The sequence below is a fragment of the Chenopodium album genome, chromosome 20, assembly GCF_948465745.1.
Source record: "Chenopodium album chromosome 20, dcCheAlbu1.1, whole genome shotgun sequence".
NCBI classification, from domain to species: Eukaryota; Viridiplantae; Streptophyta; class Magnoliopsida; order Caryophyllales; family Amaranthaceae; genus Chenopodium; species Chenopodium album.
In genome coordinates this window covers 16,112,160-16,184,248 of record NC_137853.1, presented here as the reverse complement: position 1 = coordinate 16,184,248, position 72,089 = coordinate 16,112,160, and the positions used below count along the sequence as shown (strand labels likewise).

Genomic DNA, 72,089 nt, shown 5'->3' with positions numbered 1-72,089 from the left:
GGTTTTGATTGTATCCTACGTACCCATCCATAAACGAGAGAAGCGCATGATTTGCTGTATTATCTACCAAAATATCGATGTGTGGTAAAGGGAAGTCGTCCTTTGGACTTGCCTTATTTAGATCTCGATAGTCGACACACATTCAAACTCTACCATCTATTTTCGGAACCGAGACGACATTGGCGACCCATTCGGGGTATTTAGATACCCTGATAAAACCTGCAGTTATTTGTTTTTGCACTTCTTCTTTTATTTTAAGAGCTACGTCGGGTTTCATTCGACGTAACTTTTGTTTTACAGGTTTCATTCCTGGAACTAATGGTATTGTGTGTTGAGCTATCTCTCTATTAATGCCTGGCATATCTTCGTATGACCAAGCGAATACATCAATAAATTCTTTAAGTAGATTAATTAAATCGGTTCTTTCGTCTTTATTTAGTGTTAGTCCGATTTTAACTTCTCTTTTAATGGTTGGATCTTTTGAGATGTCAACCGTTTCTGTATCCTCAATTATTGGTATCTTGTTTTCAAGTGTTTCCATTGCTTTAATTATTTCTTTGTCATTTTCATCATTAGTTAAGCAATGCTCGTCATCTTTAGATAAAGAAAAACAAGAGGAATACGGGGAAGAAGACATATTATTGAATTTAGAAATCATTACATCAAATAAAGAAATGTCCATTGGGACTTGATGGCTAACTATCCTAGGAGTAGAAATAGAAGGCGAGGGTGCTACAACTAAAGGTTTGGAAGACTCGATAGGGGAAGACTCAGACGATTCTTCGAACATTGGTCCTTGTCCTGTAATTACTAAAATCTTCTTTCCATTTGTAGTGGTTATCTTCACTGTCTTGCGCATCCACGCTCTTGATCTTCTATCGGAGTGATAAACTCCGAGGGATCAAAGCCTTCACTTTGGAGAACCGTTTGAATGAGTGAAGAATCATCTTCCGCGTATCTTGGCTCATTCTTTTCTCTTCCAAAGAGGAGTCCCATGACATTAAAGTCAAAGCAAGGAGGTGCCTTCTCCTTATAAATTGGAGTTGGGATCTCGTCTAGGAAGCAACAATCCAAAAAGATCTCGAACCCGGGTTGTCTTATGCCATTTACAACGAAAGGTTCAGGAAATTCATGACAAGGATAATCCTCCCCTTCTCTTATAAATTGTCCATTTAAGGTGAGAGGATATTGATCCATGGGTATCTCCCTCTTTTGTGCACGAGCATTCCTTCGTGCTCTTGATTTCTCCTGGGCCCACTTAAGGTCTTCACGAGTTGGTTCAAAACCAAGTCCGAAAGTATCCAATTTAGGGAGGCCAGGTAGTCCCATATGTTTAGCTATTCCTTTCTTCTTTCCTAGAGTCATTCCAGGAAAGTGTCCTTGTTTTCTCATAATAGCATTAGTTGTCATATTTGAGTGGAGGTCGTAATGAAGAGGGGTCTTTTCGTCTTCCTCTATTAAGGAGACCTCTTCGCTAAAGCCCCACAAGTCTTCATCATTTTCATCATGTTCCACATTAATTAGTGGACTTTCTACTGTTTTGATCCTCATGGATGAAGCATCAATGGTAATTGGAATTCCTCCAACTATGGCCTTTACTTGTTGATGAAGAGATGAAGGGACGGCTTTTAAATCATGAAGCCAAGGGCGTCCCAATAGCAAGTTAAAGGATGCCTTGATATCCACTACTTGAAATGTGGTGGCATGCTCAATTGCACCCGCCGTTATATTCATGGTAATTGTCCCTAGTGCTTGACGGCGTGAGTTATCATAAGCTCTTATGCCTTGAGTTGATGGGGATAAATCCTCATCTCTTATTCCTAACATTCTTGCGGTTCTAAGTGGGCACACATTAATGGCTGAACCATTATCCACAAGAGTCATAGGAACGTTCATCCTCTTGCATATCACTGTGAGATTTAGAGCTTTATTGTGTTTGTCACCTTCCGGTGGTAGATCCTTATCCGAAAAAGTGACTAAGTTGATTGGACTTGGGAGATCACTCGTGAGGAAGTTAGCAAGTCCCTCAGGAGTAGTGTCTGAATCTATGCCTACTTTAGCCAAAGCATCCATGACTACAACCCTATGCTCCCGGGATGTAGCTAAGAGCTTCTACACATTCATTTCTACCTTAGTCTTTTTTAACTGCTTGACAACATCGTTGTCTTCTATAATAGGCACGGGAATTTGCTGGATAGTAGGTATAGGTTGTGTTGAAATGGGAGGTTGTATTCTCCCGGACCTGGTGAGGACATCTATGGACGAATCTTCCTCGTCCCAAATGTCACTTACTGGGTATATTGTTGATAGAGGAGTTTCTTCAATATCCTTAAGGTAAACGTCCTCATCATCACTGTCCCACACTCCATTAATTGTAGCATCTTGTGGAGGTTGAACCAGTTTCTTTTCATCAATCAAACGTTGAACCAAGTCTTTGAACTTGAAGCAGTGCTCTATTGTATGCCCCCCTGATTGATGATATGAACAATAGTATTTGTCCATTCTTTTTAGTGACTCGAATGGTCTTGGTTCGAGAGGTTGAATTTTACCATTCTCGGAGAGCATTTTGAACATATTCGCGTACGACGTCCCAATTGGAGTATAACTTTTATTATTTTTCCTGGGAGTGTCAATCACTTGGAGAGAAAAAGGTTTCTTTTGCTTGGGTGGAGGTCTACTTTTAAGTAACTCATTTTTCTCTCTTATAGCCTCAAAGGTTTGTGATAGCAACTTGTACATTTCTGACAATATTGATGTCAACGCTAAAACTTCTTGCTTAGTTGCAGGTTCTTGGCCATGGAATTCGAGAGCATCTTCGAAGATTTCTTCTTCAATGGTCTCGATAGTCTTTATGAGGCTAGATGGGTCCACTTGATTTTCTTCGTCGGAAATAGCCAAAGAATCTGACAGCGGTGCGGTGTTGATGCTTGGCTTCTTGCTTGCAGGGGGCAATGGGAGCTTGTTACTATCGATTAAGTCTTGAATAACTTCTTTTAGCCTCCAACAATTTTCCGTAGGATGACCCCTACCTTGGTGATATTTACAATGTGCATTTGGGTTCCAGCTAGCCGTTCTCCTTTCGACAGGTGGGTCCCCAAATGGTCCAATGGGAGTTATAAGACCTTTTGCATGTAAGCGGTCAAATGCGGTGTCATAACTCATACCAATAGGAGTATATTCTTCCTAAATGGTTTCTTTTGTCCTTGATTGTTATTCATTGCCAAAACTTCATTTAGATTAAGGGTGCTAACATTGTTTGAGTGGGTGAATTTGGATGAAGAAGGATTGTCGTTCTTCTTATTTTTCCAGCCACTATTTGAGTTATTATTAGCAGCTTTTTGTTTAGTGAGGTCATCTTCAATATTAATTCTAATATCATAGACAGCCTTAAAGGTGTTTAGATTGCTTTGGTACCTAAGGTGTTTAGAATATTTTTCTTGGAGGTTCTTAATGAACATCCTGACAGATTCTTTCTCACTCGGTACTTCAACCATTTTTGCAATAGTTTCCCTCCATTTATTAAAGAAGGAGGTGAAACCTTCATTTTCTTTTTGCTTTAGCATTTCTAGCTCTCTAGGATAGGTTTCAATTTGTATATTGCATTTATACCTTTCAATGAAAGCACTTACAATAGATTCCCAACTAGAGGTCTTTTCTTTGTCAAGTGAAAAGTACCACTGTTGACATACTGCTTCTAAAGATAATGAAAATACAGAGTGAAATGCTTTTCTATCTATCCCCTTAATGTTCATTACAGTTTAAAAAGCTCTTAAATGAAAATAAGGGTTATCCATAGCCTTAAATTTAGGGATGTCATTGGGATTGAACTTCTATGGGAGAAGGTCCTTATCCACCGAGACCCCTTGGGAGCTAATCTCTTGGAATCTAAAGTCGTTGGACAGCTTGCCTAAGCTTTCCTGGATTAGGTCCATTTGTTTCTGTTTTTCAGGATTACTTATTTACAGCGTTAAGTTTTGTAACATCTCAGCCAAGTTGGCTACCTGTCCCTTGACCTCATTAAGTTCTTCTTGACTAGCCATTGCCTTCTTAGCTTTCCTTTTCCTACCAATTGGTTTGTCAAAAAGTAAGACTTGAACAAAAGTGTTGTCCTTGATTAAACGCTCTTCTTTTCTTGTCCACGCGCTGTAAGTTAAACCATATTTGTTTTAATACTTGACTCTAATTGACTTGACTTTATGGTTTTTTTTAAAAAAAAATAAGAAAGAATAGGCAAAAATGGGGTATATGTTTTAAGGGAAATTTTAATGAAGTTTTAAAATTGGAGGATTAATATCCGACTTACCCCCCTAAAAAAATGACGGAAAACACGCATTCAGGACTCTCTAGATATGGTCATAATGTGACAAACATGTTATGTGTGTGCTTTATGTGTGTGTGAGTGACGTGCTTTGACTCTTAGTGTATGACCATTAGACTTTAAGTGCCTAAACTCAATTAAAGACTTAAACATGGTTTGAACCATTAATAAATTGATAAACCGATTAGTAGACTGTGAATTAGACTCGTTGTGATGACTCGAGCAAGAAAAATGGACTGTCGCTAAAACAAAAGGACTGTCGCCACTGTTTAGAGCCTGTCGCCAGGCGACAGACACTAAAATGCAGCGCCACAGTCCAAATTTCTGTGCCATTGCTGGAACATTAATCTGGACTGTTTCAAGTAATTTTACTCTTAATGGACATGCCTAAAGTCGTGCTAAGTCGAATTGATTAATTTATTAGCCTTTAATTAATTCAAAATTAATTAATTAGACAAAGTCCTTTTAGTCATTAGTCAATTTAATTAGTCTTTAACACAAGTCAAACAAACGGTTAACACACATATAATATATACAAGCAAGGGTGCACAAGTAGTTCACATAGTCACAAGATGAGTTTGCAACCTAACCATGGCTCTAGTTCTCTAAAGTTCGAGGATATGGGTTAAGTAAAAAAGGTCCATGGTTATTAATCCATATGCATTGCACACAAGCCTACCGGGAGGGTTGAAGCGAATGGACAGGATTCCGCGAGTTCGTGATGAAATCGAACTCGACTCCATGGTTTGGTGGATTCACAAACTTTGCACGTACCCAAATCTGAACTTTGCACATGATAGTGGGATATTCCATTGGGCAGGTGAAGCAGGAACCCCCAGAGGGTTATATCCATATGTAGAACACATATGGGTTCAGAAAAGTGAGAAAAGGACTCAATCAATAAGCAAAATCAAGCCAACAATGCTAGAAATGGTCAAAGCAAGAAGGCAGACCCCTGGCTCGGTATTGGAAGAACTTGGCGCCAGACTACAGGGACTGTCGCCGCAAAAAAGCTTCTTTCGCCAAGCGACAGAACTGTCGCCAGGCGACAGAAACTTTTTACGGGCGACAAGCCCTGTTTTCTAGACGCTAGTTCCTACATGCCTTGACAAGTTTCTGTGTTCTTCGAATTTTCCAGATTTCGCATCATCTTTTCGATTCTAGTCATGAAAGATATTTCTCAAATTTCCTACGTGTAAAATTCCTATGGATTGACTCATGGGGTGCTCCCATGAGGACCTTTTAATGCATATGACAATAATGTTAATCAAATCACGCACATGAAATACTTAGAATTTTTCGAGTCTCATCCGCTCATTCTAAATAATTGCCAAAATTAAATAAATTTCAGGAATATAAATAGAAATCCTCCCTAGTGGAGTCGCCAAAAACTGTAGGGAATATTTCAAGCATTATGATAACCCCAAACTTGAACCCCGCTGTGATCATACACTAAAGTACGGTGGCGTTCCAAAGGGAAAGAAAAAGAGCAAAAAGAGTCGCCAACAAGTTTTAGGAACTTGTAAACCCAAAAGACAATCCAAAAGGACCATCAACTACTCCATAAGGTCTTGAACCAAATAGGGTCCGGGGATGAGGGTACGAATCCAATCTACAAAAGAAAGGACCCTCCCTATAAAATAGGCCTCTACTTTGTTCTGCTCGTATTCATGTGCGCTTTTCGAATAACATACAAACATTATATTAAACCTACCCTGTTTATCTATGTTGGTTGAATATTAATGCACAAATAATACTATTATTGGCGATCACTTGAGTTAAAATCACATTAGCCTAAACCAAATTATTAATTATCTTATTAAGCGTGATTTCAAGTACAAATTCCCTTTAACAATCATAAAAGGTGTGATCAAGCAATAACAATAAAAAAGCAATATAATAATAAAGAATAATAATAATAGTAACATGATAAGGCATAATAAAGCTTGAAAATAATAGCAAGATCCTAGGCATGATACTAACAAGATTAATAACAAATCCTAGCATGTCACTAAGCAATAAAGATCAAAGCTTTAAACCTAACATGGTACTAACATGATATTAGAAAGAGTAAAGGCATCCTAAACATGATACTAGAAAGCATAAAATAACATCCTAACATGATACTAGAAAGCATTAAAAGCATCCTAACATGATACTAGGAATCATAAACAATAATAAGCATGCAATCTACATTGTGAAAGAAATAGGAAGTAAGCTAATCTACTTACTTTGAAGCCTCGTACCTCTTTTTAATAACAAAATACACAAGTTAGTAAACTTCAATGAAAATAAATAAACAACAATTAAAGAATTAAATTGAAATCAAATTAAATAAAGTTTAGACTAGTTTTGGACCAAACCCTCGGAAATTATCAAACCTTTCATGTCTAGGGCGAAGGCAACTTCGAACTTGGCTAAGAGACTCTAAGTCTTGTGAATGCGGAATATTGTATGTAAAAAGGTAGTTTAGAAAGAGAGAGAAAAATAAGAATCAAGGAATTCTTGATGAGAGAATAGAGAGAATTGATTGGGAGAATAGATGAGAGTTGATGAGAGATGATGAGAGTTGTTGATTCTGAAAACAGGAATTCGGACCCTATTTATAAGGAAAATAGTCCGGAAAAACATAGAATTTGATAAGGAATAAAACTACACGCTGTCGCCAGGAATCGACTCTGTCGCGCGGCGACAGACTTGTTGTTTGGCGACAACCTGTATTAGCGCGTTTTCTTCACGCCGAATCCGATCTTTAATCAACTTGATCTACGGAATCCGTACAGAAGATAAAATACGTATTTTTAAGATAACAAATAATATTTTACTCCAAATAAAAGTCTATTTTAAAATAATTAATTATAAAATCTAATAATATTAGAATCAAAAAGAATTTTCTAGAAACTTCCAGAAAATTATAATTAATCCTAATAATTTTAGGAATAATAATTAACATCAGGCCCTCCTCTAGATCATTGACCATATTTAAACAATTAACCGGGCCCAGTTTAGTATTTTGGCCATAACTTCGTCAATATTCATCGGAATCGGGCTTATAATATATTGTTGGAAAGGTCTTTTCAAGCTCCATCCAACTACACCATTATTGGACCTTAATTATGGACCAAACTAAACTGGTTTGGCTATTTTCAAATAAATAGAGTAGGTTTTTAAAAAACAGAAAGAAAGAATTTTAACAAAAACTAAACCGCAACACTTGACTTTTCACACTTTCACCTAATCCGATAATGGTTCGACGTGAAGGTATTCATCACTGGGCTTGGTTTTGGGGAGACACAAATGGGTGTCTACAATATGTCTAAGGCTCTTAGTCTCAGTGGGAGTTCACTAGCTCAGTGGGAGCAAAGTGGCTCAGTGGGAGCTAGGTGACTTAGTGGGAGCTGAATGGCTCAATAAAGACTAAGGTAGCTCAAGTAGGAGCCTACTGTTTGTTTCACAACGAACTTTTACCCAAAGACAATATACATGTCTCTTTGTAAGCATTCAAGTGAGACTATGGGTATTACCTCCACATCCTAATTGAGAACAAAATTGTTTGTTGCTCTAAGTAGTGTCTTTCTGGAAAGTAACACATTTCCAAAACGACAAGTGGGAGGAAAATGAACTCGATGACCATCGAGCTTAGCAACAAACTAGAACTGAGAATCTTGGAAGACCTTAAAGGACTTCGTGATAATGCTTGATCAAAAATACTCAAAAGGACTTTACAAGTGCCTTAAAAGAGAATTCATTACTCACAAAACATTAAAAATGTTGGAGTAAGATCAACATAATAAAAGGGCTTTGAAAGCGCCTTAAAACTCAGTGTTTGATGCAATTGCCCCATATAGGTATAGAATTCACCAAAGGCTTGGATTGAATCCTATAAATTTTCTATTAAGTTAGAAACAAACCTAAGACTTACAAGCATACTATTTACTATTAGATAGTAAAGGAATAATGTCTTGTAAGATAGCTACGACAAATCCAAATTCCGAATAATGGTTAAAGGCCATGAAAATCCGAAATAGACTCCATGTTTGAAAATCATGTTTGAAACTTGATTAATTTGCATGAAAGGTGAAAGACCCATCGATTGCAAATAAGTTTTCAAGGAGAAAACTAACAAATGTGAAAATGTATATGCATACATAGCTAGATTGGTTGTAAAGGATATAATTAATTTCAAGGAGTTGATTTTAATAAAATTCCATTCACCAATCGGAATGCTCAAGTCTTTTCGTGATTGATCTAGCAAAATTGCACTTATGAAATATGGCAAAATAGATACCAAAACCGCCTTCCCAAAATAAAATTTTGGAAGTGACTATGGAATAGTCTAAGGGTTTTGAAATTCTAAATAATGCTAGATTTGAAAGCAAGCACATGGAATCCGTCATGGGATTAAAGGAAGCATTGCATGAAGGAATTGGAACGTGTTTTCTCATAAAGTTAATAAGAGGATTGACTTATGGAGAAACATAGAAATTCTGATGAACAAGAAGTTTAGTGGGAGTAAAACTAATGGAAACAAGATGTTTACGAACTCTATTGTGAAACAACTAATGCTAAATGCTTAGATTTGAAAGTATTTTCGACAATGGACCGAGCTAAAGACGATACTTAGTACATGTTGGGAATTAAGTTCTATGGTATAGACCTAATTAAATGTTTAAATGAGTAAAAGGAATTTACCATGTTAAACATGAAGGACTTTTGAAAGGCTTTCGACCCATATGTATGAAGCTAAGTAAATGTTTGACCTATGTATAAGCTAGGCTAAGTACTAAGTTAAACGAGAAAAACTCTAGTAGGAGACTTTCAACCACATCATATAGCGAACAATTTGGCAAGACTCAGTGTAACTGTATGAGCTAAATGTCACATGGATGGAATAAAATTGAGAATAATTCTAGAATTAAATCCATCATGTAAAGCTATGATATGGAATCGTCAGATGACTTACATGCTTAGAGCATGTGAAGTACGTATACATTACCAATCGACATTAATCTAAGTATTAGATCATTAGATTATAGTCAAGAACACCCATAGAACTTAGATAAGTAGTTGGATGAGTTCTTGACGCATGGAAACAAATATAATTTGAGTTTTGATGTTGCAAGCACAAACCTTAACAAGGATTAGATCCTTAGCAAGGAAGCCATTTATAAGCACGAGGCAAGAAGTGTCGTGGCTTGAGAATGGTAACATGGACGTGTATCCATGTATAATGTGCGGGAATTTAAGGAAAATTTCCATGCTCACAAGTGATTAGGGTATCCCAAATCGTTGTGAGTCGCTTGGAGTGAAACCCAAGCAAGACATCATCAGGGAGTCTACTAAAATATATGTTGAGAATATTGTTGCCTTAAAGGCAATAATAAGGAAAGATGTTAAATGGAAAAGTTCGTTATTGAACGTTAATGATTGTAGGTTGTCAAGTAGAAGGTCTCAAATCATGAAAATAAGTGGGAGCCATTGCTTGGACAATAAATCCCGAATCACATGTAATCCATTAACACTCTCAAAATTTTATCATCTTATTATGGAAATGGTGGATAATGAAGATGCTAAGGTTTGCAAAGTAATTTTAACTAAACCTTTGCAATAAGTGAACGACAACATTCATAATTGCATGAAAGAAATCAAGCATATCAAATATGGGTGTGATTTCTATGAATGTTTTATGAAGAGTATTACTCTTTAAACATTTGGGAAAAACCATTTATCATAAGATGAAACATTATGAAGTTTCATAGTGGAATAAAATATTTCTAAATATTCCACAAAACTATTTAATTGTGGTTTAGAATTAAATAATGAGTCCATTCGATTTTAATAAATATTCAAAATAGGGTATCAAGTCAATGGCTTGGATAAAGAAGCACCTATTAAGTGAACATTGAATATTTTAATCGAAAATTATCCCTAATCAAGGTCATATTTTGTGGACGATTGATGACCATCAGAGATTAGTGTGTAGTATGATTTATAGCACCGTTTCTTGTGCTATGAGGATATAAATCATTTGCACAGGTATTGGTTTAGAACCATACTGGATCGACCTATGAGGATACTTTAAGAGATTTAAAAAATCGTCATAAGTATTTTCTCATTATTACTATCGAAACTCTTTTCCTTTGACCATGAGCAGTGGGAGATCTCTTGTTTGAGTACTGATCCGCTTTGGTATCCACCAAACATCTGCCGTAACTGGGGATTATAAAGACAAATATCAGGCGGGTGAGTCCTCTTAGTAAGAGAAGCTACATTACAAGACTGGAAATGTCCCCCTATTAACAATAGGGAACATGTCTTGTTGTTTACAAGGCCTCTCGAAGAGCGAGACTGTGAAAATGCATGGCCGTGCTCAGATGGATTTTAGAAATCATCTGCTTATTGACAGTCAAACTCGGATTTCGAGAAACACTTCAGGACGTAACAGAGATGACTAGTAATCTTACTCTGTAGTTCATGAAGAGACATGAAGAGACATAGAATAAGGGCTATACACTAAATGCACACTTGTTCGAAAGGACAAGTAGGAGATTGAAATGAATGGTGTCCTTCGAACAAGTGTATTATTCTGATAGCCGGTTCAAAATTATTAGAAAGCTAATACATTCAGTAAGGTCAAGTGATTGGAATGCCTGGGTGGAGGCCGCTTCCGATCAGTAATATTAATATAATTGATATTACAGCTTTATCTTGACTGAACCCTTCGGGTCACACCCAATTAAAATATACGAACCGACTCGACGAATTAATTCGGAAGAAATTAATTCGTCGCCTGAGTGTTAAATATTTAGACGTCGGTAATTCGAGCTTGGAGCGTCGAAACCGATCGTCGGAAGTTGAGTCAAAATAATAAAAGACGAGACGCGCAAAAATAATAATAAATTGACCATATTCCCAAAATACCCCTAGCATCGGAGTGCCCCGAGCATCCGAATGCTAGGGGCAAAAATGTCCTAGCAAAGGTGGCTAGCAAGCACCAAGCCGAGCCTAGCATGGCTGGATGGTGCGTGCTAGCAGCCACGGCCAGCAGCAGCTAGCAGCCGCAGCACGTGGTGCGTGCAGCAGGTAGCTGCCGCGGCTAGGCACGCTAGCACAGCAGCAGCCGCGCCGCGCCACAGCAGCAGCTTGGTGCGGGCTGGGCTCGTGGCTTGGCTCGGGCCATAGGGCCGTGGATTAAGAGGAAGCATGGGAATATGGGAGCAAGTGGGTGAGGACATGTGGCACAAGGAGAGTATTGAGTGGGGAGCAAGTATGGTCCCCTACTCTCCATGTGGTCCTCACCAACCCATCTCACATGGTAATGCCACTTGTAGATTTATTATTAGTTTGCAATTTTAATTTAATTTAGCTTTAAATTAATTTGTGGAATTTCATGATCCCACATTGATGGGATAGAAATTCTCACTCTTACTTTCCTCTATAAATACCAACCTTGGGATTTGAAGTAAAGTGCTTGAGTGGGAGTTAGAAAGAGCATTCCATAATTTTGGGAAAACTCTTAAACTCATATAACACTCGGGTTTTGGTCGGACCTTGCTAAATCCAAGGTAGCGGACCTTAAAGTTGTGTTCGCCTTTTTGTGGGTGGATACAGTCAGAGGCAAGACGCTTGACGTGCTCGTAGCTTTCAAGTAAGAGCCCCGGGTTTTGGGCGAAGCTCGCTTCGAGGGTAAGATTCGTTATCTTTTCTTTGTGATTATATTTATGCATTATGATTTTATTAATTGCGAGTGGTTCCTCGGGTCGGGGTTGTTTCCGCGGTGAGTCGGACTCACCAAACCCCAACACTCTTTGCCGAGGCTTGTTTTCCCTCTGCCCAAAGAGAAACTCTTTATGTATTTGGCCGTCTCCGATCATGCCCTTAGCACCGTTCTTTTAGCTGAAAGAGACGGCACCCAGCTCCCGGTCTATTTCATCAGCCATGTTCTCAGGAACGTTGAGCTTCGGTACCCCATGGTTGAAAATTTTGGTCTTACTCTCTACATGGCCATCAAGAAATTGAAACCCTATTTCTTGGCACATGCGGTAGTGGTCTACACTGACCAACCGATCAAGCGGCCTCTGACAACCTTGGAGTCTTCTGGACGAATGCTCAAATGGGCGATTGAAATGCAAGGATTGGAAATCACTTACGAACCAAGGAAAGCAATAAAGGGGCAAGCATTCGCCGACTTTATTGTGGAAATGACAAGGCCGGTTGCTCCGGATAATACTAGTCAGGTTTGGAAAGTGTATGTGGACGGGAGCTCCACTACGAACGGCTGTGGTGCAGGAATTATCTGTCAGTCTCCTGAAGGAGACAAATATGAATATGCACTACAGTTTAAGTTCCAGGTCTCTAACAATGAGGCCGAGTATGAAGCCCTGCTTGCTGGCATTCGGTACTGTAAGGCAGCAGGGGCAAAGAAAATTGACGCCTGCTCGGACTCACAACTGGTCGTACTCCAAGTCAATGGGACGTACGAGGCCACTCATCCGGCCATGATAAAATACTTGCAGGCGGTCAAAGATGAAGTTGGGACACTTGAAGAATTCAATCTAAGTCAAGTGCCCAGGTCTTCAAACAATCAGGAGGATTCTTTATCCAAACTGACATCATCCGCCTCTTGTGAAACACCTCGGTCAATCTTTTGGGAGGTCATGGAAAAAAGAAGTATATCAGAGGAAGACCCTATTGGAGTTCTTAACCGAAGCTCAACTTGGATGGACAACATCCGGGCCTATCTTACAGACGGCACGCTCCCTGACTCACCACAAGAGGCGGCTGTTCTGAAAAAGCGAGCGGCTAACTTCGAGTTGCGACAAGGAGAACTCTTCAGGGCTGGTTTTCTGAAACCCCTGTTGAAGTGTGTTACCCCTGAGAAGGGTAAGGAAGTCCTCGAAGAGTTGCATTCGGGATTCTGCGCCTCCCATATAGGCGGCAGGTCCCTCGCTGCCAAGGCAAGGCGGCTTTACTTCTGGCCAACTCTAGAGTCGGATGCAATTGGAAATGGTGGAAAAATGTGGCAAGTGTCAAAAATTTGGCAAACTCATACATCGTCCGGCTACAGACCTGACGGTCATCCACAGCCCAATACCCTTTGCCAAATGGGGCATGGACATTCTAGGGCCATATACAGCTGCACCAGGCGGCAAACGCTACATACTGGTGGCTGTGGATTACTTTACCAAGTGGGTAGAGGCGGAGGCGGTCAAAAACATCAAGACAAAAGATGTCATTTCCTTCATCTGGAGGAACATAATCACTCGTTTCGGGGTGCCCATGTCTATGGTTTTTGATAACGGTCCTCAATTTGAAACACCTCAACTCAAGACTTGGCTGGGAGATCAAGGGGTCTCAAGCTTCTTTGCATCAGTCGGCCGGCCTCAAGCAAACGGCCAGGTTGAAGCCTTTAACAAGTTAATCTCAGACGGGATTAAGGAGAAAATTGAACGGGCTGGTGGCCTTTGGGCGGATGAATTACCACACGTCCTCTGGTCCATCAGAACGACTGTTAAAGAGGGACTAGAGAAACCCCATTCCTTATGGTATATGGAGCAGAAGATGTCCTGCCCATAGAGCACTATGAGCCGACTCTTCGAATCATGTTGTATGATGAAGAGGCGAACTGGGAGGCCATGCGCCTAGCATTAGACTCACTACCAGAGCGTAGGGGCAATGCTTCCTTGTGCCATGAGATATACCGTTTGAGAATGACTCGGGCTTACAACAAAAAGAGTACACAAGCGTCCTCTTAAAGTAGGGGACTTTGTGCTACGAAAAATGGAGGCAGTCGGTAGGGCGAATGAGCAGGGAAAGCTAACCCCAAATTGGGAAGGCCCCTACCGAATCTATGAGGAAGTAAGAGACGGCACCTACCGCCTGGAAGATCCAGACGGCAGGCAGCTGCCTAGAACTTGGAATGTAGACAACTTGAAAAAGTACTACTTCTAAGTATGAATGTAAATACCTCAATTTTGTTATCTCAAATTTTGTTAATGGGAATATGCCTTCAATTTCCAACTTGTCTATTTATTTAAAGTTTTACAGTGTTGCCTGTACAAAATACAGACGACCAATATGCTTGGAAAGCGTCTGTCCTAACAGAAGACGCCCCAATCCCTCTGAAGGAGCCAATTGTTTTAGAACAGTCGGTCCTACGAAATTCATTAAGTTAATACCAACACTTGACGAATATTTACTTAATCATTTAAGAGGCCTAAGGCCAGATAAAATCATGATGAGGCCCATGGCCGGATATTTATAAACAAAAAGAGACCGAATGGTCACAGTCTGCTCCAACATGAGTCAGATAACCGGCGACGTCCATTCGGGCGAATTCGTCGAGGAGAAGCATCTCCCATTTGGGTGGCACATTGCTCTACGAATATATCAAGCGGCCCTACCGAATGCTAAGGCAGCATTCGTAGTCGTTTGTTTTAATCGAAAGTGAAATCTAAAAGGCCTGAATTTTCTATCTGTTCTAGCATAGTTCAGAAATGGTCACTGTTTCATAAGTAGAGGCTAAACGAGGCATAAAGCCGGATGCGCCCGTTTTTGCTCAGGGGAAAAACAGGCGGAAAATTCTTGTTAATATACGAGTTAAGTTAACTACTTAGCACTTATTGAGGCTTTTGGCCGGATGACGCCTGATCCTTGCCTATGGGGCAAGACAGGCGGACAATTATTTTTAAAGAAAATTGGCTAAGTTATAAACCTAGCATTTTATCTCAAAGAGGCCGATGGGCGGATGCGCCTGTTTTTGCTCATGGGGCAAAACAGGCGGAGGTTTTCCCTTAGCAAATTAGCTAAGTTGGAAATTTGAGTTTAGTTCGAGCCAATGGCCGAATGAACACTTTAATTTTCCAGTTATGGATGGACGTCTGCCGAGTGGTTTGGGGCAATCACCATAGTGATTGATTGACTTAGAAACCATGGATACTCTTCTAAGTATCAATAATTTCTAAGTCAATCAATCCAATAATCCGAAACCAGGCCACTCGACATCCCTCTAGGGGCAAGGACATTCGCATGGTAAACAAGTTATAATACTTAGCCAAAAACATGCAAAAATTCAAAAATTCAAAGGACAATAATATGGATAACTTCAGCCAAATGGCTAAAGGATTCAAATTAAAAAGACCAATCGCCACCAGACGATTGGTTAAAATTGTTATCTGGCAAAGCCAGAGAAATTGTCAAATCACCCAACCCCTCGGTCGGTAAAGATACAAACACTCGGCACGCAGGCCGAAAAAACAAAGTACTTGGCCATTCGGCCGCAGAAACAGAAAAAAAATAAAAAGCTTAAGTGATCAGGGGAGAGTTTCTTCATTGGCAGCCGGCCTGTTGTCCTTCGGCTGCTCTTCATCTTTTTCCTCTCCCTCCCCCGCCTGATCTTCCTCCTCACCAGAGGACGACTCCCCAGAAGAGTCAGACCCAGAGCCTTCCTCGGCCTCAGCCTTAGTAGCATTCTTCATCTCTTCGAGAAGGCGATTGTCGAACGCTTTGCTGGCTTCATCAAACTTGGATTTCCAAGTCTAATAGTCCGAGTCTGGCTGCACAGCCGCCCAAGTGTCCCGCATGATGGAGTCATAATCACTCATCATCTGCTTAACAAGAGTCTCTCTCTCTTGCTCAGCAATGGACTCAAACTTGGCCTTCAGCTGGTGCTCCTGGTTGCTGAGGCGCTGCTCCAGGCGACCCACCCTCTGCTTGGCTCTTTCGGCCTCTTCCTTGGCATCTTGAAGAGGCTCGAGCTGCCCCTTAAGAGTTTTGATCTCTTTCTTAAGGGAAGTGATGTGCAGGCGGGCCGAGTCCAGGTCCTTCTTCACCTGCAGGTTGGCTTCCGCCTGCGAATACATCATATCAAGCGTCGGAAATTCATTATGAGCAATATCAAACTGAGCTCTATCCAAGGCGGACTCGGCCCGAGCCTTGGCGGTTGTTACCTCTTTGGACTTGTCCTTGAGGGGTTGCTTGAGCCCTTGGACGCGCAGCATGGCCTGCAAAAAGAAGCCGAATGGTTAAAACCAGGCGGATAAAGACTTGAGCAAAAAAAAAAAAGAAGAATGAAAAATTGCTTAAGTCTAAACTCATACCTCGCAGAGGTTTCCCAGGATGCTATCTAAGTCTAGGGTGCCGACCCCTCTGACAGACGCCTTGTCGTCAGGATCAACCGCCCTCAGCATGGACTTGGCCATTTGGACTACAGTCGGCCTCTGCACGGGGACTGAAAAGAGAAGAAAGTTAGAAAAATACTCAAGTATATCTAATTTGAAGACTAAGAAAGACGAATGGTTTTTACCGTCGTCCTCTTCTTCTTCCTCCTCCTTCTCCTCCCCCAGAAACCTCTTCTCACCAACAGCAGTGGAAGGTTCCTTCCCCAGAAACCTCTTCTCACCTGCTGAGCCGACAGCAATGGTAGGTTGCTTGAAGCCACCCTTCGATGTCCTCTGGACATCCGGCTTGCTGATCTCCCTATCAGCTCCGTGAGCAGAGGCGTCTGGGCCTCTCTTGGGCTTATGAGCTACATGCTTCCGGCCGCCCTTGCCGAATGCGCTCACATCACCCGCCCTAGTCTTTTGGAGCTTAGGGTCGGATGGTTTTGATGGGGACTTGGTGGAGGTACCCTACATCAACACAAGACAAAAACAAGTCAGAAAACATTCGGACAAATTCAGCATTAATCAGAAAATGCTAAGCATAAAATCCTCACCCTTGGGGTACTGACTGGTCGCTGCTCATCCACCTTAGTGCTGGTGGTGGCCTCCGTCCTGTTAAGGACGTTTGATCTGTATTTGGCAGCAGACACAGCCAGCTTCCTGGAGGCCGAGAGCTTCTCCATTGCTTTGTCTGCAAAAAAGAGCAAGTGTTAGAATCATCTAACAAGTATAGAAAAGCAAAATGAAATTGCATATTAAACAGACGGCCGACTACCTCTCGGCATCTCAGTGCTTAGTCCACAAGCGGCCAAGAACGTCCCCTCCTCAAACCACTTATACAAGGGGAGATAGCATTGAGGGGTGACTTCCTTGTCCCCCTCATCATTCGTCTTCACGGACACGGTGAACAAACCCGCGTCCATGATCTCCTCCCTTGCCCGCCTAGGGAGAGGCGTCAGTGCACTCCTGCCTGCTAGGAGAGGTGGATTCTTGTTCCACCTGTTGAACTTTTGGTTCAGGCGGCTGTCAGCAGATTTGACTATGTAGAACTTAGTTCTCCAGTCTTTCCATTTGTTTTCTTTGACAACAGCCATCATGTACCCCTTGCAAGTGGTCAAGGTGTACCAGCCCTCACCGCCCCTAGCCGGCGCCCTGCTAAGATAATGCATGTGGGCGAACGCTTCAAAGCTCGCCTCCACCTGCAGCATCTCACAGGCGGCAACGTACCCCAGAATGTTGATCCAGGAATTGGGTACAAGTTGCTAGATACCCAGTTGGTATCCATCCAAGATCCTCTCCACGGCCGGATGGAGAGGGAAACGGAGGCCAGCCTGGAAGGCCGCCTCATAGCAACCGAATGCTCGGTCTTCATAACTGGCCAGGCTCGGCCAAGTAATAGTGTCGTCCTTATTAGGGACGCACAAAGTATAGCCATGGCCTAGGACGACCTTGCGCCTAAAACTTGCAAGGCCGTTTTCCATGGAGCTCTGCCTGCTAGGCGGAACGTGATGATAGTAGGGGGCTTTCTCCAAGCGCTTGGAAGCACTCGGCTCGGCCCAGGATTCCCCCTCTCAACTGCCAGGGACTCCCTGGCAGAATCAATTTTGGTCCTTGCCTCCTCTGAAGTAATGGAGGCATTCTCTGAAGAAGATGACGAGGCCGACTCGTCATCAGAGCTCTCATCAGAGCTAGGGGACCGCCAACTGGTGCCAGCAGGGTCCTCCCCTAGACTCTCTTCCGGCGCCTGTCTAGAAGGCCCGGGTGCATAAGTTTCATCCGCCTCCTCCAGTATTCCATCACTGGGAGTTCCACTTGTAGTGGGCGAATGGTAGTAGGTGGGGGTAGGAGGAAGATAAGAAGGGCTATCAGGATGCTCCGACACCTCACTTCGAGGCACCCTTATTGAGTCGTCTGAGTAAAAAGTCGACCCATCCGAATGGTAGAAAGATCCATCGGAGTTAGATTTTCTTGCTATTCTTTTTGTTCTGGCCATAGTGTCCTGCACAGACACGGAAACGGTCGGATTCGGAGAAGTTCGCAAAGCACAATCTTTGGCCAAGCAGTCGGCACTGCTAGTTCTAGATTCAGCCGTCCCCGGTGACCGGCTGATCACTATCCTATGCTGTGCCACATGCGATTGGGACACCATTTTTTCGAAAACTAAGAAAAAATGAAAAGTAAAAGAAAAACAGGCGTTACCTTTAGTAGAAGGGTGGAAGACGCTTGGTTGGCTGAAGAACGGTCGGACAGCTGGCCGAGTGTCGGATGCTTGAAAGATTGAAAAACTTAGGGAATTTTGAGATTCTTAAAGTAAAAAAGTCCAAGATTCTCCAAAGATTCGCAAAGGTGTGAATCTCAGGGGGGTGAAAACTTTCTATTTATAGAAGGGTTAAAACCCTAATTTTCTTCCCTCCACAGTAACTTTTTTAAATCCGACCACTCGGATGATGACACCTGTCACAGGCAACACGTGGCAAGCGCGTGTCACTTGTGAGGGGCAAATGATTTGGGTAAAAATACCCTAGGCCAGTTGGCCCAATCAGAGTCCGCCACGTGTCATTGGAAGGGGTGCCACTTTGGACCTCCCAGAGAACGACACGTGACAGACAGATAAAAGGACCTGGGATTGGCGGCTTTCAGGCCCAAACCCCGAGGTCTGCAAAAAGCTGCGTGACATTCCCTAGGGCACGAAACCCTAGAGAGTGCACACTTTTCGAGAAGCCTATAAATAGGAAATGACCTCCTCATTTATGGCTACGTTGAATACATTGAACACGTGAAATACATTTAATACCTTTACACGCCTCACGAGGAATATTCAGTGATTACCAATCATTGTCAGAACTGTCACTCTCAAGAGAACAGTACACCTGAGCTCGGAATCCGAGCAGATAACCTTTTCATTCCGCACCTTACTCTTCGGACCTTTACTAACTTAGGCTTCGGAGGTGGACCACCGACCACTCGGTGCTCCGTTGTTTTGCAGGTACAGGCGTCCAAGTGAGCATCCAGTCTTAGTGTTGTAACTCTCCCAAGGGACTCAAAAAACCCCGAAACAATTATTATTATTATATCTCAAAAACATACAAAGTTATACAATCTATAGAAAATTAGTGGGACGACGAGATACAATCTGGCCCCTCACTCCTCTAGCTATAGAAAAGCCGATTCTAGTAAAAAAATATGAGCTGCAGCACGCGCCCCAATTTCTTGAGTCTTCGAGAACTTATAGATCCGCTTCAGCAATGCAACAACCTCCTTTTCTAACTCCCCAAGAGAAGAGAAAGAGAAAGGAAGGAAGCCATATCTAATTGCTCGACAACTGGATTCGTACTTGACCCGCTTCCGATTGGCCGCATCAGTCACTACCCGTCCAACAACAAAGTCGGAAAGCCCAAACTGTGTCATAGGAGAAGATCTTGTCAAGTCAACACAGACATCGTGACCACGATCCCATGAATAAAGTAACACATCTGCAGGTCTGATAGCCCCATCGTTCCCTCCAGATAACCCAATATCCACCTCCTTTCTAATCCTTGACCGGGCCAATAGCAAACATCAACAAGGGTATCCCGAACAACATTATGCCGATATTTAATGCCCACAATACCAGCACAAGACACCGCGTGATCACCGAAAATATCCCTAGCAAAAACTCTTGAACCCCCTCCTACCGGCCACCGTATCCCCTCTCTACCATACCAATTTCCTGGCGCCCATACTCCGGTGACCCCCTGCCGCGCCCCAGCCCCTCCCTTGCACCGACGACACCAAATCCGGCATCCCTACCCCTCCCCGTCTGATAATAGGTGTATTTTCACCAAAAAAACAAAAAAGTTAATAGGTACTCCATCCGTTTTTAAACTTGCTCCACTTTCCATTTGCGGCCGTTTATGAATACCACGTAAAACCACCAATTGAAACCCCACCAAAACCTCTAATCGCCACTAACCGACCCACAAAACCCTATCGACTTGGGTTTTCGACAGTCGAGGAAGGATCGTTTGGGGTTTGGGGTTTTCGGTGGTGGAGGAATAGATTTGTGGGTTTTGCGTGGGGAGGGAGATGGATCAATTTCGATAATGGTGATTCGGGGGGGAGGGGGAGTGGGGTTTCGATGTTGGTGGTTTGAGGGAGGAGGAGGGCGATAACAAGGTAGGAATAGACGGTGACCGGCGACCAAGTGGGTAGCAGGGCTGGTGCCGGCGTTGGCAAGGCTGGAGTAGGGAAGTTGTTGGTGGAGCAGCTGGTTGAGGAGAGATGGCTGGTGGAAAGGTTTTTTTTTTTTTTTTTTTTAATTTTTTTTATAATCATTTAATTGTTAATTAACTTTGATAAAATCTTTAGTTAGGAGTTAATTAAATTCTTAAACAAATTTATAAAAAAAAATCGGTTACATAGGTTGTAGGTAAAGTTTCCCGTTTAAATTGAATACTTTCTAAAGTTTGTATTTTTAAAAAATAATTAAAAGTTTAACTTGTTTTTTGGCGCTCAAAATATGTACTTCCTCCTTTTTTTTTAGTTGATACCGCTTGACTTTTACACTATTCACACAACACGCTTTGACTCATTTTTATGTTTTATAGATACGATAAAATATATTCATGTGGGAATTGTTTGAATCGCTTCAACGTATATTTTATTAATATCTACTTTCTATAATTTTACAATGTTGATAATTAGAGATATTAATCGTTAAAAAATGTATTGGCAATCGTGATTATAGAAAGATGTCACCTAAAAAAAGGAAGAAGTATTATTTTTGACAATTTTTCCCTTTGAAAAATAAAAGTAAAATAATACTACGGGCCTGTTCACATTTACTGAACTGAGTGGAACAGAACTGAACGAAACTGAGTTGAAATGAATATTTTATGAGAAAGGGAAATTAGGAGCTGAATTAAACTGATTGGAGTCGAACTGAACTGAAATTAAGTAAATGTGAACAAGCCCCACGTAATAAGTATATTGTCAGAGGAGATTAACAGATATAACCTTGAATTTTCAAGTCTCGAACTCATTTACAGAGTAGTCTACTAAAGTTACTGGAGAACGAACCTCTTGATTTTCTAAAGTCATCTCCATCCCTCTGCACGGTGACACCGGCAACTAAGACCGACGGGATTCTTTCCTTTACCATCTTGATCTCCAATATATTTAAAGGTATTTATTAATTAATTAATTCGACTTATTACTAATTACAAATTTGATCAATTGAATTACACATTTACACCTGTTTCAAAATTAGAATGTTCGATTTAATTTCAATTTTATAATTGTCATTGTCAAATTAAACTCCAGATTTCAGTGTATAATTGTAATTTATTTGTTTTTTCTGACAATTTAAGGGTTACAATTTGAATACTTGCGAATAAATAGTAGATTATTTGAATTGAAATTGCTGATTTTGAATAGGTGATATACAAATTTAAATTATTTCATACTTATTGTGATGGATGAATTGTGTATTTGAAATTCAATTGTTCCTTGTCTTTTGATTCATTATTATACTATTGTTTGTATGTTTGCTATTTAATTAATGTTTCTTCACCATTATCTTTCTTGGTTCTGTTGTGTTGGATCCACTGATCTAATACATGTATCGTCATTTCATTTTCATTATTTAAATTAGATGAAATAGTAGTAAATTTGCAGTAATTTCTTTTTTTCTTGTATAAAAATGAAAACTAAACTGAAATTGGTGTATGGTGTTCATATAATAAAAATTAAAAAATGAACAACCGAAAACGAAAAATAATAGCGAGCAAACCCTAATTTCATGTAACTATTAGCAATCACTTTTGTAGTTTAGTGTAAAATTTTCTGATTTCTGTATTTTAAATTTCTTGGTTTGTAGTAGGTGTGACATTGTTGGATAATGCATGGACGACCTAGAAACCCTTCAAAGCCCGAAGATGAAGCAGCTTCTGCTGCTAAAGCCTCTAAATTACGTGCCCTTCAATCTCAATTTCTCAAATATCATCACAATCGAAAGTACTTTACCATCTCTTACTCGTTTCCTTTTTTTTCTATAATCAAATCGATGAATAATTTTTATTTTTTTGGTTGAACTGGGATTTGATTGATTGATTGAATTGGGGTTTCAGTTTCGACAAAGAAGCTGTAGAAATCAGCGCTAAGCTGCTTGAGATCAATCCAGAGTTCTACACTGCCTGGAATTATCGTAAACTTGCTGTTGAATATTTTCTGAGTCAACTCGACTCCGATCCTGAGTCAATTTTGAATGAAGAACTCCGTGTTGTAAGTCTTTCAATTAAAATTGCTTTGAATATGTACATTTGTGCTCATCTTTTATGTTGATTAGATAGTTATCAGGTGATTTGTAATTTTTGTGATTTCTAGAAAATGTGTGAATACTTTTAGGGTTTCAGATCTTGGGTTTTGTGGGTGATTCGATATATGACTATATATAGTGCAGTAGTGGAGTGGTTTATGTTTTATACTTTGAGATGATTTTGATTGAATTCGAGCTTCGAAATGCGTTCTAATATCCAGGGTTGCTGTGGAAATTGTTTATCAGTGTTAATTTTACCTTTACCATAATTGAAGATATTTTCGTTGGTGTCAAGTAGACTTGGCAATCCTGACCCAGACCCGATGACCCGACCCGAATGACCCGACCCATGACCCAAAATCGACCCGAAATCAGTGACCCGAAATTGACCCAAAACCCGAATCAACCCGACCCGACCCATACCCGACCCGAAGTGGAAATAACCCGACCTAGACCCGAAACGACCCGACCCGAGATGACCCGACCCGAAGTTGACCCGAGACCCGAAACGACCCGACCCGAAGTTGACCCGAGACCCGAAGTGACCCGAGACCCGAAGTTGACCCGACCTTTAACTTGAATTAATTGACCCAAATAGACTCGAAACCCAGAATGACCTAAACCAAAATTATCTTATACCTGAAATGACCAAAATCTATTTAAGTTAAAGACTTGACCTTAGCAAACCGAAATAGAAAAAAACCGCAATTAAATTGAATTAATTGACCCAAATCTATTTAAGCTAAAGGATTTTTTTTATCTTCCTATTTTTTTACTTTTATTTTTGTTTTTCTGTATTTTAGAATTTAGTCACTTTACCTTTTACTTATGGAAATTTGGAGGGAGTATTCCCGCTCATAATTTACCTCTTGTCCTCATCATGAAATACTTTTGGAGTTTTAGCCATTTGGGGGGAAGAATTTCCCACAATTTTAACCAAGTTAAAAGTTTTATTTTGTTTCCCTCTTGAATTTTCACTTTTAAGTTGTAACTTTGTTAAAATTGAAATTTTGAAAATTTTTAATTGATCAACAAGTGTGTCCGTAATCTTACATCTGAATATGAGAATATTTCCCAATGCACTGACCCGACTCGAAGTTGACCCGACTCGAAGTTGACCCAAAAATTGACCCGACCCGAACTGACCCGACCCAAACTTGACCCGAAGTGTTGACCCGATACCCGACCTGATTTTTCAGTTGACCCGAAATTAACCCGAAACCCGAATGACCCGACCCGACCCGAACATGACCCGATAACTTTTTGACCCGAACTTGACCCGACCCGAAATGACCCGACCCATACCCGACCCGAATGACCCATTTGCCAGGTCTTACTGTCAAGTCCTGATAGTCTCTAAGTTTCTGAAGATTGCAAACTTTCTCGCTGATTTAAGATTTATTTTAGGTTCTAGCAATTGGTGGATAATATTTTTAATCAAATTAATTGACACCAATTTAGGTAGAGAGTGCGCTGAGACAAAATTTTAAGTCATATGGAGCATGGCATCATCGTAAATGGGTTCTTAGCAAGGGTCATTCATCCGTAGACAATGAATTACGACTCTTAGATAAGTTTCAGAAGGCTGATGCCAGGAATTTTCACGCATGGAACTATCGCAGGTGAAAACCGCATTGTGGTTTGCATTGTGGTTTACATATAGTAGTTTGAAACAGTATGGTTTGCTAAATGTTTTTATATTTAATCTGTGGTGTTTCAGATTTGTGGCAGCGCTAAAGAATATTGCAGAAGAAGATGAACTGGAGTATACCACCAATATGATTGAAACAAATTTCAGCAATTATTCTGCTTGGCATAACCGTAGGTATAATCTTCTCATTCATTCTTACTTGTTTAGTTGTATGTTACAAGTATTCTCCCTTTTTATGGTTGGCTGAGAATTTGGTGTGCATATCTGAATTTCTGGTTTGACGTGAAAGAGAACATCAGTGCCTTTTGGTTAACACGTGCTTCTACTCTTGCATGTGTTCCTTGATTCCCTTTTGTATTTTTTTACATATCTCATTAGTTTTGGTTTACTGGTTTTTCAGCGTACTACTGTCAAATTTACTTAAACGAAAAGCTGAGGGATATTTTCCTAAAGAGAAGATCTTAGCTGAGGAGTATGACCTTGTGCACCAAGCAATATTCACTGATTCTGATGACCAAAGTGGCTGGTTTTATCATCTTTGGCTTCTTGAGCAAACAATCACGAAGGATACTCCTTGGTTGCAATCATCTTGGCCTGCTTCTGATTCTGAGCTCATTATATCAGCAAGCAAGTCAGCATCAGGTTGTATGGTTTCGTCATCTGCAAGATACTGCACTGATGGAGGAACAATACCTGTGATTCTATATTTTAACCAATCTGTTAGAGGTTTGAACTCTTCTACTGTAGCTGTCAGGTCTGCCCTTGCAGAAAGTAAAGATATCATTTGGAGGCCTCTTTCCGTAGACAAATATGAGAGTGCCCAGGCCTGGGTTGCACTGCTTAATTTCTCTGATGTGCCACTTGATTATTCCATTGCTTATCCAGTTCAAGTTCGCGTGGGAGACTCTTCTGAGCTCATCTCTTTGAGTGGGAGCTCCTTAAGTCATGTTTTTGAATTTAAATTTGTGGTCCGCTTTCAGCAACTTGATTCAGGAGAGGCTGAAGGGCAGAATCCGGAGGGAATTTTGTGGGAAGATTCCAATTTTCAAAAATATGAAATGAACTCTGGGGACTCAAATCTGTTCTCATTATTTAACCAATTGCAAATTGATGCGGATCAAGCAGGTGTTGATTCTAAGTGGAAGGTAAATATGTTGGCCAATGAGATTGAGCTCTTCCGTGAACTCTCAGCTGCAGACTGGTATGTCTCATTTAACAATTTAGAACTTACTTGCATTTCATGATGTAAAAATGAGTAGGCAATGCTGATGCATATTTTCTTACTCTCTGCTTTTGTGTTTGCAGCAAAATAGGAAAGCTTACACTTGCAAGGTTGTTGACAGCTCTAGATACAATTGTTTCAGAAAGCAGCACTTTAAATTCTTCCCAGATGGTGCATACTGAAGAAGTTTTAGCTTTATATTGTGATTTGATGAAAATGGACCCCCCTCACTCACAATATTATAAAGAAGAGCATAGCATGGCATTACTACGGCAGGTGAGTCTTTTGTCATAATTATCTGGAGAAGGCAACCTTTTTCCTTGCATACCAAGAGTGTCTTGCAGTTTGCAATGAGATGAAATCCACATGTATTACTAGGATATCTTATTGCTTATCATTTCCTTGGCAATCTATTATTCCGTACAACAAAGAAGAGATAATGGCACTGAGAAGAGCCAGAACACTCACATGAATCACATCTCATAAATGTCTTGTTAACTAGGAGGTCGTCCTTAAAGAAAAAATAAGCTTTCTCCTAGCTTTTTTTAGCAAGATATATTACAATTGGATAAAAATACTAGCACACGAGTCATGATAGCAGTTACCTGGCCGCTACTTATTGTTTCTAAAAATGCCTTCACGTTAACATCTGAGAATTGTTGTTGTCATTGTTAATGTGATATTCTCCTTGATGCATCCCTTGTAACCTTCAATGAAGCTGTATTCATACTAACTAAACATCTGAACAAATAAATTTCATGTAAGCTGCATCTTCCTTTTGTATGTTTGTGAATCGAATTACCCCAATACTTACGTTGATTGTGTTGTTGATCTATAGGTTACTTGTTGCAAGGACAGCTTGTCGAGATATTGTTGGCGCTATGGAAAATTAGCCAAAACAAATAATGAGAGCTTTATATGTGTGCGTTTAAATAGTTTATCACTATCAAGAATTGGGTCCATTGAAAATCTGTTGTGGGTTCAAATGCTGGATCTAAGCCAAAACGAACTTGGATCGCTTGAAGGTAATGCTCCTAAACTGAAGTTCTTGCTCCTAAAAGGTCTATCTGTAGTCTCCTAGGTTTCAGCTTTAGTTGTGATGCTTATGTATGTGTTAAATGGCATGCCACTCATTTCCCAATCCATAAAATTGATAAGAGATGTTTTAATTTATATATCTGAAACTGCTTCTAAATATCTCATAGTAATGCCTCACTTTATATTCAGATTTGAAATTCATTTCATCTGGTTACGTTGTGCTAAACTATTTTGATAGCTAAGGAGTCCTCTTGGTTCATAGTGTAATGATAAGCTATAGGAAAGTTGTGTGTCATGTAAATGAAGCACGGAAGCACTCATGAAATTGATAAGTCCATTTCTCTGCTGAAGATGTGCAAATACCTGAGCAAAAGAGAACATATTCGCTACCAGTCTTTGATGTAGTTCTATTGTCTTTACTTTGAAACAATAGTCATATTTTATCTTAAGATGTGATTACTTTTTCCCAAAATATCATGACTAAGGTTGAGTGGAGAAGAAAAGTGGTTATGGTCCAGCTATTAAAGGGTCATTAATTATTATAAGGTCTTTTGGTTTTGGATTGTCTCAACAGCGATCTTGCTCTATATGTGAAAGCTGAAAATTTTCACTTGCTTTTCGTCACAGGGTTGGAAGCAATGCAACTTCTTTCTTGTTTGAACCTGAGTAATAACAAGATCAAGAGTGTTACAGCTTTAGATCCGTTAAGGCATTTGAAGTTGCTTAAAGTGCTAAATATCTCGCACAATGAGATTGGGGAGCATTCAATTGATAGCACCAGGTACTTGTGTTCCTCTCCTTTGTCTCACACAGTAGCAAATGATTGGAAGTTGGGCCTATCGTCGGGTGATGTCGACCAACTGACAAAATATTGGGAGGCTTATATAATCTTTAGAGATTTAACTTTGACTCGGCTTGAGATAACAGGGAATGCCATTGTTGATGAAGATTTTAGATCGTTTTTGCGTAAAATTTTGTCAACATTGAAGTGGCTTGACGGAACAATGTTATAGTGTTCAATTAATAGCTTGGCTTGTTACTAAAAAACGCAATGATGTTTGACAGTATGAATTTTTATTTTATTTTATTTTATAACATTATGTTTACAATGCAAGAAATTATATATAGATGGCAAATTGAAATGCTTACCTATGTGGTTTTTTTTTATTTATTTATTTTTTTTTTTTTTTTTTTGGGTACTGAATAATGTATTGGACAAATTTGTCATTATTGGTGGACTTATTCTTAATTGTATGTGCTACATATAATTCAAGTTGTTTGATCGGTTTTTTTTTTTTTTTTTTTTCTTTTTTTCCTCCTTTTAGGAAAAATTGCCTACAATAATCCGAACTTTGGCTTATTTGCCTAAAATAATCCCAACTTTGAATTATTTTTTAATAATCTGAATTACAATTTGAATTTATTCTCAATGGTCCCATGTGACCTATAACTAATAGAATAGATGTCATCACGTGATTGATCAAAGATAATAATTAACACTTAAGAAAAGATTAGTAGTTACTAAAACACCTAACTAACCAAATAAAACTAATTATTTCAAAAATAAATAAATAAAATAAAACCCACCACCACCGCCCAACCCTCTACCCTCGGCCCCACCTAGAACATAACCCCCCTCCCTTGCGTCGGTGTTCGCCTTGACCCCCTTCCACCGCCCCTTAAACCACCGTAACCCCAACCACAAAACCCCCCTCAGCTTCCTACCCCCAAAATTCCCTAGAAAACCGCTCCCACACTTCCTCAAACCGTCCCTCCCCTACCTTCGAAACTCTAGTGCATCATTGTAAGAAGAGCGTTGTCCAGACATAAAACCTTCTCAGACTGTCAGCATTCCATGGGTGGGGGAGATCCTTGCCATTTGGAGTTTTTAAGCGAAAGGTCACCGACCAAACGACTTTCTTTATCCTGTATGGTCCTTCCGAATTTGGGGGGCTTGCTAACGGCTTAGCACTTCCTTAACACCCAATCTTTTTCGGCTAAGGGTTTGGCCTTGACTTTATTGTTATAATATCAAGTCACCCTTTGCTTGAAAATGATGGAGCGTAGCTAAGCATTGCCCCTAGCTTCGGGCACCAAATCAAGAGCCAAAGGCTTCATTTCACCATTATTGGCATAGTCATAGAAAGTGATCCGGAGGGATGGAATTCCAACTTCTACCAGGAGCACGTCATCACTTCCATACACCAAGGCAAAAAGGAGTTTGCCCCCATAGCCTCCTTAGGTTATGCGAATCGACCATAACACTCCTGGTAGGTCATCAACCCAAGAACCTTTCGTTCCCTCCAAGCTCCAGCATTGTAATCTACCCCTTAAGGATTGTTTTGTTGGTCGCCTCAGCTTGCCCATTTGTTTGTGGTCAGCATACAACTGAAAACCTTTTTTGAATACAAAGTGTTTACAATAATCTTTGGTAGGCTTAACTTGCTATTAAATCAACAACCATTGTTTAAGATTAAAGTTCGTGGCACGTCAAAGCGGGTGATGATATTCCTCCAAATGAATTTTTGAATTTGCTTATCAATAATCGCTTCCACCGGTTTCGCCTCCACCCACTTTGTGAGATAATCAACCGCAATAATAATACATTATTGCATTCGCCACGAAGCCACGGGTAAAGGTCCCAAGATATTTATGCCGCACCGTACTAGTGAAAGAATCGAATGCTAGTGAGGGAATTTGCTCGAGTACCTGTGGGGGATGTCGGCAAACCTCTAACATTTAATGACAGTTTTTAACAAGTTTCATAGCCTTAGGGTTGCCCAAACCGGCCCTCAATACTTTTCCCGCTATTGTTCTTCCGCCCTAATGGCTACCACATGCTACTTCAAGAATTTTTCTTAGTACGTAGTTCCCCTTCTTCGGGGTTATGCATTTCAATAGGGGGTGAGTGAAGGATATCTTATAAAGGACCCCCCATCATGTAACACAAACGACTCAGCTTGGTTCTAGATTCTTTGATAATCAAGGGGTGTCGGTTGACAACTCTCCCTTCTTGCAAGTAGGATTTGCTTCATCCAAGTATCCCCACTATTAAGCATCATGACGGCGGGCTCTTGGATACTTGATTTTTCTAAGACTTCTCACATCATTGTTTGGGGTGTTGTTCCCTTGGCTAAGCTTGTCAGCCTAGCCAAAGCGTCTGCTGGTTGATTTTTATTGCGTTGGATGTGCTTTATTTCAAATGGTTCAAACATTCTTGCTAGCTTCTTAGCTTTGCCAAAACGGGCTTTCATGCTGTCCTCTTTCACTTCAATTTCTTTTAAAATTTGCCCCACTCTGAGCTGGGAGTTCGAGCGTACTTGCACTGATTTGACATTCATGAATTAACATAAATTTAGCACCAAAATAAGAGCCTCATATTCAGCTTCGTTGTTTGATGTATGGAAAGCATACTTGTTTACATACTCGAATTTTTCTCCCTCCGGGGAGGTAATGACTAGTCCAACCCCATTCATTAATAATTCCAACGTTATTAATTTTTTTTTTAATAAAAAACATAGTTAAATTAAATATAAATCACAAATCTATCTAATATCATATCATTAATATATAAAGCTAGTCTCGCAGCCAGACCACGAAATTCCAGTTTTTCGCCAAGTGTCGTGCCAAGTAGGCAACAAATAGGTTTATTGTGACGCATAGGATGATAAAAAAGCGAATTTTGGATAGATTTTTCTAAGATAAAATTGTTGCACAATGTTTTATTATTGATATACTTCTAATATATCATATATACAAAATTAATTATAACTTTTAATAAATATCTTATAAAAAAAGGAAAAAACTCTCTCGACCGTAAACCCTCTGAGTGCGAAAAATGGTGATTCATTGACAGGCTAAAGTCGTATTACCTAATCAAAAGTAATTACCTAAATCCTCTAACTAAAGTAGATAGGGAAGTAGGGTCGAATCCACAGGGAAACTAGTCTTTCTATTCCTAATTAATTAATAGCAATCTAAATTATTAGTAACAATTTGTTGTGATTTAAAGATTATACTACGAAGAATATAAGTAGGGAGAATAAAATAGGAGGAATCAATGAATTAAAGACCTAGGGCATAGGTTCACCAATAAATAATACTCCAGGGTAAAACATAATAACCAATCATCAATGCATCAATTAACCAGATTATAAAGGGCTTTCGCTACGTATTACAATCACAGAATTAATCTACCGGTATTAAATCTCATCTCTCGAATCTCGACTTAACCATTTATAGATTAACCTGCCTATTGAAACTAGACCTAAACATCAATTCTCATATCTCGAATCTCGAATCAATATTTTCAAACTCATGCATAAAAGATCACGCCTAATCTAGTCACAGAGCATTAAATCAATCAATAGAAAATTAATCCAGCATTGATAATTAACAACAATAAATTATCCCTTCATATTATTTATGGATCCCCATAAACCCTAGAAAGAGAACTACTCACACATAATTAAATCTAAACTAATCAAAGCAATAAAATAAGACATGATCGAAGGAATAAAATAAATAACTGAGATTAAGAGAAAAGAAATCGTTACCAAAGTAATCGGAATAAAGAGTTGAGTAAAGAACAAAGTATAAAGTGTAGAGAGAGAAAATAAGCTTAAGTAGAGAGAGAAAGTCTAAGAGAAAGAATTACAAAAGTAAAGAGAGCATAAGGACGTGTAAAAGAATACTAAACTTGCTTAACGAAAACATATTTATAATAAGCAAGAATCCTAAACTAAAACAAACTAAACGATACTTAAAAGATCTATCAGAGACACGCGCCCGACCGGGCTCGCCTTTTTGATCGGGCGAAGGGCTGCTGCGATATAAGTCTTCTTTGCCCGATCGGGCGGCCCAAACCAAATATCCTCTTTGGGGCTTTAATCATTTGGTCCAAATGTCTCGTCTTCACACAAGTCAAGCCCTTATTCACCGGTTTGATTACTCTAACCGATCTTGGGCTACGAAAGATGGTCGTACTCCTCCAATGCTCGTAGTTGCTCCATAAAATCCTAGGAAAATGCTCCAAAAGTGCAAATTCCTTCAAAACTCAACTAAAACTACGAAAACACTAGAAAACACATATTAGTAATAAAAGTGGCTCTAAAGAGCAAAAAACACTACTAATTATGACCAAGGGACGGGGGTAAATCACTGTATAAAATAGGCATATTATTCATCCATTGAAGAGCAAGACCAAATAAGAAACCAAAAAGAAAGATCACTCAATATATATTTAGGTCAACCATCAATAAGGATGAAGAGATGACAAAGGCTGTTCCAGATGAACATTTTGAGATAGGGCTATTAATCTGGATTTAACAACCCATGGTTCCTTCAAATGGTGGCGCAAAATCATTCAGTGATATATATATATATATATGTATATATATATATATATATGTATATATATATATATATATAATATGCTTCGAGGTGAATCTTCCAAAACTAAGGGTCTTTACTCTATTGAAATACTAGATGTGGAAGATGAAGAAGAGGATGAAGACTCTGATGATGAAATCATCCCAGAAGAAGTTCTCAATGATGAAAGATGCACAGTTATTAGCCTGTCTAAAGAAGAGAAATCAAGATTGCAAAAGCCATGGAAGACTTCCTTAATAGTCAAGTTGTTCATTGGTAAAATAGGCTATATGGGTCTTATACGACGTATGAAGAAAATGTGGAATATCAAGGGGAACTGGCCTTGACAGTCATAGGCTGTAGTTATTGTATAGCGAGGTTCTATAATAAAGCAGACTACAATTATGTTTTGACTAAAGGGCAATGGCCTCTGGATGATAATTATCTTGCAATAAGGAAGTGGGTGCCGAATTTCATCCCTGATGAAGCCCCTATCAAAGTCCTTACTGTTTGGGTTCGAATACCTAATATCCCTACTGTGTATTTTAACAATAACTTCCTTAAAAAAATTGGTTCAAAGATTGGTAAGGTGTTAAGGGTAGATAAAACTACTGCTCAAGCTGAACGAGGTCAATTTACAAGAATAAGTGTATTAATCTATCGAAGCCTCTTTTATCCAAATTCTGGTTAAAAGGAAGGGTATAGAGAGTGCAATATGAAGGAATTTGAATGATTTGCTTCAAATGCGGCAAGCTAGGCCATGCTGAGGATGAGTGTCCATTACTTCAACCCGAGGTTCACAATACTGTAATGACTGTTCATGAAAATCCATTGCATAACCATAATCCTAAGCCTGAAGAAGTTGAGGACTTTGGCTCGTGGATGATGGTTAAGAAACCGACTCGGATAAAAAAATCCTAAACTGGACAAAAATCCAGCTGGAGTGGTTAAGCCGAATTCGAATGGAGTGCAAAATCTGGAAAAAAGTCGTCTTAATTATGGAAAAAAAAAGTCCAAGTCTGGGATGGTTGGATGTAATACACCGTATTTTTAAGCCATTTACTAGTTATTAATTATGGATTTTTCCGAAATATTTTATTATACAAAAATATTTATTTAAGTCCATATATGATTTTACAAAAATATAATTTTAATACGCGTTATAATTATATGAGTCAACTCAAAGTTGTCGGAATTTCGGCCTTCCGTATTTTACTTCCGAGTCAAACTACCAAGTACCAAACTATTCCTCCTCCCGTAATCAAGGTCAACCCGTACTACTTACATTATTTATTAGGCCGGCTGCATTCATTGGGTCAGCAGCATTTATTAGGCCGGCTGCATTTATTGGGTCAGCATCATTTATTGGGTCAGCTGCATTTATTAGGACAACAGCATTTATTAGGTTGGCCGCATTAATTGGGTTGGCAGCATTTATGAAATCGGTTGGAATAGTGCCTGAGTTGGGGTTATATATAGCCATGAAACACGAGCTATTCCATCACATCTCCTACTTCTCTTCTTACTTTCCTTCTCCTTTCTCCTTCCTCCTCCATTTTCACCTCCTTTTTAAGCTTTCATTTTGTAGTCTTGAGCTCCTCACGAGCACCTCCTCGCCGCCACCCTATTACCACCATTTGGCCACCACCTTGACGCCACTTCCTTCCTTTCGTTGCACCGTAAGTAAGCCATATATTTCTCATTTTAGTACTACTACTAAGTACTAGTAATACTACTACTACTACTACTACTACTACTACTACCAAGCACTAGTAGTACTACTACTACAACTAAATCTACGTATTACTACTACTTCCTATATTATTATTATTATTATTATTATTATTATTATTATTATTATTATTATTATTATTATTATTATTATTATCATTATCATTGTTATTAATATGACTACTACTACTCACATGTACTACTACTCACATATATATATTACTACTACTTACGTAGCATTACTACTACCTTATTATTATTATTTTCATTATTATTATTATTATTATTATTATTATTATGAATTATTAAAGATTATTTTATAAATACAAATGTTAATTTTATAAAAGGGTTATAATAATAAGTTGTTCATGCACAACTAGTCAAAGCCGGTATTTTAAGTCGTCGTGTCTATGGGTTAAAAAGTATTTGATTAGGATTATTGGTTTGTTGTAGGAGGTATTTCCGGTTCGTTACTAGGAATCCCGTGTTTGTTTTGCAAAGATCAAGGTACGTACACGTGGCTAGATCTTTTATAAAGTGGCTTTATATGCAACGTGATTTACATGTTAAGTGATTTCGAACCATGTTCAAATAATTGTGAAATATATTTCGGTGAAACATGTTTTAATCGTTTAATCTCAAATGTTTAAATATTTTATATGGTTGATTATAAACTTGCATTGATATTCAAGAAGGAAGTTTTATTGTTTAAATTATCCCGAGTATGGGATATTGGAAAGTTTATTTATCAGGATTTATTCTTTGGATCTTTGGATTTTTAACTCCCACTACGCAGAGTAAGTTGAAAACTATGGACTTTGTATGGCCTAGTATTTCCCCTTGATAGCACTATGTAAAGGAGTTACTAGCTTGGGGGGTGTGCACACTTAGGTGGTAAAATGATTTACAAAAATGAGGATCGATCCATCCTATTCGGAATTATCTTTGGAAAGTTGGTTGTTTCGGAAATTGGTTCTTTTGACAAGTTTTTATACATGAATTTCTATTCATGAATGGTTTGAATAAATTATGATTTATTAAAGTTAAATCTCTTCGAAAGCATGTTTAATTAATTAAATTGATTTTACATGACTAGCATTTGTATGTACTTAGCATTTTGGCTAATACGTATTTGTTTTGTTTTGGCTTGGCCCTACTTATCATTTTGATGAGTAGATAGGTGATGGCGATCGGACAACGTGAACTATGTGCTGCATTGGGAACGATGGGCGGTGATCACCTAGTTTAAATAAACATAGTATAAGTAGTGTAGTTACTTTGAAAGTGTATCAAACTATTATTACTACTATTATTATCATTAATGAAAGTTAAGTACTATTTCCGCTGCAAAACTCTGTTAAGCCTTACGTAATCACGTGGCGGTAATACTCCCATGTTACTCCCTAAAGTTGGATTATTATTGTTATTATTAGAGAGTAATTTGGTGGTGTTACATTGGAAATCAGGGCTCTGGTTCAAGATTTGCGATGCTAGATGATTAGTTGGACGAGGAAACTGCGATGAATAAGGAGTAAATATGGAAGGAGAGGATATGGCTGAGGATTCCCAAGATAAAGATGGAAATATCTTTGAGACTATTAATTTATGTGATAAATCTCAGAATATATTTCCCAAGGATAATTTTGTTCCTATTTTTTAAGGTAAATAATCCTACCACCAGTCAATTCCAATCAAAATTCAAAAAAAGTTCTTCCAAAGTTTATCAACAAAAAAAGAAAAATTCCCTTTAACAAAATATCATTGGAAGGAAAAGAGACCACATTTTAAACTAACTCTACTACTAACATTCCTGAACCTAACCAAGAAAAAATAAGTAGTGAAAGAGCAAGACAAAGCCATCTCATGTGTCTCAAATTCACTCCCCGATCATTCTCATAGTTCCCACGGACAAGAATTTGTGTGTGGGACATCCCATGGACGAGCCATACATGGTAATCTTGAATCCGCTAATTCATGTATTGGAAGTGCAACTCGAGTCGATGCTACCCCCAACTACAAACCCTTTGGAGTTGGTGGCGAAAATGAAAATTCCCAATGAATTAAAGCGTTTGCTTAGATTTATAAATGATGCTTACATGACCTCTTTACCTTCTATATCTATTTCTATGGAAGATACAATCCCAAATTTAGCTATGGACTCTCTACCAATTAATTGTATGGTGTGGAACGTGCAAGATGCGGGTAGTAGAAACTCTCAAGGATGTTGTTTTAATAAACAAGCCTAATGTTCTTACCTTGGTGGAAACTCATATGGGGGGTGATCAAGCCCTCAAAATAGCCTCGATCTTAGGTTATGATGGTCATGTTAGGATGGATGTTGTTGGCTTTAGTAGAGGGATATGGGTTTACTGGAAGATGGATGTTGTAACAGTGAGTCCAATTATTCAACACAATCAACATATCACCATGGAGATAACTCATGTAAGGGCTATTCCTTGGTATTTCACGGGTTTTTACGCAAGTCCGGATCCCACCGGATCCGACGAAGAAGAAAGAAGATTTTGCTCGTTCTCATGATGAGCCATGGCTTTTGGCAGAGGACTTTTATGTCACCCACCCCTCTGAAAGAAATACTTTGTGCAATGAAACTAATAGGAGATTTGCTATGTTCAATAACTGGATTGAAGATATTGACTTATTGGAAGTTGAATTCTCGAGGGCGATGCATACTTTGGCTAGAGGTAAAACTCCTGAAATAAGACAAAGTGGACGTTTAGACAGAGCTTTATGCAATGATCAGTGGGCTATGGCTCTATGAGATTTGAGAAAGCATCGATGAAGCACCTCACAGCAGCTGGCTCGGACCACTGTCCAATTTTTATATCCCCTAATGGTTTTGTTCCCCTAGAGGCTATTCACCATCCTTTTTGATTCCAAGCATTCTGTCTTCAACATGAAAATTTCAGTGACTTTGTTGAACAAAAATGGAAAAAGGATATACCACTCGTACCTGCCCTTGGTAATCTTTATGTGGATTTACAACATTAGAATAGAGATACTTTTGGGAATATCATTAAGCAGAAAAGAAGTACACTTGCTCGTCTGGGGGAATTCAAAAGTCTCTCTCAAAACGTGTTGATAGAGGACTGTTGAAACTTGAAGCAAAGCTCAGAAAGGAGTTGGATGAGATTTTGGATTGAGAAGAGACTCTTTTGTATAAAAAATCTAGGGTAACTTGGCTCAAAGATGGTGATAGAAATACTACGTTTTTCATCTAAGCACAATTGTAAGAAGATGGAAGAATAAAATAGTTGCTTTGAAAAATAATGAAGGGGATTGGATTCAAGATTAGGGTGAGATTCAAAATCTTATTGTTAAATATTACACAAAACTATTCACTAAGGAAGGTTATTAAGGCCGATGGGATATCCCTAAAGACATAATTCCTGAATTATCTTCTACAGATTGGGGACTACTCACAAAGAGCTACTCAAATATGAAATTGATGATGTGATCAAAGAGATGGGTGCACTCAAAGCACTAGGATCGGACGGTCTTTAGGTTCTTTTTTACCAAAAGAATTGGGAATTGGTATCTAAGAATGTCTATGAAGCAATTATGCTAATTTTAGAAGGAAAAAATCTTCGGAAGAATTGAATAATACCTACATTGCTTTAATACTGAAGATTGATCAACCTGAATTGGCCTCACAACTTTGGCCAATTGGCCTTTGTAATGTGGCTTACAAATTAATTACAAAGGTCATCATCAATCGAATTAACCGGTCCTCCCTCATCTTATCTCCAACACTCAGTCAAATTTTGTCCCGGGTAGACAAATAACCGATAATATTGTCATCATGCAAGAGGTGTTACATACCATGAAAAAGAAACAAGGTGCAACTGGTTACATGGCGATCAAGATCGATTTTGAAAAAGCCTGTGATAGGGTAAGGTGGGATTTCATCCGAGAAACACTTGTGCAAATGAATACCCCGATTACGATGATAAAAATAATAATGTATTGCATCACTACGGCTTCTTTGCAAGTACTATGGCCAGAATGAAGAGCATTCAAAAAGTTTCAAACCAAATCGTGGTATAAGCCAAGGTGATTCGTCATCTCCTTACCTTTTTTTGATGTGTATGGAACGCTTTTATCAAGTTATAGAGTAAGCAATAATTCATGGTTATTAGAAGCCAATTCACGCAAGTAGAGAAGGCCCAACACTCTCGAACCTCTTCTTTGCAGACGATATTATGTTATTTGCCGAAGCATATGCGGACCAAGTTGCACTTATTAGTGCGTGTCAGACCAGATTTTGTAATGCTTCTGGTTAGAAGGTTAGTCTTCCGAAGTCCAGAGTCTATTTTTCTAAAAATGTACACTTGGAAAAGCAAGAAGCGATTGGGTCAGAATTGGTTATGGAGGTTACATCGGATTTGGGAATGTATCTAAGCCTGCCTAACCTTACAAGTAGAGTAACCAAGGATACTTTTAGCCACTTATGTGAAAAAATCGATTGAAGATTATCGGGGTGGAAATCTAAGTATTTGTCTCTAGCAGGGAGAATTACTTTCGCTAAATCAACATTGTCTACCATGTCTTATTACTCGATGCGAACCGCAAAGTTACCAAGATCTATTTTTGATATCATTGATAAGAAAACAAGAATATTCATTTGGCGTGGCAATGAAGACAAGAAGAAAATTCATCTCTTATCTTAGGAATATTTGCAACGACCCAAAGAATTTGGAGGTGTAGGAATTCACTTGGCCAAGCAAGCAAATTCAGCCTTTCTCACCAATGATGGAGAGTGCTCAGTGAACCTCACTTACTTTGGGCTAGAGTTTTTCATGCTAAGTATCGCAAGGGAAAATGTGATGTAGACATGTTTGTTCCTAAATTTGGGATTGTCGGCGTCGTTTGAAGTGCGCCTACGTAAAAGCATGTTGTGAATATGCTTGGCACTCATAGGAAGTGGGAATTGACATATACGATTAGGGACAAGGAAAGTAGGGAGCTGCCAACAAGTTTTTAAGGAACTTGTAAACCGTTCACGAATCATTATAAGGCAACCACGAATAAGGGACAACGAAGGCAACAACGATTGACCCGTGAAGGTTACACCCCATTCATAATCCATGAGATTACTAACTCCATATGGTTCGGAACCACGAAAGGAGGATCGGGGATGATGGTACGAAGTGAGTCATGGAGTCACATTCGCCCGTATTGGCCTCTACTCGATTCTTATTGTGAAAAAGTATTCCTGCGATCTCAAAGGCATACAAACAAAATATTCAATTTGCTCCAAACTATTATTAAGCTAAATTGGTTGAATATTAATGCAACACATAATTCTAAAATATTAGTGATCACTTAATTAAATAACAAGATTAAAAAGGAACCTAAACCGATTGTCCAAATTATCTTATTAAGCGTGATTTTCAATTACATATTCCCTTTAACATGCAATATGGTGATCATAAATAATAAAATAGACATTAATATTGGAAGCAATCTAACAATAATAGCGTTAGTAAAAAATAATAATCCTAATCATGATATTAGCAATAAGAAATAAAAATAAGAGTAATTAAGTGATTGATTACTCACTTTCCGCGTTTCCTTGAATTGCTACATCATGAATAAATTGTTAGTAACTTCAATAAAAAATAAATCAAATGAAAATTATATTAAATAAAAGGTAGAGTTGATTTGGTCCAAACCCTCAGTTAATTCTACCTTTCACGCCTTGGTTTAAGTACGGAACCTCGGGTTAAATATGGGCTCCTTGGAGTGCTTAGGGGAAGAATAGTGTTTAAGAATATAGGTTTAAGGCTTGGAATATGAGAGAGAGAAAGAGAATGATTTTTTTTTGGTGGAAAAGAGAGGAAGAGAGAATGATTTGGTGATCAAGCTTGTTAATGATTGAAAAAAGTGTGATATGACATCTATTTATAGGGAAAAAAGAGGGGTCGAATCAAGAAAAGATAAGAATTCGAATCGGATAAAACTCTTGCGATAGACAGCAGTTTTTGTTTTTATCATATCTTTTGATCCAGAAATTGGAATAAGATGAATAAGATATCGTTGGAAAGCTCTTGAAGTCTACTTTCTAAAAAAATTAGAATCAGATTAAAATATTTTGTAGAATAAAAGATATGACCGAAATAGTGGGACGGTGTCAGTTTTGGATAGAGTTTCGTATTTCTTTTATATCTTTTTCGTTATAGCTCGGAATAAATATTATAATATATCATTGGAAAGATAAATTCAAGAGCTATCCAACCATTTAAGAATTAGATAAAAACTATGAAGCACGAAAAAAATATATAACAATCTTTGAACGTCTTTCAATTTGAATAGAATTAGGACTTTCAAAAAGAAAAGTTTTATTCAATTTCAAACTCTTTAATCTTATCTTTTCAAAAGGGATAATTAAGATATTTTAGAAACTTATAGAAGCTTCTAATTAATCCTAATTGGATAAGGAGTGGGATTTAAGCCTTTGGACCCTCCATATGATCATTGGGTCGAAGGTAAGGTGGGCTTAGGTTCGATTTAGACTCGGTTTAGTATTTTGGCCATAACTTATTCGTTATAATTCGAATTTGGGCTTATAATGTATCGTTGGAAAGATCTTTTCAAGCCCCATCCAACCATTTAATTATTGGACCCAAATTATGGACCAAAATAAACTGATCTAAATGTTTTTATAAAAAGGACACGAAATGAATGATTTTAAAGGACACGAAATGAATTATTTTGGTTTAAAGGCACGAAAATAAGTTATGGTTTGGGAAAATGGGCTATGAATTGGATTGGTTTATGAAATGTATTGGGAATGAACATGTATTTAAGCACTCTAAAGATTACATACTCAACCCGACCAATAATGGCGGTGAAAGGTTGTTCATCATCGGGTTTGGTTTTGGGGAGACATTTTTAGGTGTCTACAGGGATGTCCATTGTTTGGAGAGGAATTACTGAAACTGCTAAGGTCCTTGGTGAAGGGATGCAAGTTGCAATTGAAAATGGAAATCGTACTTTATTTTGGGATCATAAGTGGGCTACGGGTAAGCTTTAAGCGATTTAGTTACACAACCATTGCCTATGGAAATTGAAGGGGCTACGGTTGAAGAAATGTGGGAGGAAGGACAAGGGTGGAGCTGGAATATCTTTGCTCCTTACTTGCCACATGAAACTCACAAATGCATTCAAAACCATGAAGTCCGAGCTGATCCCTCAATTGGTGATTTAGTTTACTAGAAAGGAAACTCTCAGGGTAAATTTAACATTAAATCGATAATGAGCATTATGAGACTTGAGACCGATGTGCTAAATGAGAATTGCAAGGATCTTATATGGAAATCCCTTGTGTAGCAACGTGTTAGAGCTTTCCTTTGGCTAGCATGTCACGATCGAATTCTTAGCAATTTGAACATGTATAAGCGCAAACTCAACAATAATCCAACTTGCTTTATCTTTGGTAATGGAGAAGAGAATACAATCCACATTCTAAGGGATTGTCCGAGTGCAAAACTAGCCTGGAACAAAATCCTCCACCCCAAATTCCACGATCAATTTTATCGGTTATCTTTGTAAGACTGGCTATGCTATAATCTTGATAATACAAGCAACATTAATGTTGGAGGCTGGGATACTATGTTCTGTGTAGCAACATGGTGGATTTGGCGTTGGAGAAATTGTCGAATCTTCAATAGAAGGGATGAAATACCCATTGATCTTGGCGCTTTCTTAAGGGTGAGATACAATAAGATGCGCAAAATCTTGGACAAGCATACAACTACTAATACGAAGGTGAATCAGCAGAGAAATGAGGTGCATGTAGAATGTCATTCACCCTCACCTGGGTGGTTTGTTCATAATTGTGATGGGGCTGCCAAGGGCTGCCTAGGTTCAACAGGTGGAAGAGCCATCGTTCGAGACCATGAAGGCCAATTCATTTTTGGTTTTTCGGCCAATTTTGGGTACTGCTTAGCCTTTCGGGCTGAAGTCATGGCCTTGGTTAGAGGCCTTGATCTTCCTCTAAACTTACAAATCAAGCAGCTTGAGGTGCATGATGGGTGTCATAAATGGCACCCATTTGATGAGTATTTAGGTTGCTTTTACCTTATTTTAAAGGCTTTCTTTCTTAACGAATGCTTAGTTTTATGGTTTTCCTCTTTGTTTTACCTTTCCTCTCTTATTTTGTGGCTTTTGTGCATTTTGATGGTTTTTCTTAACGAACGCATGAAGCCGTGAGAAGAACCGAAGAATCAATATCACCCTGTCAATGCCAACAAAATAATGATTCAATTTTTCTAGAATACTGTTCTTCTAGCAATTAGGGAGAATGAAAAAAATCCAATGCATATTTGATTTATAAATACAATTACTTTTTGATTATTTTTGCAGCAAATTTTCACTTCCTGGTAAATAAACTGATTTATATTCCATCAATCTTATTTTTTAGCTAACATTTTAGTGTTCTATATCTCCACTTTTTTAGATAAGATGTAGTTGATTGTGAATGATGTTTGTGATCCTATTGAAGCAAAAATGGTATTTTTTTTTTAAATAATAATACTTTTTTTATACACAAAAATTATAATACATCTTACATATTTCTTTGGGTGTTTTTGTCCCTCGGGAGAGTTACAGCTCGAAGACTGGTCCGGTGCGAGTTGTACCTGCAAACACAACGGAAACTCCGGATGGTTGGAGCTCCGCTTCCAACGATCAAGTTAGTACTTGAAAGAGAGTAAAAGGGTGCAGAAATTTAAGTGGGATCTTCTCATATTCTAAGATCAGGTGTTCTCTGATGAGAGAGAAAGTTAGGTGTAATAAATGATTGATTGTGTCCCCAAAATGGGGGAATATCTCCCTATTTATAAGGTCGTTGGGAAAAGTTCCCCTACCTAGGTTACTCTGACCTAGGTTTGGTGGGCCGCACCGCTTGCGGCTTTCTCGGGAATTGGGCCTTGAAGGCCGCAATTCTGCTGACATCTGAGGCTGCCACGTGTCAGCTGGTGAGTAGTCCATGGAGACCTGTCCAGCTTTGACACGTGGACCTCTCTGATTGGTCCACATGTCTAGGGTATTTTTACCGTACACATCTGCCCCTCACCTTTTGGGGGTGATGAACAGTAAAAACGACTGTTCACCTTTTGGGGTGTGATGGGGATGCCCCTGTTTTATCCCTCTATAAATAGGGTTTTACACCCTCTCTCTCTCTCCTCTCATTTTCACAACTTGAGATTTTCTAGAGAGAGAAAGAGAGATTCTAGTGAGAGATACTCTGCTCCCGCCTGCATCAGATTTCTTGAGACTTCCGTGTGCGTCCTAGACAACACATCCGGTCACCGTCTGAGGCTGTTTTTAGATTTTTAGAGTTTAGATAAAGGTAACCGCCTCTCCCTTCTTTCAGCTTTTTTCACTTTTCCGCTTGTATACATTCTTTATCTGCCTGTGTACATTTACATTGAAAATAAAAAATGGACTCCCCATCCACACACATGGCACTGCCTAGGACATTCAGCCGGTCTTCTAGTACGGCTGAATCTAGAACCGGGGGTGCCTTTTCTGGACAATCAGAACTACTTTGCTCATCTCCGAATTTCTCCCTCTCTGTGTCTGTGTAGGACATAATGGCAAGAGTTAAGAAAACGACTATCAAGCCGAGAAGGCGGCGCGCTAGGGAAGTGACCACAGATGAAGTTGTTCCTGATGAGGAATATGAGAGATCGGAGGGGCAAAGTGGTTCCCCGAGTGGCGCCCCTTCCACCCAAGTGACACCAGTCTAAGGGAGGCAGGCGGTGAGGATGCCACCTCCTCTCATGAGTCAGGGGAAGAGTCAGGCGGAGAAGAGGCCGCCAGGAGATCAGGATTACAGGCGTCCGGCTCTAATCAAGACAACTTTGCGGCTGACTACCAGCAACTGGCTAAAGGACCAGATTTTCGGATCTAATGAAGACGAGCATGCTCCCTAACGATATAGCTCTATTGAAGAGCAGCTTTGAGGCTTTTTAAGTGAGGCACCCCTTCGGACAGGGGTGGCAAATAAAGGTTCCGCCTGTGGAGGCGATGCTGGCTTGGGGGGAGACGAAATAGAGAATGCTAACAACTATTTCGTTTACAACGAGGCCGTGATTACAGCCGGTCTCCGCTTCCCTCTCTACAAGGGAATCAGAAAGATTTTGAAGGGGTATGACTTGGGCGTCTGGCAGCTCACCCCAAACTCCCGAGTTTACATTCTGAGCTACATCGCCGCATGCAAGTTTCAGAATTTGGAGCCCAGCTTTGCAGCCTTTGCTCATATGCATTATATGAGCAGGGCACCAGGCGGCTATGGAGCGTGGTATACACTGACCAGTCTCCCTCAATACTTAATGACTTTGGACACAGTGTCCAAATGGACCGACTGGAAGGAGAAGTTTTATTTGATCTCCTCTCCCACGCTGAGACACAACCGGAGCTTGTGCTGGTACAATAAGGAGCCGGCTCTTCTAGGTAGATTGTGCGCTGTAGAGCCTACGAGTAAATAATGGAGCCGGGTTTCTTCGAGACCACAACTGAGCCCTTGGGGGATGGGACTCAGATAATTGTGCCCTAAAACTGGATCCCCCATCCGGATTTTTTCAAGGATGAAAGATTCCTTTCCGCCTATGGGCTTAGCACAATGTTCCCAAAGGGTAGACTTACTATACATCCGGCAATTTACCGCTTCTGTTTATGCACTTCAATTTTTGAGTTTATTGGTTTGACTGTTTTACTTGTTGCTTGCAGATGAAGTGCTAAGAATGGTGGACCCAAACAAAACGCCGGCTAAGTCTGCTGTGCAGCTGCGCAAGGAACAATTGCTTGCAAAGAAAGCAGCCGTCGAGGCCAAAAAGGGCAGGGTAAGACCACCTGATATTCTTCATTGCTTTTCTTTATTTTTCTTGAGTTCTTTGCCGGCTGTTACCTTGTTTCTTTATCTACAGGGTGCCAGCAAATCTATTCCCCATTCCATCTCAAAACTGATCAAGAGGCCGGGTGAGGAGTTAAGCAAGACTCTTGCTAAGTCTGCTAAGAAAAACCCTTCCCAAACAACCTCTTCTCCACCTTGGATCATCCTACGACCGGGGAAAAACTCCTTCAGCGCTGAATGCTCTGAGTGAAAGCTTAGAGCGCACTGCGAAGAACGCGCCGGATGCCTCTATGGCATCGAAGAGTGGCGAGCCACTCACTGTTGCAACCGGTGCTGCAATGTCTTGGGAGGGGGAGACTCCAAAGCCCCAGACTCAAGGTAAGGATCGCATTGAAATTCCTTGGCCGCTTGACTTCATGCGAGTCAAGACTAAGATCGACCCCTCTGGAAGTTCAGTTAGCAGTCGACAGAGAATGAATGTCGACTATGCTACAACCCTCTCACCAAGTACTTATTATGGTGCAGATGTTACCTTCAAGGCGCCTGATATGCAGGCGTTCGCTAAGCGGATGGTGAGGATCCTAACCCGATTGGAGAAGAACTCTGTGCCTGACTTGTAGGTGGACTTCGACCGCATTTAAGGCCTGCTTGCAAAGGTAGGTTACTTTCTATTTAACATTTCATTTTCCTTTCTTCCCCTTTTTGTTAAGTACTTAACTTTCTGTCTGGCCCTTCTTAGGTAATGCTGAGGGTAGACGAGTTACGGGGCCCCTTCATGCAAAAGCAAGAAGAGGTAAATGATGCTAAGAAGAGGGCCACTCAATCTCTCAACTCTGCTGAATATGCTAAATATATGTACGATATAGAAATTAAAGCAGTAGAGTTGAAACAGGAGGAGCTGATCTGGAATCTGACGACTGCTAACGATGCCGCCAACAACCGGGCGAATGACCTTGAGGAAATGCTGAAAAATGCACAATCTGATCTCAAGGCATTGGAAGGAGCTGATCAAGAAAACACCAAGCTAATGGTGGACGTCAGCCGGCTGGGGGTGCAATTGGTTAATCTGAGGAACCAACATTAAGAGGAGCTCTCTAAGGAGCAAAACCGGATGATCTCAGAGAATAAGCGGGACACTGAGGCTTGTTTGAGGATTAACTGTAGTCTTCTTTACCCAGATGTGGAGTTTGAAGTGTTCAAACTTAGGTATGACTATGCTACTGCGGTGTACGATGCCCAAGCTCTAGGTGAGCAGGCCCCGCCTCCGTTCAAGGCCTGGGCCTTAGAATTGGGCTATGAGGTTTCTGATGATGAGAAGAAGCTGGTTGAAGGTCAAGGGGGTCAAGCCAACCAATTCCAGACTGACAAAGTCCAAACAGTTGAGACAAATGAAGAAAACCCCGAAGCCGGTCAGAACTAGCCGGAGCAGCAGCCTTAGCAGCCCTAAATCAGCCACCCGTTCTTTCTGCGACAGTATGCCATTTATCTTTCCTTCCGGCCTGTGCGCCGTGTATATTTGTATTTTGCCGACTATGGAGTCGGATAACAATCTTTTCTTTCTTTTCATCGGTTGCTTATCCGGTTAACAATATTATTCGGCCTTTGTGCCAATTTAATTAATGAAGTATTTCGACTTAGTCGATTTTGCATATATTACGTTTGCGTTTGAATTTTGAATTTTGCATATATACTTGATATTTTGCCTAACTTATAAATAGCATGCGGCAAATAGTAATCCAGTTATCCTTGCCCCTAGGCGACTGTGTGGTTAATTTCAACTTAGATTGATTGATTGGCTTAGAAATGTTTGATACTTTAAGGAGTATGAGATGTTTGTAAGCCAATCAATCAAAATAATGATTGCCCCAAACCAAGTGCACATTCGTCCATTAAAACAGGCGTTCCAGCCTCTTACCCAAGCGGTAAATAACCATCTGGGGTGATTGCATATCCATTACACAATGCTCCTTTGCCCCACTAGCAGAACCTGTGCAATTTTGGAATAAATAATCTAAGTAAGAACTTTGTTAGTTAGCCGGCTGATGTCCTAGGGCATCCAGTTTCTCGAATACTTAGTTGTTCTTTTGATTATTCCGGTCAGACAGCTATGAGTTAACCAATTAGGTCATTCAATTTTTGTCGTCTGCATGCATACGTAGAGCAAACAATAAAGTGCAATCTGCGACGATAACACCCAGAGGGGCGTCGCCGGACGCCATGTACCGATTTTAAAATATACAACCATCTGGCCATTTGTCTCCCATCTTAGTCTAGACCGGTTGTGTAGCCACTAAGCCTTTTTGTGCTTAGTTTAGTAACTGTCCATTGGCCGCATGTAACTTGGACGTTGATTTTAGCTGCTAAGTTTTAAACTTAGCTTATTTAATAAATAATAATGGACCGTCTGTGCATTGCCCAGACGGTGTAAAATAAACAATAAAACCAATCACATAATTGAAAACAAAAAGCAACTTTTTCATTTATATACTTCTTATGTACAAAAAATTTACAGCTCTCAAAAGTAGTACTTTTGTAAGTTGTTTACATTCCAAAATCTAGGCAGGCTTCTGCGTCTAGGGTTTCCAAGCGGTAGGTGCCATCTCTAACTTCATCATAAATCTGGTAGGGGCCTTCCCAATTAGGAGTTAGCTTCCCAAGCTCGTTGGCCCTACCAGTTGCCTCCATTTTACGTAACACAAAGTCGCCAACGTTCAAAGGACGCTTATGTATTTCTTGTTGTAGGCTCTTGTCATTCTCAAACGGTATATCTCATGATGCAAGGTGGCATTGCCCCTGCGTTCTGGGAGTAAGTCCAATGCTAGCCGCATGGCCTCCCAGTTTGCCTCTTCATCGTATAGCATGACTCGTAGACTCGGCTCATAATGCTCGATGGGAAAGAAGGCTTTGGCACCGTATACCATGAGAAAAGGGGTTTCACCGGTTGCCCCTTTTGCAGTTGTCCGGATGGCCCATACGACATGAATTAATTCTTTTGCCCATAAACCACCAGCTCTTTCAATTTTCTTTTTGATGCCGTCTGAGATGAGTTTGTTGAAAGCTTCAACTTGGTTGTTTTCTTGGGGTCAGCCGACTGATGCAAAACAATGTGAGATCCCTTGATCTCCCAACCAAGTTTTGAGTTGAGGCGTCTCAAACTAAGGGTCATTATCAAACACCATACACATAGGTACCCCAAACTAGGTGATAATGTTCTTCCAGATGAAAGAGATGACATCCTTTGTCTTGATGTTCTTGACTGCCTGTGCCTCCACCCATTTGGTGAAGTAATCCAAAGCCACCAAGGTATAGCATTTTTCGCCTGGTGCATGCGTATAAGGACCCAGAATGTCTATGCCCCATTTAGTAAACGGGACTGGGTTGTGGATTGTCGTTAGATCAGTGGTCGGACGATGAATTAACTTGCCAAATCTTTGACATTTGTCACATTTTTTAACAATTTCCATCATCTGACTCAAGGGTTGGCCAGAAGTAGTGCCACCTAGCTCTGATGGCCAAAGATCTGCCGCCTAAATAAGAGGCGCAGTATCCTGCATGCTATTCTTCGAGAAATTCTTTTCCCTTTTCGGGGGTAACACACTTCAATAAAGCCTTAAGGAAGCTAGCTTTGAAGAGCTCTCCATTTCTCATCTCGAAGTTTGCAGCTCTCTTCTTCATGACGACTGCCTCCTGTAGTGAATCAGGAAGTGTTCCGTCTGTCAGGTAAGCCCGGAAGCTATCCATCTAGGTAGAGCTTTGGTCCAGGATTCCAATGAGCTTTTCATATATTCTTCTCTTTTCTAGAACTTCCCAAAAGACTTACCGAGGCGTATCACAGCAGGCGGAAGATGCCAACTTGGAAAAGGCATCCGCCTGATTGTTGTCAAACCTAGGCACTTGACTTAGATGGAATTCTTCAAGTGTCCCAGCCTCTTCTTTGACTTCTTGAAGGTATTTGATCATAGCCGGATGGGCTTCATACTAACCCAGATACTGGGAAACAACCAATTGTGAATCAGAATAGACATCAATTTTTGTTGCCCCTACCACCTTACACATGCGGATACCGACTAGTAGGGCTTCATACTCCGCCTCATTGTTTGAGGCCTGGAACTTGAAACGTAGTGCATACTCAAATTTGTCCCCCTCAAGAGATTCATAGATAATACCTGCACCACAGCCGTTCTTTGTAGAGCTCCCATCTACATACACTTTCCAAACCTGATTTTAACAATGAAGTCGGCAAACGCCTGACCTTTCACTGCCTTTCTTGGTTCGTAAGTGATTTCAAGACTTTGCATTTCAATAGCACATTTTAACATTCTGCCGGATGACTCCAAGGTAGATATTGGCTGCTTGAGGGGTTGATAAGTGTAGATCACCACCGGATGTGCCAAGAAGTATGGTTTCAGCTTCTTGAATGCAATATAAAGAGCAAGGCCAAATTTTTCAACCATGGGGTACTGGAGTTCTGCATTTCTGAGTACATGGCTAATGAAAAAGACCGAGAGCTAGACGCCGTCTCCCTCAGCAAGAAGAACAGCACTGAGGGTATAGTCTGAGACGGCTAAGTACATGTATAACGTCTCCTTGGGCAGAGGGCTAACAAACCTTGGCAAAGAGTGCAAGTGTTATTTCAGTTTCTGAAAGGCTGCCTCAGTATCATCCCCTCATTCAAATCTAGTATTTTTCCTGATTGCTTGGAAAAAGTAAAGGCATTTGTCACCTGACCGGTTGAGGAATCTTCCTAATGCCGCTAGGCAAGCGATTATTCTCTAAAATTCCTTGATAGTGCGGGGTGACTTCATGTCAATTACCGCTTGTAGCTTCTCGGGGTTAGCCTCTATCCCTATTTTTTTAATCAGGAATCCGAGAAACTTCCCAGGCTCAACACCAAAGGCGCATTTCTTAGGATTCAACATGACCTTATGCCGCCCGAGTGTGGTGAAGGTTTCTCAGAGATTAGCAAGATGATCCGTCTGTAGCTTGGATTTGACTATCATATTATCAATGTAAGCCTCTACATTCCTCCCAATTTAATTAATGAAGACTGTGTTAATCATTCGTTAGAAAGTAGTAGGCGCATTCTTCAAGCCAAACGGCATCACAGTATAGCTAAATAACCCTTGATCAGTGACGAAGGCTGTCTTCTCTTGATTTTTTTTCCACAAACGTATCTGATGGAAGCCGGAATAGGCATCCATGAAACTCATCAAGGCATGACCGGCTGTAGAGTCGACAAGATTGTCGATCTTTGTGAACGGAAAACCATACCTTGTTGAGGTCTGTGTAATCAACACACATGCGCCAGGTTCCATTCGGCTTCTTTACAAGAACAACATTCACAACCCAGTCGGGGAAGTTACATGGCCGAATGAACCCAGCGTCTAAGAGCTTTTTCACTTTGGCAGCTGCTACTTGACTTCTTTCTTCGCCGTGATTTCTTTTCTTTTTCCGGATGGGCTTCTTTTTTGGATCCACGGCGAGTTTGTGGACAGCGAGATCCGGGCTGACGCCTGGCATCTCTTCCACTTCAAAGGAAAAAATGTCCTTGAATTATTTTAGCAGAAGGTGCATGTTTGCACCTAACTTAGCATAAGCAGCCGTTCCCACCTTGATAGTACGCTCTGGACGGCTATCATCCAGAGCGATATCAATATGTTCTCCAGCCGGCTGGGGACAGAGCTCATCTGACCGTTCTCCGGTCAGTCATCGCTATTTCATCTCTTTCTTCACCTCCACCAGCTGAGCAGCTTTTCTTTTCTTTCCGGCTGCTGGTGGGGATGGGTTGGGATCCTTGACTTCATCAAGGTCTATTGGCTCCTGCCCTTAGCCGTCTGAGGCCACAGTGGACTTGACGGCTGAGAAATAACACTCCCGTGTCGTCTTCTGATCTCCATTCAGGGAGCCAACAGAACCATCATCCCTCTCATATTTCAGCAGCATGAGGGAAGGGATAATAACAGCCTTGGACTCGTTCAGAGTTGGACGGCCCAAAATGATGTTATAGGCAGTCAACTCGTCAAACACCAAGAACTTGACGACTAGGTGTTGCCCTTCTCCTTTTTTGCCTAGCCGGATGGGTAAATCAATCCTGCCAATTGGGTACACCATTCCACCCCTAAAGCCGACTAGGGGATGGGTAACCGGGTGCATGCTGTTGGGCTTGTACTTGAGCTTCTATAAGCACTTGAGGCTGATGATGTCCAATGGTTGCCGGTGTCTATAAGGATCCGCCCAACCATCTGATTGACGACCTTACATTCAATAACGACCAGATTGTCATGTGGATGGCAGACGCTGCCCCAATCCTTCTCAGTAATAAGGACGTCTGGGAAGGTGCTACTGGTAGATGCCTGATCTTCATCAGCAGCCTTGTCCATCTTTCGAAGATGGCTCTTGGTGCCCCGGATGATCGGGCCACCGCATGAGAACCCGCCTACTATGGTGTAGACCGGCTCTTTGTCAATGTCCGAGCTACTAGTAGGCTGGGCAGTCTTGGAAGACTTTCCCGGGTTCTTCTTATTAGTCCCTTTGGACTTGATAATGTAGGACTTCAACATCCCCTTGTCAGCAAGACGGTCCAACGCCCTCTGCGAACTAAAGCAGTCGTTGGTGTCATGGCCAATTTCCTCATGGTATTAGCAGAATTTGTTCTTGTTCCATGACTAGAAGGAACTTTTCATTGGATTCGGCTTCTCAAGAGACAACTGGTCCTTTATCTCCATGAGGATAGAGTTGCAGTCTTTGTTAAACTCGTACTTGGGGACGTACGGTTTAAACTCTTTCTTTTTCTTCTGTGACGGCTGGTCAAAATCATTAACTGTCCAGACTTCTTTTCTCTTTTTGGTCTCTTCTTTTTTCTTCGCCGGCAGAGCAGACCGGTTGTCTTTTTGTTTGTCAGACTTCTTGGAGTCTGACTGATTTCTAGGCGATCAGAGGTCGATTGCTTGAATATAGCTTCCCACCTCCCTCAGTGCCCCCTGCAAGATGAATTTCCCTTTCTTGACGAGGTCAAACTTAAAAGTTGACCCGTCCTTTAGACCCTTAAAGAAGTTTGTAAAAGCTACCTCGTCAGACAGTCCTTGAATCTGAATTCTTATCAGATTGAACCGCCTGACATAGGAGCGAAGCCCTTCTCTCTCTCCCTGCTTAATGGTGCTCAAGTTGAGACTTGTTTTCTTAGCAGGGATGTTCATTGAGAAGTTGGAAGCAAACAAGAAGGCAAGCTTCTTAAAGCTATTAATAGAACCGCCTGGCAAATTGATAAACCATTTTTGGGCAATGCCCTTCAATGTAGCCGAGAAACAACGACACCACCTAGCATCATCCAACCGATATAGATACATGAGGTTGGTGTATGCCATGTGTAGGCGTCGTTCGAAGTGCGCCTATGTTAAAGCATGTTGTGAATATGCTTGGCGCTCATAAGAAGTGGGAATTGACATTTACGATAGGGACACGATTAGGGACAAGGAAAATAGGGAGCCGCCAACAAGTTTTTAAGGAACTTGTAAACCGTTCATGAATCATTTAAGGCAACCGCGAAAAGGGACAACGATAGGCAACAACAATTGACCCGTGAAGGTTACACCCTATTCATAATCCATGAGATTACTAACTGCATATGGTTCGGAACCACGAAAGGAGGATCGGGGATGATGGTACGAAGTGAGTCATGGAGTCACATTCGCCCGTATTGGCCTCTACTCGATTCTTATTGTGAAAAGTATTCCTGTGATCTCAAAGGCATACAAACAAAATATTCAATTCGCTCCAAACTATTATTATGCTAAATTGGTTGAATATTAATGCAACATATAATTCTAAAATATTGGTGAGCACTTTGATTTAATAATAAGATTAAAGGAACCTAAACCGGTCGTCCAAATTATCTTATTAGTCCTGTTTTTCAATTACATATTCCCTTTAAACATGCAATATGGTGATCAATAAATAATAATAGAATAAACATTAGTATTGGAAGCAACATAGCAATAAATCCAACAATATAAAATCGTTAGAAAAATAATAGAAATAAAAGGAATATGATTCCTTACTTTGATTTTGTTTGCTTGCTAATATAAAAACAATAAACGCGTTAGTAACTTCAAGGAAAATTAATAAAACAATAATTAAAATAGAATTAAATTAAATTAAATAGAATTGATTTGGGGCCAACCCCTCAAACAGTTCTACCTTTCACGCCGTGGTTTAAGAATAGAACCCCAGGTAAAGTACGGACTCCTTGGAATGCTTAGGGAAGGTATTTTGAGAGAATAGGGTAGGCTAGTGTTTAGGCTAGAGCATAGAAGAGAGAATGAGAGAGTTTATTGATGCCCCGTACATCAGAAATGAGGGGGTATTTATGGGAAAAATGTGCTGAGGGAACACACGGAACCCTAAAAAGATAAAAACCCTAAAAAAGTATACCGCGACACGGCAAAGTGTATCGTGACACGGGAAATCCCACCGTCAGACAGGAAATTTTCCCGTGTCACGGTGTACTTTTGTGTGACGCGAGAAATATATGATGAACGGGGAAGAAAACGCGTTAATGGTTTATGTGGAAAGGACACGAAAACCCCTCGTGTCACAGAAAATGCGTTAAGGGTTTACGCGGAAAGGACGCGGGAAATTTTTAAATCCGTCGGAAATTCCGACTTTTCCGACAGAATTAAGTGTCCATCAGAACCATTCCGTCAAAGATACGCCTTTTTCTAGTAGTGCATCTTTGTCCACATACGTTTCGACATTGTCATCATCATATTACCTACGGCTGAGATTCCGGCGGAGGAATGTTTGAGTTAACTGGTTGAGGATTGTTGGGAACAGGAGGTGGTACAGACTCTTGAACCATCTTTGAGGTACTCTGTAATACCCGAATATTTTATGATTTTATATATAATTTATTTTTATTTATTATATAACTTTTCTAATCTCATATTTTTATTTTAGACTTTAAAACCCTACTCGTATTTTTTAAATACGACTCTTAATTTCTAAGCGTATATAAACTATTTTAACCCTGATAAGTTTATGAAAGGTCAGTGCGGCCGTGACCCTTATTAAAACCTTTATCTTTGCAAATTGCTTGCACGGACCTCTCATTCACGCACAACACCTCAATTATTCGTGGGGATTCAATTTCCTTTGATGGATTTTGACTTCATGATTTCGTTTTATATGCTTTTGCATTAGCAAAAGTATATAAAGCAATATGTGTGTGCAGTGAGTATTGTATGCGTGACCTTAATTAGTTTCATTATTGATAATTCTTGGAGTATTATTTTTCGGAACGTAATCAGACTATCAATTCTTGGAGTCGTATGTTTATATTTTTGTCTAGTAATCACACGAATCTTATTTCTTGATTTTGTTTGATTATAAATTGTTAGTATTGATTGTACTTCGTATTGTTATATGTAAATTTTATTATTGTGAATTATATATGATCATGATTTATATGTATATGGTTAGTGTGTGGTATTGTATGATTTAATTGTCGCATTGATTGATTGTGTTATTTCTAGGGTTTTAATGTTGTTGTTTTAAGGAGTATTGTTCTTGAGGTTTTAGGGTTACTAATATTATATTGGGTTAAAATTTGATTATATTTGGGTACTAGTTTTATTGCCCTAAGAGTTGAGACGTTTTATGAACCGAATATGTCATCATATATGAATTAGGAACCTTTGCCAATATTGAGATATTATTTATTATCATGTGAAAGATTATTTGATCAATGTATGAGATCAAAAGGTTGAGAATTATTGTTTTGTTCTTGGTTTGAGGCTCGGCGTTATATACTTACAGTGTGTTTGGATAACATTAGAGGAAGGAAAAGAAGGGGAGGGAGGAGAAGAGGAGGGGAGGGAAAGGGAGGGGAGAGAAGAATGGTAAGTTTTCCTTCCAAATCTTTCCATTGTTGGAGGGATCATTTTCCTACAATTTAATCCCTCCATTTCTCTCCCCTCCAATTCCCTCCCTTCCTCATTTGTTATCCAAATGAAAGATATCACATCTCTCTATTTCCCTCCCCTTCTTTTCCTTCCATCTCCTTCTATCCAAACACACCGTTAGTCCTTGGCATGTTGGTAAAAGGATGATAATTATGGGTTAAGAATGAGGTACAATCTTTATTATTTATTTTTCTATGGTCTCCTACAGTGGAAATTGGCCCGTATGTGGTCTGGTTCAAGGTATTTTCTGGTTACTAAGAGTATTCAAGTTTTTATACTTTTTAGTTTGTTATTCCACTTACCCATGTCCAAGGCTAGGTATAGAACAAAGAGCATGGCACACTATTGGTTATGAGTTGAGTAAAGGATTATTTTTATTCGAGGTTGAATTGATAAAGGTTATTTTCAGAGTACAATGCGTAATGTAGTTTTAAACTACATTATTTAATTGAGCTAGTAATATAGATTATTCAATTATTCTTTGTATTCTGATATGTGGTGATTACTCAGCTTTTTGCTGACGTGTGTGTTATTTTGTTGTGCTACATACTTGTGTTTGTGGCCATGTCTTTTTCTTATGGTGGCCCTGCAACGATCTATTTTGGAATTTTTCCTTAATGGTGAGCAGACAAAATTGTTTTAGCAGGATGATCAGGTGATCGTAGCTAAAGGACCTCAAGTGATCGATTAGTGTTTTTATATCGAGTTTGTAAAGTAGGATAAATAGCTCACCTAGATTTGTTGGGTTGCAATTATTGTGACTTTGTAAGCCTTAACACTTGACAGGTTGTCGAGTGTGGCGGTAATACTTCCGATTTAGGTGTATGCTTCCGTAGTTTTATTCAAAGTTGTTTATTTTTCCTTTAATTCTTGTTTATTATTAGTTAGTAAATCGGGGGGTGTTACATACTCTCCCCACAGACAGCGCCAAATGTTTTGAATGTTTTTGTCCCTCGAGAGAGTTACAGCTCGAAGACTTGCAAAAACAACGGAAACTCCGGATGGTTGGAGCCCCGCCTCCGACGATCAAGTTAGTACTTGAAAGAGAGTAAAAGGGTGCGAAAATTTAGGTGGGATATTCTCGGATTTCGAGACAGGTGTTATCTAATGAGAGAGAAAGTTGGGTGTAATAATGAATGATTGATTGTGTCTCCAAAATAAGGGAATATATCCCTATTTATAAGGTCGTTGGGAAAAGTTCCCCTCCCCAGGTTACTCTGACCTAGGATTGGTAGGCCGCGCCGCATTGCGGCTTTCTCGAGAATTGGGCCTTGAAGGCCGCAATTCTGCTGACATCTGAGGCTGCCACGTGTCAACTGGTGAGTGGTCCGTGGAGAACTGTCAAGCTTTGACACGTGGACCTCTCTGGTGGTCTACATGTCTAGGGTATTTTTACCCTAAATACATATAAATTTGTGTATCTAATAATTTTTTTTACATGTGTTTATGTGTATCAAAATATTTGTTGAACATAAATTTTATTATTATAATTTGATATATGAAAAAGAATGTCTAAGGGGATATAACTATCGTAATATTTTACCGATGAGACATCATATTTATGATTTATTTATTCATTATTAATACAATTTCACAAAATAACACCAATGAATGAGTAAGAACTATCATTTTCTAACAAGAAAATTAATCAAAATATTATATGGTTTAATTCAGAATATTATCTTTTTGTGAAATTTAAGTACTCCGTAAATAAAATAAAAAAATGGGCATCTCACGAGCTTTCATCTAGTAAAATAAAATAAAGAGTAGTCCATAGTTTTTAAAGAGATTCTAGAGCGCCACATAGGAAAATAGTATTTTACCCAATGAAGAAGAGGATTGTAATTTATTTTAGAATAAAAAGTTTAAATAAATTATAAAAATAAAATACTAACTTTTTATAATATAAATAATTTTCCTATAAAAAATTATTAATTTATTTTATAATATAAAAATATCTAAAACAGAGTATGCAATGCATTAGTTTGCTTTCCGTATAAAAAAAAATCAAATATATAGAACATACTAAGCATTAGTTTGCTTTTCTTAAATAAAATCAAATAAAAAGCAAGCGAATAAGACCTACAAAATTTATTGGATAAATATATAGAATATTTTATTTGAAAAAAGACAAATAAACTGTGCATTGCACGGGCTTCGTCTAATTACTAATAATTGCTGATGAATTTTTAATTTTATTCTTTACAAAAATATTTATCAAGTGATCATTAATTCAATTCTGGAGAAGCAGATATATTAAGTAGCAAAGTGAAACAACACATATATTCTATTTACTAATAAAATTATAAAAAAAGTACATTGTTAGTTGAACAAATCAATGATATCGTCTTTTTATATATCATAAGTACATTATCAAACGGGGATATATGCCTTTTAAAAAGTAATTTGTGTGTAATAATGATAAACATTTAAATCAAAAAGTTTATCTAAAATTTTATGAAAAACGCAAGCGATGCATGAGCATTAAGTAGCATATACTTTATCCGTTTCACATATATTGCAATAATTACCAAATTAGGAAGTTTTATAAATATTGCAACATTGCATATTTGCACATATATTCTCTCTTTCCATCACATGGGTCACTATCTCTATTGCTCTCTATCTCTCTTTTCTACTTTAAATCTGTGTACCGTCCCTATGTTGTAATATTTGGAAAACACTGAAAGGATTAGCCATTATGATTGTTTAGAGTACGGTCTAGACCGGACTAAACCACAAACCAAGTCGCGTTACTCTGTGCCGTGTCACGACAATATTGTCATCGCGCGATAGAAATAAAAACAAAGTAGTGCTTATATTTTTCCTGGGGAATGAACAATAGAAAAATAAATCATGAAATATTACACGAAGGACTCGCCGTGCGCCTTGTCTTCATTAGTTCTTGGCGCCTGGAGGGATAGGAAGTTTGTTCGCACGCATCAACCAAATCTTAAATGTGCATCTTTGATATTCAACCACTGTTCAATAGAGTGACCCTTTCCTTGGTGGAACTTGTAGTGAGAATTAGGGTTCCTTTTGACACTCCTTTCTTTAGGTTTTGGCTCTAGAAATGGCCCAATAGGTATAATCAATCCTTAATTGTGGGCGATCAAAGGCAACATCATAAGTCATTCCCAAAGGAGTGTAAGTTCTCCTTTTCTTGAGCAATGGAGTATCAAGAGCTAAAACTTCATTAAGATTGTATTGGCTTACATTGTTGCAATATTTTCGGGCTTAGAAGACGAAGAAGAAGGAAGTTCGTTGTTCTTGTTGTTTTTCCAAGTATAGTTATTACTAATAGCAAGTCTTTATTAGCTCGTCCTCAATATTGATGCCAATATTGTACTACCTCCGTTAAATGTTATGTGCAACTTTGGAATATTTTATATCTCACAAATAATACCCAAAGTTGCACATAACATTTAACGGAGGTAGTATACAACTTCGAAATTGTTCAATGGCAGGAATTTGAGATATTTCCTGTACTTGCGGGTCATATTTAGAATAAAGAGATGAACTATTTCCTTCTCCTTTGGTGGCTTAACCATTTGCGCAGCCGTTTCTATCCACCAACTCAAATAGGCAGTGAATCATTCAATTTATTTGTATTTAAGAATTTAGCGCTCACGTTCAGAAGTCTTGGTTTGAATGTTACATTGGTAATGATTCAAGAAACTTTCAATGACATCTTGTCAAGTTGCAATGTGCTTGGCATCTAGAGAATAAAACCATTGTTCTAAAAAGAGAGGGAACACTGTAGGGAAGAGGGTCACATCCAATCCCTGAGAGCCATGGTTGCAGAGAAGGCCTTTAAATGAATATTTGTAAGGAAAATTTGTCAAAAATAAAACGACCTTTGGTCGGTCTTCCAAAAATAAAACGACCTTTTAATTATTCCGGAATAAAACGACCTTTGACATACATCTTCCATAAATAGAACGTGACCGGTTAGCTACCTGTTTTATAGGTTAAGTGCCAAGTGTCGTTTTCTCATTGGTAGTATTTTTTTATCAATTTTTTAATTAAAAAAGAAATTTATTTATTTTTTAAAAAACCAATAACCCCTCTCAAATAGCCCCCCACCCTTTTAAGGTTTCAACAGTGTTGCCACCACCACTCAACCCCGACAGCACCCCTACCCCCGTCTCCACCAGCCACGAAAGATAGCCCCTTGCCGACCACCACTATGACCCCCTCAAGAACTCAACCCTTCGCCAACCACACCCCTAGAGAACCTAGCTCCCAACGAACCCAACTCGCAAACCCGACCCCTTGCGACCACTACATACCCTTGCACGAATCCAGCCCTTCGCCAACCACCAAACTCACGTCGACCACCATCTCTATCCTAGGAACCTACACAAACCCAACCCCCAGCCAATGCGACCATCTCCCTCCTTCAAACCCTCACGCCAACCACATCTTCCTGAGATAGTTTTGGAGTGGTTTTAAGGGCGGTCGAATGGTTAATGGTTGTTTGCGGGGTGGGTGTTAGGATGTATGGGTGGTCAGGGCAAGAGGTGTAATCATGTAGGGGAGGTGAGGTGAGTTGGTGGTGGTCGGTGGGGTGGGGTTTCAACCAGAGTTGATGACGGAGAAGGGGAGGGAGGAGAGAGAAATAGGTTTTATTTTTTTTTCAGAAAAGTCTTTTTCTAATTAAGAATCAATTTTTAGAAAAATCAAAATAAATTAAAAAAAAATAATCTTAACCACTTATAAAGCGACACGTGCCAGGTAGTAACCTTTTACACAGGTTGCCGGTTTTATATTCTATTTTGAGCAGATCTATGTCAAAGGTCGTTTTATTCCGGAATAATCAAAAGGTCGTTTTATTTTTGGAAGACCGGCCAAAGGTCATTTTATTTTTGACAAATTTTCCTATTTGTAATACCCCGTATTTATATACGTATTTTATTTTAAAAATGTATTTTATAAAGTATTTAAATAATTTTAACATTTTAATTATGGTATTTTAATTACTTATTTTATGTAAATTTGGAAATATTTTATAAAAATTAAAGTATAATTAATTAATTATTTTATAAAAGTTAGGGTTTATTTTAGGAAAGTATGATTTTAGCAAATTTTATTAGGGAAGGGATTAGGAAAATTAAAAGAGGAAAGTTTAGGGAAAAGGGTTGGTAGAGAAGGGGTATAAATATCCCTCTTATGAGGCAAATCAACTTTGCCAAAGTGGAGAAAACCCAAGGTAAACTTCTCTCTCTTTTCTCCTTATTTTTCTTCTTTCTTTTTCTTTCTTCTTCCCCTTCCCCTTTTATTTCAAACCACCACCGCCGTCAACCACCACCACCGGTGGGCCATCGACCACCAGCAACCCAGTCGGCAGCAGCGGCGGCCACCAGCACTGGCAGCAGCCGACAGTGGCGTCGGTCTGCCGTCGGCAGTCCCCTTTTTCGAAAGAAAAAAAATTAAAAAAAATAAAAAAAAAACTTAACCTTTATTGTTTGAAATTAATCTATGCTTAAATCTAATTGATAATTATGAGTTTTGGGATTTGATTTTGATGTTTGATTAAAAGTATTATGCTAATTAATTTTTAAATTATGATTTTAATTTAAAAGCCCCAATTTTTGAAACCCTATGTTCTTGATTTATGAATTATTGAAGGATTATGATGTATTATAATTTAGATCTTTGATTAAAGTGTTTTAAGGCTAAATAAAAGCAAGTTTTAATTAAAAAAAAGTGCTGGAATTTTATGTAGAGCATTTACTATTAAGTTTCTTGAAGAAATTTCAATTAACCATTATTTGGGACTAAGTATGATGTTTTAAATATGATTTCAGCTTATTTTAATTAAATTATGAGGGGTTTTAATATAGTATATATTATATTGCTGGAAATTTGTTAGAGTGGATTTTAATACTCTACTATGATTTTAATGTGTAGGAGACATGAAGTAAGCAATTTTTATTAGTCGTGGCGATTTTAAGATCGTACTCAAGGTACGTTCGCGTACTTAGCATATTTTGGTGATTTAGCACCATGCTAGGATTGAATTAAATTAATTACAAGTAGTATCATGCTAAGATTTATGTTTGGAATTGTGAAGCATGATTTATTTGTGATGGCTTATGAACTGGAAAGTATATTTTGGCATGATTATATGGACTACACTTTTATTTATGGCATGTTAGAATTCATGTTTAATTAAACTACATGTTTAATTTGGCTTGGAATATGGAAAATGAATTTCATTTTGGTACATATAATTTTTATTGATGCTTTAAGCATGGGAAAGGAGCTATATAAGTGTCTATGTACACGAGGAATAAATTGTGTGTTGGTGCCTTCGTGCACTTAAGGTGTTTTATCACCGAGGGATAGGATTTGTGGCACTTTATGCGTTTAAGGTGTCTTTGACACTGAGGTAGATTTAAAAAGGGTTCAACATTAAATATTATGTGGTCACTAAATATTCAAGAATTTAATTGGTGTGTTTGATTGTTGAATAATTATGTTTGTTTGAGAGATTATGTTTTGAGAGTCATCACCAAGGCTAATAATCTTTAAATAACGTAAAGTGAAAGAGATTACGCACCAAAACTCTTGGAACGTATATACCTTAAGTATGAACATATGGGGGGAGTTATGTGACATTATATTTGATCATAACTTCTAAAGGAGTATAGGACGCTGTACATTTCTTTTTATTATTATTATCATGCTTAGGAATTCCGCCACTAATGTGTGGTTTTTACGCTGGCACGGTTAGCTCCCATGTCAGTAGCCTCAATTAATTTGGGGGAGGTAGAGTGGGAAACCCGTTCGCCGCGTAATCAACGCTAATAAATTATTTAGTGGTCTAGTTGGTTAATTGTATTGAGTGTTTTGGGTACTTGTAAACAGGTGCATTGAGGTAAGTGTGTGTGTTGATAGGTGAAAGCATGTTGGTGTGTGTTAATAGGCTTACGTACTCAGCTTTGCTGATTGTGTGTGTGTGTTTGCCTTGTCTTTATCTTGGCCATATGATGACCCATTTTTTATGGAGAGTAGTGGAAACGAGTAGAGATAAGTTTTTCAGGTATTGAAGCATATTCATGACGTGGCATGAGTGAAGAGCGAACCATGCTAGTTTCCTTTAGTTGATGTGCTTAATGTTTTGATTAATTATGAATTTATTTATATGTGGCACTAACGCAAGGTTTTGGATTTGATTTGGTTTTAATAAGGGCCTTTAACGGTTCCAAGTTGTAGGTTGATTTTATTTGACTTCGTTTGACTTTGGTTTTAAAATTTACTATCGTTGGTTGACTTTTGAGTTGGCTTGGTTTGAATGGTTTTGAAATTAGTCTTCCGCTGTGTGTCTTTGATAATTGCCTTAGCCGTTTTCACGGTGGCGGTAATGTCTTAGATATTCCAAATTCGTATTTTTAAAGGGAAAATTTGTTAATTACTACCTCAAAAAGGAGGCCTTTGTGAATTACTACCCCTAAAAAAAAGTTGTTAATTACTACCCCTAAAACATATTAATTCTAGTAACTACTACCTTTTTTCTTAATCATCTTGCTTAAACTCTTAATGGCATCATTATTCGTCTAAATTGTAATTAATACCTTTTAAACCTTAATTAATCAGATAAAACCTTGCACCACCTACCCACCACCTCCGACAGTCCTCCTTTACCACCTCCGGCAGCTCCTCCACCACGAAATCCACCCCCTCTTGGTCATCCACCACAAAACTCACTCCCACTGCAAAATCCATCGCAATTACCGTCCCTCCCTTTGCCCCAACTCTTAAAACCCATCCCCTTACCTTTCCTCAACCCCGAATACCGCCCCCTACCTTCTTCTAGCCCCCGATAACAGCCAGCCACGTAATATGGCTTTGTTTCGTTGTGGGGAATGGGAGGAGGATGGGTTTTGTGGTGATGGAAGGTAAGGGGGTGGGAATTGTGTGTCGAGGAAGCAGAATCGAGCTGGTAATCGTGGTGGGGGAACAAGAATAGGGTGGATCTTGTGGTGGGGGAAAGGGAGGGTGGGTTTCGTGATGGGGGATTGAGCGCGGGGAGTGGGTTTCATGGTGGAGGAGTTGTAGGAGGTGTTAAAGGGCCAAAGGGGGGCCGCCGGAGGTGGTCTAATGGTGGTGGGAAGGTGGTTCTAGGGTTTACCTAATTAATTAAGGTTTAAGAGCTACTAATTAGTAATTAGATGAATAATAATATCATTAAGAGCTTAAGTATGCTGATTAGTAAAAAAAAGGTAGTAGTTGCTAAAATTAATCAGTTTTAAGGTAGTAATTAACAACTTTTTTTTAGGGGTAGTAATTCATAAAGACCTCTTTTTTGAGGTAGTAATTAACAAATTTTCCTTTTTAAAGAGTAAGATAAGTATTTAAAGAAAAGGAATTTCTAGGGTGTTACAAAGTGGTATCTGGGAGCTTAGGTTGAGATTTTTATTACCACTAAACCCAAAAATGTTTTTCTTAAAACTTTGTTTTAAACTTGGCCAAGTGCTTATTTAATTATGCAGTGTTAAAGTAAACTATTTTAACTTTTGTTCTGGTTTTATTTTAAGAGGGCCGGATATTTTTTTTTTTAATTTTAGTAAATGGTCCAAAATTTTTTTCTTTATGAGGCACACCAGAATTTTTTTTAAGAGGGGTGTCCGAAATTATTTTTTTTTTGTGAGGGCCGAAAAATTTTCCCTTCTTCCCTTTGATTTTTGAAAAAAAAATTTAGAAAAAGTGAAAACCTTTTAATTTGTTCATGTTGCAGAGAAGCAAGGATTAAGGTAAGTGTTATGTGTTAATAGCTTTTAAAAGCATGTTGGTGAGATTGGGTAGGAAAGAATTTGGGCATATAAGTTAGAAATAATCATGTTCTTGTGTCCATTAATATTTAAGTTGAGATGTTCAATCATGTTTATGGATTGCTTGTAAGCATGTGATTATGTGTATAGAAATAATTAAAATTGTTTGATTGAACATTGAACCTAATCCACGCAAGAACTAATATATTTTATTTTATTTTATTTTTTGGAGTGGAATTCTTTTCTAAGTCTTTTCCTCTACAGGATGCCAATCTTTCCTAGCAAATTTACTCAAATGGGATCACTTGTTAAGAAACACAATGAACACCCTTACGATTTTGTGGAAAAGATCAGATATTTTTGTTCCTATATGAGTAATGTCTTACGGGACAGAGTTTATGATACCCCTAACCGCATATCAGCAATGATTATCCATTGCCTTCCAGAGGAGCCTCCTTACATTGTCGTCAAAGAGAGATTTTCTTATTTTTACCTTCCAGGAGACATCCCAAATTATTACAAATACAGAGATTATTATGGCCAGTGGTATCCTGATTATGCTTTCCTGACTAACTACCTCGTAAGAGTGGAAAAAGCTCATTGTCAGCACTTAAATCTTCCCTACCCTGACTACTACTATGATAATCCCGTAAGAAATAATCCTCCAACTAATCAGCAGTGAGGAAGTTCTTCTTCTTCTTCGTTAGGGGGTGATCAGGCAGAAAATGGAGAACAACAAGAGGGAGATAGTTCACTTATGGAGATTTCTAATCCTAATCGACCTCCAACTCCAATAATAATAGACATTTCATCTGATGAGGAGGAAGAGGGGAAGTTTGTACAAGTAGAACCCGAACCTGAGACACCTGAACCAATGGAGGAGACAGATGATTCTGACTTCAATCCTACAAGCTACAAACAATCAACTGATAAAAGGGACAATGTCCGAAAGGATTAGACTCCTATAATTTCTTTTCATTAGGAACTCTTAGTTTATATTCAATATTATCATTGTTTGCAGTCTAAGTAATAAGTGGTATGTCCACAAGGTTTCAGTGAACTTATCAAAATTCATAAGTGATTAAACTCATTTCCATTTCAGTATTTTATTCTTTCTATACATTAATAAAATTCCACTTTATTTCTTTACATCCTTCTGTCAATTTAATTCATCTCAATCACAATAAATAATTCCATCGCCAATTATTCATCTCGTATTGCTATCTCAAATATACAAACCTTACTCCAATTAAATTTAATTCATAGTTTCAAGCCTTAAGGGTTCATGGGAATTAATTTTATTTATTTATGTGGTGCTTTATTAAATATATGGTTGGTTAGCAATCAATAATTAATTGATAAAGCTACGAATTTTGGAATTTTAGTACTTATACCCCAAAATTTCCTAGCTTTAAATTTATTGTGTATGATTTAAGGGTAATTAATTAAAAGATGAGCGTATGCCTTGGGAGCTAACCAAAACCATATTTAATTTAGGAGAAGTAAGATGGCATGGGGAAGCAGTACTAAAAATTATGGAAATGAACTTAATGAAGTAGTGAGGCAATTGCCAGCAGTTGCCCAACAACTGACAAGGAACTCAACTGGTAATGGGGATGCTCAGGGAGAGCTTTTCAAGAAGATGGCTCAAAGCAAGCCACTAACCTACCAAGGAGAGCCCGACCCTACCATTTTGGAAAACTGGTTAAGGGAGTTTGAGAAACTATTTGGGGCAGTGGGATGCCCAGAAAATTCTGAAGTAAGTTGTGCAACCTACTACTTGAGGGGTGAAGCTGACCTTTAGTAGCAACAAAATGAAGCCACTATTAGAGCGTTGCCTGAATTCAATTGGACCAAGTTCCAAGAGAAGGTGAGGGACAAGATTTATCCTAGATTCTTACAGAAGCAGAAAGCTGAGGAATTTTTGAACCTTAGGATGGAGAAAATGTCGGTCATTGGATACTACACCAAGTTTATTGAGCTGTCACGTTTTGCTGAGGAGTCTGTTTCTACAAAGAAAGTAAAGGCTAAAAAGTTTGAGAGTGGTCTGACTACTGATTTGCAATTAAAACTATGTGGGCAAGTGTTTGAGACTTTGGATGAAGTGTGTGGGAGGGCTGCACACCTTTATGCGCTGGAGGAGAAGAAAAAGAAGGAGTTAGCTGAGATAGAAGGACGAGGAAAGAGAAAGGAGGCGGCGCAAGTTTCTGGTAATCAACAAGGAAACCAGACTAATTTTAAGAAGCAGAAGTACCACCATAATAATAATGGCTACCACAATAATAATAACTTCCAAGGAAATAATCGTCAGGGAGGACGTAATGACAATGGAGGGGCTAGAAACTACAACCAAGGAAGTAACAAAAGTGAGAGGCGTTATTTTAGCAAAAGGTGCAAGAATAATCACCCTAGGAGGGATTGCGAAGGCAATTTGGTTGCTTGTCATGCTAGTAACAAGCTGGGGCATAGGGCGTACGAGTGTTTCTCCAAGAACACCAATGGGAACAGGCAGAATAATAATTCAGGAGAACCCTTTTGTAATTTTCAAGGAAACAACAACAATTTTGCTGGGAATAAAGGAATGCAGCAGAATGGGGCGAAGGATAATAACAATAATGTTGGGAACAATCAACAGAAAAGTGGAGCTGTAGGGAAACTGAATGTATTGAGTAGGCATGAGGCGGATTCCACGAAAGATGTTATCATTGGTACTTTTTCTATTAACTCTATTCCTATTAAAGTATTGTTTGATTCTGGTGCAACTTCTTCTCTTGTATCTAAGGGTATTGTCTCAAAACTTAAGGACTATTTAAAAATTGTAGAAGTAGTAGATCTACCCATAACCATTCCCACGGTACCAAATCTTTTAGAAATGTACCTTTAGAAATAGAAGGGAAAGTGTTTTTGTCTGACCTTATTGAATTTGGGTTGAGTGACTTTGATCTCATTTTGGGAATGTATTGGTTGAGTAAGTACAATGCTGAGATTAGTTGTAGGTCGCAGAAAGTGAAAATGACCACAAGTGGGAATGAATCGGTGACTTACTGGATGCAGGTGAAACCAAGTGCCCAAGGTTAATATCGGTGCTAAAATTAGCAAAAAACATGAAGAAGGGGCATCCAGTATATCTCTGTAATGTTAGGAATATGGATCATGAATAGATGACGAAACCAGAAGATATAAAAGTAGTCAATGAATTCCTGGATGTATTTCCAGAGGAGATTTCTAGAATGCCACCTAAGAGGGCAATCGAATTTACCATAGATTTAGTTCCCGGAACAGCCCCAATATCTAAAGCACCATATCGAATGGCACCTGCAGAAATGAGTGAGTTAAAGGAGCAATTGCGGGATTTATTGGATAAGGGATACATTAGACCAAGCGCTTCCCCTTGGGGAGCGCCAGTTCTATTTGTGAAGAAGAAAGATGGGAGGATGAGATTGTGTATTGACTACAAGGATTTAAACAAAGTGACCATAAAGAATAAGTATCCCCTACCAAGAATCGATGATTTGTTTGACCAATAAAAGGGTGCTACAGTGTTTTCAAAGATTTATTTGAGGTCTGGGTATCACCAATTGAGGATTCCAGATGAGGACATCCCTAAAACTTCATTTAGGACAAGGTATGGACACTACGAGTTTACTGTTATGCCATTTGGATTGACAAATGCTCCAGCAATCTTTATAGATTTGATGAATAGGGTGTTTCATCAATTTATGGATAAGTTTGTTGTAGTGTTCATAGATGATAATATTGGTGTACTCAAAGAGCAAAGAAGAGCATGCAGAACACCTACGAGCAATTCTACAAACACTAAGAGAAAATAGTCTTTATGCAAAGTTCTCTAAGTGTGAATTTTGGTTGGAAAAGGTAGCATTTCTTGGTCATTTTGTGTCTAAGGATGGAGTAGAAGTAGACCCCGCCAAAATTGAAGCTGTTAAAAGCTGGCCTACGCCCAAAACAGTGTCTGATGTGCGGAGTTTCTTAGGTTTAGCAGGTTATTATAGGCGTTTTGTTAAGGATTTTTCAAAGATCGCTAAACTTATGACTACTCTAATGAAGAAGGACAAGAAGTTCGAGTGGGATGACAAATGTGAGGTGGCGTTCCAACTCTTGAAACACAAACTAGTTACAGCACCAGTGCTAATACTGCCAGATGATAGTGGAATGTATGATGTGTATAGTGATGCATCAAAGAATGGCTTGGGGTGTGTGCTTATGCAAAATGGTAAGTTGATTGCATATGCATCTAGACAGTTGAAAACTCATGAAGTGAATTACCCAACCCATGATTTAGAATTAGCTGCAATCATTTATGCACTAAAAATCTGGCGCCATTACCTATATGGAGTGAAGTGTAGAATCTATACAGACCATAAGAGCTTGAAGTACATTTTCACCCAAAAGACCTAAACTCTCTACAAAGAAGATGGTTAGAGTACACGACGGATTATAACTTAGATATACAATACCATGAAGGAAAAGCCAATGTAGTTGCAGATGCTCTAAGTCGTAAGACCAGTCATGGACTAAACACATTAGTAGTAGCTAATGAGTTGTGTAGGTAAATGATGAAGTTGAATTTAGAAGTCGTAGAATGGGGTGTACCAGCTGGTATTCTTGCGAGTTTAAGCATCCAACCAACAATATACGACGAAATACGAGCATACCAAGAAGTAGATGTGAAGTTGGATAGGATTCGTGACAGAATTAAACAAGGAAAAGCTACATACTTCAAGATTCATGAGGATGGGAGTTTGAGGTACAAGGGTCGATGGTGTGTACCACAAAAATTTAATGAAGTAAAAAGAAAGTTGATGGAAGAAGGTCAAATTACACCCTACTCAGTGCATCCGGGTGGAGACAAACTATATAAGGATTTGAAAAAGATGTTTTGTTGGCTTAGAATTAAGAATGAGGTTGCAGAATTTGTAGCAAAGTGTCTGACTTGCCAAAATGTGAAAATAGAGCATAAGAGACCTCAAGGAACTATACAGTCATTGGAAACCCCAGGATGGAAGTGGGATTGTATTTCAATGGATTTTGTGACTTGCCTTCCTAAGTCAAAGAGTGGAAATGACACCATTTGGGTAGTGGTGGATAGACTTACAAAATCCACAGTGTTTATACCAATGAAGGAGACTTGGAAAATGGAGCAACTTGCAAAAGCTTACATCAAAAACGTTGTGAGGTTACATGGGGTTCCAAAGGATATTGTGTTTGATAGAGATTCCAGGTTTCTTTCAAAATTCTGGAAAAGTGTACAAGAAAATTTTGGTACAACACTTAAGATGAGTACAGCATTAAACCCTGCCACAGATGGACAAACCGAGAGAACCATTCAAACCTTGGAAGATATGTTGAGAGCTTGTGTTATAGACTTCCAATGAGGGTGGGAAGATGATAAGTGACTTTTATGTCACTTTTAGGGTATTTTTATTCTTATTTTCTAGTTTAGTTTCTAATATTTTCCCTAGTTTTATACTTTATTTCGCTTATTTTCTTATTTTCCTTATTCGTTCTCTATTTTGATTATTTTTGCATTTTTATTAGTTTTTAGTTTATTTTTGTAGTTTTAGTTAATAATTTCCCGCTTCTCTCGTTTTATTTATTTTCTTTTAGTTTCTAGTTTATTTTATTTTATTCTATTTTATTTCATTTATTTTATTATTTCTTTAGTTTTAGCATTTTATTTTACTTTATTTTTCTTGTTTTATTTTATTTTATTTTAGTCTTTGTCCCGATTTCCCCTCATGTTTGGTTTTGTTTGTAGGAACGTTCGGGTCGAGACTTTATTATAATCAAAGTCATGTTCGAAAGTCCAAGGTCAAATGTTCTAACGAGCAAAGTCAAACTCCCTCACTCCCTTGCCAAATTGCAAAGCTGCTGCCCCTTTTTGTTGCCACATTATCATACACCACACAACCACCTAACCTACACCACAGTCCAACTCCACCTCTTCACATCAATTCTCCCCTGCTCCACTGCTTTCCACACACCAAACAACCACCAGCAACCCCTGCTCCCTCACGCAAAACCGCCAGCAATCACCACCACACTCCCCTAATTTCCCTCTCCTCTTCTCACTGACCCGCAACTCCAATCAACCACCACGCAGCCACAGCAGCCACCCAAACCACCTGAACCACCAATCACCCCCGTAATCCCGTAAATCCCACCAGCTCCACCTACAACCTTCACCACACCACCAAACAATCCGCAACAACAATCACCACCACAATCCCCTGCTACCTCACGCAGCTCTAAGCCCACCAACAACACCCCGCAACATCCCTCACATGAACCACTCTCACCAGCCGCAGCAACCTCACCAAACCACGACTCCGACCACCGCAGCCACTCAATTCCGGCCATCACCCTACCAATTCGCACAAGAAATAGAGCAAAATCAGAGCAAATAGCAAATCAATCGAGTTCGGGCAAACCCATTGAAGAGTTCGGTCGAAGTTTAAGCGCAATAACAGTCAGAATCGTTCGATATTTTGTCATTTGAAGAGGTGTGGGCGAACACACCCATGGTTCGACCGAACCAACCCAAAGTTCGGTCGAACCCAACCTCGGTTCGATCGAACCGCTTCACGAGCTTCACACGTGATAATTAGTGAGATCAAACAATTGAAGCTTGGTGATTGCCGTTGATCTTCGATTTGTGATGATGATGTGCGTTGATGATGGTGTAAGGTGGTGGTGATGAAGCAGAGCAGCCACGAAATTTGGGGCTGATTCTTTCAATTCGTGGGTTTAAGGGGTGATTGGGGATGTTTGGTTTTCTTTTCTTTTTACTTTTTAGTTTGTTATTTTTATTTATTTTAATTAGTTTAATTTCTATTTTATTTTCTTTTATTTTATTTTCTTAGCTTGTATTATAAATACCCATTTTGGGGTTATTTCCAAAAAAAAAAAAAAAAAAAAAAAAAAAAAAAAAAAAAGCACTTAACATTTAGTTTTACCCTAGATTAGAGTAGTTTAGCTCATTTATTTTTCTCTCTCTTAGAGTTAGATTAGGATTCTCTCTCTAGTTTAGGAGTAGTTTAGAGAGAGAAAGTTTGGATTTTTCATGGAGTTTTTGGGATTTTGAAGAAGCAAATTTGTGGATTTTTTCTCTCATAAATTCAATGAGTCTTCCTAACTTTCTCACACCTTTATTGCTTTCATTTATTATTGTTTTTACTTATTTATTTGTTTATTTGAGTAGATTAATTAGTTTAGTTATTTGATTCTTGCTTTTATTCTTATTTTACCTTGTTTTCCATGTTTTGTTCATCATGTTAGGTTAGATTTTGTTCTAGGGAAATGGATGAAGGTTATGTTAATAAATTGAATGATTGATTGTGATTAGTATGAATTTGTTTCTGATTATTGTGTATGGATGACGCTTTTATGGATTGGAATCTTTCTAGCTAATTGATTCTATGCTTTTAATTGTGCTTTCAATCAATTGTGCAAAATTGAGTTGTTTCAGAGCCCTAAATTCTTCCATACCTTTGTTAGGCTAGTTGCACGAGAGTGAATTAGTTTAGTATGATAATTAACATGCTTAATTGCGCGAGAGTGAGTTAATTGTGTTGATTGTTCCTAATCAAGGTCATTTTCATCTAATTGTATGATTTTATTGAATGTATTGATGTAATTGGATTCCACTTTCCCTAGTTTTAGTTATTTGCTCTAAGTTGTGTTTAGTTTAATCTCTCTCTTTCTCACAAGCTTTCCTAGTAGTCTAATTAGCATAGATTGATACACTTAGTCCTTTTGGGTTCGACCCTTTACTTACCCCTATACTTGTATTAGGGTAGTTTAGGTTATAAATAATTAATTTGATTAGGGTTAGTAGACCATCGACCTACTTTCACCTTCGATCAGAAGATAGCTTGGATTTCATTGAATTTTCCTATAATAATAGTTATCATGCGAGCATAGGAATGGCTCCATTTGAGGCTTTGTATGGGAGGAAGTGTCGCAGTCCAATTTGTTGAAACAACAAAAGTGAAACAATGATTTTAGGACCTCAAATGATTAAAGATACAGTAAAAAAAAAGTAAGGGATTCAAGCCAAGATTCAAGCAGCTCAAGATCGCCAAAAGAGCTACGCAGACTTGAAACGTAGAGAAGAAGAGTTTGAAGTTGGTGATAAAGTGTTGCTGAAGGTGTTACCTATGAAGGGAGTGATGAGATTTGGGAAGAAAGGGAAGCTTAGCCCAAAGTACATTGGTCCATATGAAATACTACAAAGAATAGGCAAAGTAGCTTATAGGTTAGCCTTACCTATGGAGGTTAGTAAAGTACATGATAAATCCTATGTGCTACAACCTGAAACCATTGAGTTAGACCAAAGCTTAACTTATGAGGAAAGACCTGTCAAGATTCTTGACAGTAAAGTGCAAAGTACACGCAATAAGAGTGTTAAGATTGTGAAAGTACTTTGGTCTAAACAAGAATATGAGGAAGCCACTTGGGAGGCAGAGGATGAAATGAGAAAGAAATACCCAGAATTGTTTCGGGTAAGTTGAGTTACGGGGTTGTAACTCGTTTTCTTTAAGGGGGGTAGCATGCGGTAGAATTTTGCGCTTTTTCCCTATTTTTTAGTCATTTTTGCGCTTTTTGCACAATTTTATCAAGTATTTTGGGTAATTATGTTCTCAAAGAGACACAATAAGGTAAAGGTAT

General features: G+C 39.0%; 1 protein-coding gene across 3 annotated transcripts; it reads left to right on the top strand.

The window, feature by feature from the left end:
• Positions 1 to 21,510: 21,510 nt before the first annotated feature.
• On the top strand, positions 21,511 to 27,969 carry LOC145598348 (geranylgeranyl transferase type-2 subunit alpha 1-like). Of its 3 annotated transcripts, none has more exons than XM_081654691.1 (9): positions 21,511 to 21,642; positions 22,340 to 22,473; positions 22,587 to 22,740; positions 24,236 to 24,396; positions 24,495 to 24,599; positions 24,826 to 25,626; positions 25,731 to 25,923; positions 26,486 to 26,672; positions 27,313 to 27,969. In XM_081654691.1, the coding sequence occupies exons 2-9, from the start codon at positions 22,358 to 22,360 to the stop codon at positions 27,696 to 27,698; spliced, it is 2,103 nt and encodes a 700-aa protein (XP_081510817.1). In that variant the 5' UTR covers positions 21,511 to 21,642; positions 22,340 to 22,357; the 3' UTR covers positions 27,699 to 27,969. The 3 variants fall into 3 exon arrangements, with proteins under 3 accessions (XP_081510817.1, XP_081510816.1, XP_081510818.1); XM_081654690.1 differs by having other exon boundaries at positions 21,516 to 21,642; positions 22,337 to 22,473; XM_081654692.1 differs by lacking the exons at positions 21,511 to 21,642; positions 22,340 to 22,473; positions 24,236 to 24,396 and having other exon boundaries at positions 22,593 to 22,740.
• The last annotated feature ends 44,120 nt before the right edge of the window (positions 27,970 to 72,089 follow it).

Coding starts and splice junctions, on each gene's coding strand:
- LOC145598348 (XM_081654691.1), top strand. CDS start 22,358: ATGCATGGACGACCTAGAAACCCTTCAAAGCCCGAAGATGAAGCAGCT. Junction 22,741..24,235: donor TGAATGAAGAACTCCGTGTT/GTAAGTCTTTCA, acceptor ACACCAATTTAG/GTAGAGAGTGCGCTGAGACA. Junction 24,600..24,825: donor TCTGCTTGGCATAACCGTAG/GTATAATCTTCT, acceptor CTGGTTTTTCAG/CGTACTACTGTCAAATTTAC.